The following is a 68,953-nucleotide window of genomic DNA, read 5'->3' as shown; positions in this document are numbered from 1 at the left end:
GGTTGGGTCAGATCGGTACTGTATCTACAACACCAGTTATATTAATTAATTGCTGAAAATTATAGAAATATAAGTCCTAAGAAATCATTCTTTGGATATTATGAAGTGATCAAATACGGTTGGATGTGTTCAAATCTGTAATGAAGCCCTTCGGTCTTTATTTGATTTGATCAGCCCTGACCGTATTTGGTCACATCATACAATTCAAAGAATGATTCCTTATTTCTTAAATATGTACTCTTAATTATTACTATTGTTACTATCCTATCATTTTCACCACGGTTTTATTCTAAACCGTATAAGCTGCAATTTTCAAATAACAATTCTACATAGTTAAAATTAGTTTTCCACATAGGAACACATTAGCTGCAATTTGTAAATATAATTCTACATGTACATAGTAAAAATTAGTTTCCGCATAGGAACTAAATACATCTGGTGAAGTTTTGCAAACAATGGAAATTAGAGTTTTCCATTACTTAATTTGAAATTTTACAACAAAGTTTGAAAAACATTAAAGAGAATACACCTATATGTAGTAAGGGGGAAACCCTTCAATTTTGTACAAAAGTTGTTTCAAATGCTAAGAAAATATAAAACAAAATCATAATCTAGGAGGAGCGGGGTTAAGATAAATGCAAGTTAAGAGAATGTTATTTTTATCATCTTTTATTTAATTTACATTAATTATGCATGTTTAAATTTGCATTCCCAATCACTTGCGCAATACATAGTTGGTGTTTACAGATAGATATATAGTAGTAAATCTTTATAAAAAGAAGTCCAGAATTGAGGTCATAGGTTTACCATTGATACATAAAAAATATTATCTTAATTTTTGTCACAAAAACTTGAAATAGGCCCTAATCTCCAAAGAGATTTTACATTTTATTACGTCACAATGAGAAAAAAACATGGAATGGTGAAACATTAAGGGTGAACATTAACTCGCTTGATGATTTATTTTAACTCATTGGGAAATCGGATACAGTTTGCAACTCAAAATTTACTCATTTATCATATGTACATGTATAAGGAAAAAGCAAAAAGTTTGTTTTGATACTAATAGTTTTTATAATCTAATAAAACGTTTAATTGAGACAAAATGCTTAAAAGTGCACGATAAATTTAAAGTCTGGCTCTCATGGAACAAAGAATTCATAATGTGACCCCACGGCGGAACATGGTACATTGTACGTTCTATTCTGACCCCTACCCTGCGGTTCGTGCACTATGAAATAACACCTGGCCCTTACCCTCGGGTTCGTGCACTATTAAATAACACCTGACCCCTACCTCATGTTCGTGCACTATGAAATAACACCTGAGTCCTACCCTTCGGTTCGTGGACTATGAAATAACACCTGAACTCTACCCTCCGGTTCGTGCACTGTGAAATAAAAAAAACTGTGAACATCACTTTGGCGTAGTACATGCAAACACAACACTATTTTATAAACAGCTAGTATTCGGGCTCTTGTTTACAATTACCCCAGGCATTCATTCCACCTATTTCAATTCTATATTGCTGTCTGTGATGTTAAATACATAGATTTGCCTACGTACTTTTTAATGTTGAAACATTTATTCGATTTGGTATATCTTCGGGCAACATTTGTCTGCCAACTTTTTTCACACAATTTTTTTTCAAATACTGGATTGTTTATTTTAAATATAAATTTAGTTGGATACAGTGTGAAGATCAATTAATTATGGTTTTATAATTGATGTACTCTGTGTGGTAATCTCATGCGCAAATCTAGGGAAGGGGGGTTCCGGAAAATTAAAACTTCTTAATTATACATAGTAAAATTACCCTTCATATGCCTCAGACCCCCACCCCCTTCCTCCCGGTAAATTTGAATATCCCTTGAACCCCAACCCTGGATCTGCGCATAGATTTCCATTATACTGTTTGTATTATATTTATTAAAATCAGCTGTCGTCATTTATAATGAATAACAATTACATCTGTCTTTCATGGTGTTTGTGTGATTTTTTGAATAGAGGAAATCAGGTTAGCTAATAGAATATTACCCAGTTTTTGCAACAACAAAAGTTAGCAATGAATTGTTTATTACACTTCAACACATGAGTTGTATTTGATTGGCTATTCAATTAATTAGACATTAAAATCATCGCTAAAAATATCGCGGCGTGATATTATCATGCAAAAAAAAATCCTGATATTTATTATCAGTTTTGTTTTATCAAAACTCCGCTGCCAAGGTTATAACAAAACTCCATTAAATATCTTTGGTAGAAAAATCGATACGTAAAATTTACCGTTATTTATTTTCGATCTTTTTTCAATTACTTTGCATGTATATTCCTCATTTTGATTTTTTTATACATAAAAATTCAAAAACATTTTTTAAAATAAAGTATCTGTATCTTAATTGTTAAGTTAATCAATTTCTTTTGAAATTTGGACATCTTTTTTTGACAGATACTAATGATAAAGATTGCAATTGGCAAGTGATAAAAAGATGTAAAGTAATATTATTTAGTTCACCTTAACGAAGGCTCAAGTGAGCTTTTCAGATCACCCGTTGTCGGTTGTTCGTTCGTATGTCTTTCCGTCTGTCTTTTTGTCCCTTTGTAAACTTTTTGACATTTTTGACTTTTTTCTCAAAATCCACTGAACCAATTTTAACTGAACTTGGTACAAAGCATTCTTATGGGAAGAAGATTTTAAAATGTCAAAATACATTGCATATTCCTTTTTCAAAGGAAGATAATTGCGAAACAGAGATTTTATGTTGAATGTCTTTATAAATATTCTTCTCAAGAACCACTGCACCTGAAATGCCAATGTTTACACAAAAGCATGTACATTTATATATAGTGAAGATTCTAAATTGTAACAATCGTGAGCCCGGCGACCGGTTCAAAGTTTAACATAAAATTGCACAGGAAAAATGTTTGAAAATCTTCTTCTTAAGAACCACTGCACCTGAAATGCCAATATTTACACAAAAGCTTAAATACATAGTGAATATTCTAAATTGTTAAAATCGTGACCTCAGGACCAAATCTAGGCCCCAAGAACTGTTACAGTTTGTGAGATTATTATGCAAGGATCAACCAATAGTGAACATTCTAAATTGTAAAAGCCGTGACCCCGGACCAACATTGGGGTCCCTGAAGGGGTTCAAAGATTAATATAGAAGTATATTGGAAATATGTTTAAAAAGCGTTTTTCCAAAACTCCATTGCTACCATTTGTAAGATTACTACGCAAGCGTTCTCAAATAGTGTAGATTCTAAATTGTTTAAACCAACCTCCGGATGAATACTAGAACCCAGAAAGGGGTTGAAAGCTTAAAAAAGAAATAGCATACGCTATGAAATATAATTTACAAGGAACTGTTGTTCACGTGAGCTATATGGCCCATAAACCTCTTATTTCTAATTCAAAGTCAATGTAAATGATTTTAGCTGGGATATAAGCATTGATATTGAGTACCTCGACATCTCTGGCTTTCCCAACAGAGCTTCGGAGAACACCTCGAATGTATTAACATAACATCAATAACACTTAAACAATTTTAAAAGAAATGGGGCCGCTTCCAATCAGTTTTATAGAGTAGGTTGTTTTTAAATTATGATCTGGTACAGATTCTTTCAAAATATACTAGGAGTAATAAACCTTATTTCCGCTCATATTTTTTAGAAAAATAAGTGCTATTGAATTCTTCAGGCAAATTACTAGTGATATCGTCATTTTGTTTGCCCCAGACTGCTAACCGACCTAAAAAAAAAAGTATGTTGAATTCATGTGCAAATCAAGTCTCTCTCTCTCTCTCTCTCTTTCTCTCTCTCTCTCTCTCTCTCTCTCTCTCTCTCTCTCTCTCTCTCTCTCTCTCTTAAATATGTCCGCTGACAATGAGAGCGAAAAGGAAAACAAATAAAACAGGAGTGTATATTTTTTGTAATCAAATGTTCTCGCTGTTATTTGTTAGTGTTTATAAATAACGAAAGTGCTTATAACAAAGCTGATAAATTTCATCTAAATTATGTGTAAAAGCATGCAACTACTTCCAAAGTTCCAAAGCACATTTCATATGCTTAAACAGAGTTCATGTTACTGAAAAATGACCAAAACAAACCGCCAAATATTTTTTGGCATTTACAATTTGTGTATTTCAGTTACCTGTAAATGTTGAAATATAAATGATGTTACCATCATAGACAAATGCACAATTTGTACACTACAAAGATGATTATGAAAACACTACTTTGGACATATTCCTCAAATTCTTATATATGTTTAGTGATATCATTTTCTAACTTGTTTTTCATATAGTGTTAAAACACTAAATCCTACTTTATGGTTGTAAAAGGTAGTCGTATCAAAATAACATAAAATGCACAAAATTGTGCTTTTTAGTCATAGTATATCAAGCGTAAATTAATACAATGGACTCACTTAAAAATCAAGACAAATAACACTGAGGGAAGCATATTTTTGTGTTAAACTTTAAACATGTACAACTTTTATTTTTTCTTTCAAGTCATTTCTTAAAATCTCCTTTAAAGTCAAAAAACATAACGGCAACGCTAACTTACCGAACAACGGAAAACGGAAAAAGTTAATATTTTATCTGCAATTTTTTAATTTTGTTTAATCTTGTAAAGGGTACTGAAACAATATTCAAAAAAAGTTATAAGCTCATGGTGTTTTTCTAGAATGCATAAAAGCACGCCCAAGAAAATTAATAAAGTCGATCATGTGAAACCCGACATTGACTGTTTTTTTGTTTCTATAGCACAGATATTACGTCTTCTATCTTTCTTTTAAAATAATTATTAATTTAATATCATAATTTCGTTCTTTCATTTAATTAGTGAAAATTGAAAGTAAAAAAATTGGAATTTCTCTATATACACTAAAAATTATAGTTTATGCTATAATCATGCCCAGAATTTGCAAAAAGATATTACAGGTAATTTGTTCAACAACTCGTTTCATTAAAACTATTTACCAACGATAAAAGTTAATTAAAATGGCAGACTTTTCCAAGACAAGATGGCTTACCATCAAGTAATACACAGTTTGAACTAGCGTTGGACAAGGAGGAATCAAAGTACTGAAGTACTGAAAGCCGGGCTCTTTTGGTGTGTCTTTATGCATATTGTGTAGTGAAGACTGAATCTCTCTCTCTCTCTCTCTCTCTCTCTCTCTCTCTCTCTCTCTCATGCTTATAATGTCGGCAAAGCATCAGAGAGCGACCAAATTTTGTAAGCGGCTATAAACAAAAAATATGTCTGTCTAGTAGAAGTTAAAAAGTTCAACAGTTGCTGCCTTGAATTTTGCAACAAGCATTAGATATATTTAATCCCCATTTCTTCATCGCGCAGCAAAGTAGTTCATGGAAATTCATGCGCATTGTATGTGTCCAAAATGCATAGTAATGTTTTAAAAACACGTTATTAAGAAGAAAACTAAAAAAGATAGACAATTCATTCAAAATTTAAAAAAAAGAAACAAAATGCCAATACTTTTGACAAAACGTGGCTCTTTTTGTAACTATTTGGTATAGCGGAAGCTTTACCTTGACGCTGTTTGGTTTTTTGTTTACTTGTGCTATTTATAGTAACATTGGCGATTTGCCTGCCTATAGCCAGGACTCTGCTTTCAGCAGAGCCCGGCTAAAAATGCACCGAGAGTTGCCAAACGCACCAACCCATGTCCCGAGAAACCAAACCAATTGCAAATTCAGTCTAAGTGATATAAAAACAACAAGAAATCGGGGGGTGGGGGTGGGTTACGTCAAAAGGAATTAACTCACAACAGTAACGATACCGGCTCGTCGGTAAGTAAGTAATTAGTCATAATATTGATATAGAAGTGGATAAATAAAGACATTGATTTAACTAAAATTCAATGAATGCTAGCAGTTTTGAATGCATAGACACAAAATCTTATTTAAGACTTATTCGAAAATTGTTTGTTTGGACAATAACAAATTTGTAAGGGATAATATAAAAACAAATTGTTTCCAGATACAAAGGCTCATTGACAAAATTTGAAACAGAAATCAGGAATATTCCTTTTTGTTATCCTTTGACTCACGTTATCAATAAAGCAAGTTTACCTCAGTGTAAGACTGTTGGCACATCAATAGTTGTATTCATAACTTTGTATTTTCGATGGAAATGTAGATGTATTCTTATATTAATAATCATTTATTTTTGATCTGAAATTAGTATATATTAACTATTTGGAAATATTTAAGCATCATTGTCAATATTTGGGATTCCAAAATGGAAAATCAAAAAATGTTTGTAAAGGTATGTTGTGCTTAAAGTTATACCCTTTGGCCATTTTTCAGTGGCTTTTATTTTTTACCAATCCTATGAGAAAAGTAGTTAAGTATTGGAGGAAGTGATGTTTTAAAATGACAATTTAGCTGACTCAGGTTTGTTTGATTAAGTGGTTCACACATAATCCAAATTATCAAAATGAACTTAACAGAATCTGTCTTTTTTATTATTTACCTGGACGTCACAAAAAACGAAAAGTATAAACAGTAAAAATTGACCTCTGGGAAGAGCCGATTCAAATTGTGAAAATGCTCAATGGTTGAAAAAATGAGTCAAAAATTAGTTGCTTATTTGTGTTCTACTCCAACACAATTTGATAAGGTTGTGGTTAATGTGTATTTTGAACATTAAACAATAGAAAAGAGAGTAGAATATTTGTAAAAAGAAAAATGATCAAAAGAAAAAAAAAGTCATCTGACATTCAGGGATTTTCCTACTGTAAACGAAGAGACATGCATTAAGAGTAAGAAAACTTTGAGGAACTTACTTATGATTTTGAACAAATGTAAACAAATTTGACGTCAAGTGATTTAGTGCCGATTTAAATTGTATTGCGAAAAGCACAAAAAAACTCAGGGTGATATAAATATTCAAAATTTCTATTAATAGTTAGTGTGTCATCTTGACGTCATGTTTTCAACGTTACTGAGCACCAAATTGACAAAACATGTTCTTTTCTTTTTTTAAATAAGGTAACAAAAATACCTTTTCATCAAGTGGATTGAAACTTCGTATGTCGATTAAATAAGTATTATTGCATAAATGAATCTGTTAGTTATGACTTAAATGAAAAATATATGATAGACAGCAACATTGTTTTTTTTTAATGAACATGGTAGTTTAAGGACATAAAAATATCTAATGATTGTTACATGTCACGAGACAAAAGTACAAACATAGTCAATTATAAACACATCCCGACTGGCTAAAACTTCAAAACACTATTGTACAAACACGCCAATGCTACATGTATTATCATATTAAATCAAGAGAAGGTGTATGCTAGCTCGTCTATCATATATTTTTCATTAAAGTCCAATATAACGGTCAGACGACTAAAATGCTTGACACCGTTGGTATCAGTTAAAGTCTGATAATTGACAATTTCATAATTGATTTTTTTAAAATACGGCATCCAGCTGTCCCTTAAAAGTTTGATACTAGAATTGCACATGATTCATTGAAAAAATACTTAATATTGTATATGTTACGTATGTTAACGTGAGAAAGTGAAACCAATGACTGTGGAAAATCAAAGTTTATACTTGCTTAAAATGAACCAATTCAATCATTATTTGTTTTGCAGGTAATTCTTATTTTCTTTTTTTAAATCGGTTTGACATCTCAAAGTGATGATCTGCAGTAAAACGAGTCTTTTACACAAATAATTAATCATGCTTTCCAATATTTATAACGGTCGGACGACTAAAATGCTTGACACCGTTGGTATCAGTTAAAGTCTGATATTTGACAATTTCATAATTGATTTTATTTAAAATACGGTATCCAGCTGTCCCTTAAAAGTTTGATACTAGGATTGCACATGATTCATTGAAAAAATATTTAATGTACTTAATATGTTTACGTGGGTTAACATGAGAAAGTGAAACCAATGACTGTGGAAAATCAAAGTTTATACTCGCTTAAAATGAACCAATTCAATCGATACTGTTGCTTTAATTATAAAACAACTGGAAATTGTCAACTTTGAAGTTTTCAAATAAAATTCTAAGTTAAAAAGGAAATAACAATTAATGAAATATTTCTGTCCGTGAAGAAATGAAACATTGAAAAACAAGTAAAATATTACAATTAGCACCCCCTTGATATATATGTTGAATGATGTACACATATCATATTTAGCGTGTACAATATTTGGCGGTAAACGATTTTGGAACATGTTAGCATGGATCTGAATTAGCGCGTTTATGAATGTGCTTATATCCGTACAAACATAGTTGACATTTGGCGATTAACTTGATTTGGCGGGAGTTTCCTACACCCAAAATCGCTATAAAGAAAACACAGAGATTTGTATTACGTGTACAGTATGCCAGTATTAACGGACAGGAAAACTGTTAGAAAAAAATTAGTTTATAAAATTCAATGGATATTTTAAAGTATCAACATTTATTTTCGAGGGTGTTGAAATCTCGGTTTATAGAAAATCGGATGGATATATTTTCTTAAATATTCATTAACTGATTCATTTTGTACTTTTATGTACCTAATATCAGTTTTTTCCTTTTTAACCAAAATATCAATTGACAAGAAACTTCCATTGCACAACTTCGCACCAGGAGAGCACGTGTAAGATAGGGAAAATAACTTAAATGTTATTAAATATAAGTAATTCGCGACAAACTCTTCATCTGTCACTATTAACTTAGATTCAAGTTATTCTTAGTAGGTACATGTATTATAATACTGATAAGGGTGAAACGTGCAAAGATCATTGTTACCCCTTGGTGGGATCTGAAGATAGGCAAAATGAAATCTTGTTATTAATTTTTTGATTATAAATAAGATATCAGGGGCCCGTTTTTCAAAAAGGCGTAAATTTGGGCTTAAGTTAGTCCGACTAACAAAGATGCGCCAATATTTAGTCGGGTCTAAACTGCGTTTCTGAAAGAGGCGTAAGTTAGGGTTTAAATGTCCCAGAATTTAGATATCTCCGCTGGGTATTAAGCATGCGCATATGCTATTTTGTTTTGCTTTAAGGCTATGATTATATGTGGTGGATTGATTTTTCAATTTATAGTACATGTACTCGAGAGTACACATATCACTATTATACGTTACCACCGAATATGCATGGTTGATCAAGTTATTCATAATAGTGTATATTTATGAAAGTAGAACAAATGCCTTTACACTTCTTAACATAATGAAATTTTAGAGAAGTACAGTTGATATGAAAGAGGCTGATATAAGAGGTTTCAGAAACCAAATATATGACAAATAAATGCATGTATTGTAGACGATATTGAGACCAATCGTACATATTAATTGAACGAAACAATGCATAGAAATTAACTACAATATTCGTGTAAAATTCAAATATCTCTAGAATGCAGGGGCAGGGTACCGTATATAAGCCCGCATAATGCCCGGCATACGTCTGCAGATTGATAAGTCATGCTTCATATATATATTTAGACAATTTTAGATGCTGGGATAAGGCTTGATTCTTTTTATCATATAACTAAATTATTCATAGAAAATAACATGTCCATTAGTTAAACAGCAACCAACTGAAATCGAAAATATCTACTGTGTAATATCATGTACATGAACCTTGTCTACAGAAGGAAGAAAAGTTCCATCCTTTGTTCCATTATTGAAAGAATGTAGACAATGACATGGAAACGATTCATGATTTTCTGCGATTTAAATGATAATAGTTTTAAAAGATATTGCAAACAATTAAAAACACAGGAATTTTTCAATAATTGAGACCAGGCTCTCCCCATCTCCCTTTTCTGTTTTTTGTTTAATCAACTGATTGATTTGTTTTTTGAGTTTTTCGGGGGGGGGGGGGTGAAATTCATTTATACGTATACAGGGAACTATTCACCCCCGTTTTATATTCAAATATTCACTCTCATTGTCATTGGCAAATTTAAAACTTGTCGATTTTCAATGTCTAAGCGCTTGTAAATAGATCTAAAATTGATATACACTCTGCATTCTAAAACATATTTTAAAGTGATATTTTACCAAACAAAAATTGATTTTATCTTAATGCGAGTTCATAAACATTTCAAATAACATGTAGCTTTTATACGGTTTTGTAAAGATACTAGGAGTAAAAAAAAAATGAAAATGAAAACGTATACGTGTTGTAAAATTGTAGGTTATAGATAAGGAACATACAACCACACACAAGGACAAATTACATCTATAAACATTTTGAGTTGCTCCTATTTCTAGGAGTATTCTCAATATTTTGCAAAAAAGTTCGTTAGAAAGGTTCAAATTTGATTAGAAACATTAAATTCTAGTCTATACTTACTGAGTAATGATTTAAAAATCAATAAGCTATTCGTGCTTATATACATCTATCTTGTTTAATTTAGAATTTTAGCATCTTCTTAAATATTGTGCTTATATCATTTATCGGGGTATACCGATTTATAATTCTTTGTACTTTAGGTAAATTTCATTAACGAGTAGTAATGTATATTACATACGTTTAATAAGTTCAAACCATTATTTTTCAAATTGTTTAAATCTTGATTAATTTATAAATAGAAACAGTTATCGAACAATAGGCATTTTTAAAGTTATACGTACATGTACAAATATTTTAATAAATGTGAATATTTTCCCTCGTAACAAAGAAAAACAACTCAAAATTAACATTCTGTGTTTATTTTGCCTTAGAAACAAAACACTCGCCATTTTTGTGCACAGACTAAGAACTTTCGCCGTCCCATTAGCAGGCGCATAATTAAACCCAAATTTAGTCCCTACTAAGTTTCCGCCTTTGTGTGAAACGCAACTTAGTCTGGTTTTGAGGTTTAGTCCCCAATTTAGTCCGGATTAAGCGTACGTTTGGACCTATGCCTTTTTGAGAAACGGGCCCCAGGGATTAACTGTATTGTTCCTTCTAAAGAACAATGTAATAACAACCCTGTTATCTTATATACAATTAAACCAGTACCTGTATTAAGAGTGAGATCCCCTCCGTGAAAACTGTATGTCTTTTCAGTCCTTTCCTCAGGGGGAAATGTGATTATATATATAGTTTTTGCACCTGTAATTAAATTAAAAAAATATTTCAATAATTAAAATCATAATTAAAAATTGATGTAAAATGTATTCATATATCACGTTTTTTTTAACTGTAATATTTTCAGGTTATAAGTTTAAAAAAATATATAACCTTTTTTTTTAATTACGAATGTTTAAATTTTTATTTTCATTATATACATTTGTTTGTTCGGTTTTTTTATTAGACGTAATCCTAACATTCAATTTTTTGTCTTTTCTTTCATTAATTTAATCAACATACGCATATTGATATTGACTCCCTGTAAATCAATTCTCAGTTGTAAGTTTTGCTCTAAATAGGTTTTTGGCCCATCAATCATGATTCTCAGTGGTCTAGAACTAATCAATGATGACTGCAAAACTTTATAAACGCCTCTCTTTCTTCGTATATCACGATTAGATTTGAGTTTTTAAAGGACTCTTATTAAATGCTAGATTGGTTTGATAAACCCCATTTGACAAATATGACTGCAATTTTAAAAATCATATTTGTTCTCCTCTCAATAAACGGCTCTGTAGCAGGACTTTATGAGCTTTTTACACCGGAGTCACGATTATCTGGATTTATCATGGAAAAGATTTCTCCGATTGGAATGGTCATGTGTGTTAGAGAATGTTCGAAAAGACGTTTTTGTGCTTCGCTAAATTTCAACCGAAAACGATTAGAATGTGAGTTGTCACATAGTGACGTCTTAACAGACCCATCTAACATGGCGTCGGATCCTGAATTTATCTACATTGGAAGGAATGAAATTCCACAGGTGATATTTACTTCAAACTAATATAACTTTTTAAAAATATGTGTACAAAATGCATTTTAGAGAAATTTATATATTATTTTGTTATAAAGTTAAAAGTTTACGGGAGTATTACCAGTATACCTTTTTTACTTCATCTTCAGGAGTATTTTGACTCAAAAACTGCGTCCTGTCCAGCTAGAGGCAGTTCTGTCAGCACAGCAACTGGACCTAAATGCGTCAAATCAGGTTTACATAATAGTCTGATAAAAATATACTTTCGTTTATTTTATTCTTAGCGTGTACTATTTCTAGAATCAAAAAATGGAAAATATTGTTATAAGAATGAAAAATATATATGTCATGAATACAATAAAAGCAAATATTTCAAGCATATCGAAATCATATTCAAACTACTTCTACGCGATATTGGTATTGCCTTGGGAATATATATATAAAATTTCCAACAATAATGCATTCTGACAATAGGGAATCCCGGGTAACATATGAAGATTTACATGTACTTAAATGTAACAATGATAGCAATGTTTACATATTAAAATATTTCAGAATTTTTTTTAAAAAAAGTATATGCTGACATCTGTTCATACCCCCAGAATTAACATTCCCGTTATATCTTATTCTCGTAAATATTTTCTTTCAAAATACATTTATATACCAAACATGTATTCTGTATTTTGATGTGGTAAACTAATGATATAAACTACGATGTTCTACTGTATGATCATAAACAATAAGAACTTCTTTTTGGAAAATTTGAAAACAAGTTTATAATATAAACTCGTTCATTATTAAAACCTGGAACCATGCTTGATAAATTAATTGTACTTTTGTTGATGTTAGAAAAATGAAAAGCAAATCGGAAATATTTGAACACTCATACACGCTGCTTTACCATTGATTCAATAAACATGAAATGCTAGAATACTCTAAACTGGTTTATGGAATCTTATTTTAACTCAACATTAAAAAACTAAAAACTAAATTAGAGCTATATTTTAGATTGTCCTATTGATCACCCTGACACCAATTCCACTGGGGTCAAGGTCACATCCACCAAGGTCGGAACTGTCCTAAGTTACACGTGCAACTCGGATACTTCAGTTGTCTTGACCTCTAAATGCAGAGGGAATGGAACTTGGACATCTTCTGCTTCTTTATGCCTAGATATACCTGGTAAAAGCCAAGTGATTTACCTTTCTGTTAATTTGACAAATTATTGGTGTTTTGTTTGCATGATAGTTTATCATTATTAGTTGTACTCAAAGATAGCATTTTAAATTTCGATAATGACAATGCATATAAGAAGAAATATAAGAAATATTATTATACTGTGGATATCACGCATTCTTAATCAACACCTATCAGCTTACAAAATGTTAAACTCAATCCATATTACGTGTGTAAACAAACCGATGTTTTTGACATTGATTAAAGTGCCGCATGATTGCAACTGCTGTCTAAAATTAGAAATAGATAGAATTTGATGTTAAATGATGTTTATAGTCAGAAATATGCATTCATAGAGAGTGCATTTTTTAAAAATATTTTACAATTAATTAAGTTATTGAAGGCACCGGGCCTCACTGAAAGACTAGGCCGCTTGTTCATGATATACGTCACGCTGCAGAATTTACATTCACCTGCACTTGCGTAAATACGAAGCGAAATGGAATAAATTAAAGACGACAAAAACATATAATAGCCAGCTAACAATTTCTATTTTCTTTCATTGAATAAAACCTAATAAGACTTTGTGTCGTTTTCTTTAAATTAAGTAATAAGGAATCATTTTTTGATTAATATGAGGTGATACTTTTGGTCGGGGCGTGGTCAAACCTAAGAAAGGCCGAAGGGATTTATGATAGATTTGACAAAGTTTTGACCAAAATTATTACAATTTTGTGTCGCTCATCTTTCATAAAATTAATGGGCTATAGGCTTTAAAATTACTCTCGTAATGCTATCACAAACAAAGACGGTTGAAAATGTAAATATTTAAGAATAACCTAAATCTGATAATCGCATCACCAACCTGCAGCAATTATAAGAAAGTTAAACACAGCCTATTGCTTTGCTCGCTGTGTCATACAATATGCAACATTTTTATTTTCCTTCGTGTTGTTGTCTTGTCACTATATAAAATATAATTAACTTCTAGTTTTATATTTTTGTTTTATATTTTGTGACTTTACGTTATTTAAAACAAACAAATTATATCGATATAACTATATTGCATACATTTTTTTTTAAATTTTATTTCTAAATGTCTTTATTCATTATATAAAACCCCACTCAATTCAAAATTCATACATAGCGAAGTCGATAAAAGTAATCAAATAGAATATGGTGGTTTGAAAATATTGTTTATTTTTAGTTGATAATATTTTTTAAATCAGGTTTGTGCTGCATCTAATTAAGTATTAATTTATTAAATTGTTTAAACATGATAAAATTAATCGACTTCTGACGGGCTTTATTTAAATAATTTATTTGTTTCTTTAGATTGCTTCAAAACACCGGCTTCATGTTGGTTCCAGTATAACTTCACTTACGACAACACGTGGGACGGATGTACTGGGGGAACCCGTTATGTCCGGAGAACTCAGTATCCTTCCGCCCCGTATGTGGGCGTGGTTCTATGTAGTCCTACCAGGTGATTAACCAATCAATTTAGGCATTTGGTTTTACTATTAACAAGTTTAGAACCGCACTATTTGTGTCAGAAGAGATTTTCCAGTATTCAATTATCCTACTAATTGTTTTTAGCTTTTTTACGGGGATTCTATTTCTGCTTGTTTTACCGTGAACAGATACATTTGACAAATGTATATTTGACCAATTTATATTACCTTCGACAGCGTATTGACTATGATAGGAAGAGCATTATAGCACAGTGAAATATGAAATGACACAACTTTATGCAAAGATATCAGAGAAAATAACAGTAAAGTGATTATATTTACATCATACTAAAGTTAATCCAAAAGTCGTTTCCATCCCCAGTAAATCCGCAATAAAATCTTAGAAAAAGTCCGGAAGACTAGGTATAGGTGACCTGACACACTATGTTCTTTAATCAGACATCAAAGTATAACAGGTATCTGATATACTATGCCAAAGGGTTATATTTATTTACGATGGACTGTATGATGTCGTTTTCCACTTCACTAGTTTCCACTTCACTAGTTCAATATAAATAGTTTTCATGTGACACACGGCCTGTCTCGTAATTTGGTCGATCGTAAATGTTCAGTATGAGTGTGTCAGAACAACTGTTCACCATGTCATCTGTTTTAGATTAGTCCCTGGCTACCAAATTAAATACACACTTCAGTATTCCTTCATACGAGCAATTTGCCATTAGCTTGTGATTAACGACATCTGAGCATGATGAAAATATAGTACATTCTTTGTTCTGTCGAATGAACATTTTTACATATATATTTTAGCTTGGCTTGCAAGATTTTACATCGACGATGTTTCTTTCCTATAACAGGATTCTTAATATTACACACAGCGAATACTTATACACTTAACTGCATGATTCTCTCCCTGCCAGGAGTAAAACAGAAGACTGAAACATCATTCCTCCAATGGGCCGGTCTAAGGCAGCACAGCGTGGAGCGTTTCAGGAGCTCCAGCCTGCATCATCCACCATCTGCCACCATGTTTTCTCTCCTAAGTTGCCCGACCGAGGGCTACAGCACAGTAATCTTCTAGATCCTTCCCTGTTATGTGATCAATCCTGTTCCATCTCCTGCTCTTCACCTTGCAATTGATTTTTTTGGCTCATTCCATCTTCAGAACTTTTATGATTTGGATATGTTACCGCCACCTGACCTCACAATCCTTCTAACACTTGGTCTGAAATGTAACATTTCTCTTTTCCTTCGTCTTGGTTAGTTGCCAAGTTTTATATTCAAATTACAAAACAGGCAGGACTAGGCTCTTTAAGACGGAGACTTTGGTCTTTCTGCTGATACCCGTGGCTTTCAGGATGTTGGCTAACCTCCTAAAGGATACATCAATTATCGGTTTCCTTCTTCTGATGTCAGTGGTACCGTACCTCCACCGTTTAAGTGACATTGGTGCAAATTCCACTCTTCCCTCTTTCGACTGTCAGACTGACTTCACTCTTGCTGATTGGCTTCAGCACTTTGCAATACTAAGCATTTAACCTTCATCCCACCCTTTGCTGACTTGTCTTTAAGTTTTATTGTCTGGAACTGATGATGGTTCATTGTTGATGTCAGTAGGGCAATGTCATCCGCAAAGTCAATGTTTTCAAGCATTGTTTTATAATGCTATCGGATCCCTGTTCTCTCTTCTTTTGACTGTCTGTTGTATATCATAGTCTATTACAATAAGAAAAATAAACCTAGTATATAGCAGCCTTGTTTGACGCCAATCATTACAGGGAAAGGTGCACACAGCAACATCAATTTCGTTGTGAAAAGTTTAAAAAAATAAAAAGTTTTAATGAGCTAAAAGGACACATTAGATATGATAGAAGCCCTCAGACGCTTGTTATAAATATTTAGAAAGTTTCTTTACTTAGCGCGTGTGTTTTGATGTTCGTGTGATCATAATCAAGGCGGGTATAAACCAGTAAATGAGCCCCAACCCCTTACCAACGCTTTTAGAAATAATCTCTTATTATCTTCGATCAGCATTTATTATTTATTTAAGATTTACTGTAACCAGGTACTCTTTACACAATTGCTCTAAAAAAGTCCATCCATGATATGTTGACACCGTTTATCTATTTGAAAGTCACTCGCAATGTCTTTTGCAATGCAAAATCCTCGTAGATATTTATTTTTAACCGTTTTTTGAAACACGTCAAGCAAGAGAAAAGAAATTTGAAATCTTTGGATTTTTTATACTATTCAATAAAGATCGGTTGAACCCTGGGGTATTTAAAAACATATAATAATATCGCAGCAATGTTAAGGTGTCCGGGAACGATATTCTTTAAATCAACGAAATAGTTTGACTAGGAGAATTTGTTAGATTTTTTAAATCATATATTGACAACTGTCACACATAATATTTGATGCATTTTTTGACGTCATATGTACTTTGCTGTCACGTGACGTGCATTTTCTAACATTGCATATTGTCTGATTAAATTGCATCGGCATAGGTGATAAATGGCTTTAAATCAGAAATATTTTATAAGAAAAATCCTTTGTAATGTCATACACTTTGAAGTTCTTGCTTGGGCTTCAAATAGATATTTTCTTTATAAAAGATATTGTTAAAACATTTCGCCAAATCACCGAAATAAGGCAGATTTTCCTAATTAAATGCTATTTAAATAAAATTAGGATAAATCCATAGGTTTCCCAATCACGTTTTTCATTGATACCCGTATTCTCTACTAATTTTACCTAAAATATTCAAAAACTGTAATATTATCCCTCGACGGCGCCAAGCTGGGTTTTTTTTTTCATGTATTAACATTTCTTTATTCAGGTGTTTACACATAACAGGGGGAGTCTCTAAACCACTAATTCATGAATAGACTTTTACTTTAAATGAAGCTTTAAATCTACAGATTATTTAATACTGATATTTGATATGAATGAATTGTTTTAATCTAATTCAATTTTAACGTTACGATACATTCCCTGAGAACTATCGAAAGGAATGTAGATCGTAATGTCAAAGTTGATTATGACGTCATATTGTGTGAAGTACAGACAAGTGACTTTCTACACATCGCTGTGGGAAGCCATAACATACTCGCGATTAGAAAATGTGCTGCATAAATATGTGTGGGACAGAATATAGACAGGTGGATACTATTGTGTCTTTCAAGAATATTATTCTAACTGTACTAGCTCTGTTTAAACAAAAAAATACGCGCGGCCCGAAGTCACACTGTTTACAAATTGGTAAAATTAATTATAAATGTTTGCTGCACCAGGTAACAGTTTTTGATAGTTTGCAAGTAGTTGACAGTGTGGGATCATTTTCCTTGAGGAGGTGTCTTTTTTTTTGGTTGTCATTTTCCTCGATAATTCCGTATAAAAATATGTGACATCCATTTTGGAAAAAAGTATATTGGAGGACTGAGCTGTGGATCCATTATCAAAAACAAAAGTGGTGTCTTGTTTACTACGCAAAGAAAATTTCTTTTTTTCATGTTAAGACAAACTTTTATAAAAGCATTACTGTACTAGTAAATAGCTGTTATTTTTAGGTAACATTTCTTGTTATTGCCTGTCTAGGAATTCGGTTAATCGTCGATGCTAGACATGATCAGGTCAATGTTTTACATAGTAAACAATGTTTTTTCCAAGTCCTCTGTCATATGTAGATCCCTGGTTACCTATTTTTGACACTTAATTATTCTTTCATGTCCTTTATGGATTCCTTTCAAAACTCAAAAGGATTACATTCTTACAGCTGAAAGAATGTAGAAAGAACAAGTTGCAAATTGCAAGACTGATACGATTTCTCTAATTCCCTAAAATGGACCAATTGATGGATTGAATCTTCCTTCTTCATAATAAGTTTCAGCACACACTTATGCAGTGTTTTCAAATTTCTTCCAATAGTTGCATTTTTGCTGAAATGTTTGTAAGATGTTTTCTTAATCTGCTTCAGTCTATATATAAAGGTGACAATAAAAACATTTATTTACATTAGTTTATAGCTATAGCAGAAACATAGAAAGATTTAACTTAAAACCATATGTTCACTATTGTTAATTATATACATGTCGACTGCATACACTCAGCAAAACTTGTGTTCATCCATTAAAATATATTTACAATTATATAAAATCAATTAAGCATATTAATTTGTCTTTTTGTTGGTGTGACTTGTTTACACTTAACTTTCAAATAGTTAAGAACGATGCATTGACCTTGACCTCGGGTTGCAACCCGAGACCTCGACCTTTGTTAATTATCATAAACACTTCTGATTTGGTCAAATTCTGCTCAGTGGATGTTTTCTCCATGATCATTTGGCCATGTTAAGTGTTTTTCGTTTTTAGGGGTCATGGTCACGATTTTGGTCATATATTATTTTTTCGATTTTAATGTTTACAATGCTTCAGTAAGGCATTTTTAATAGGCAACCAAATTTTGAGTGTCATTTGATGAGTCACAAGCGAGTTACAGAGCTTATAATTCTTCGCTATGTAAACAAAGCGATTGTTTACATTTTGAATGTTGAAGTAAAAGTTCCAGTTTTAGACCTAAAATGAATGTGATAATCGTTTGGAACTGTTTATTTATGCTTAAAATAAATAATAAGATAGACAAACCAGCTTTAAAGAGATTTTTACTGGTATATTGAACCTATGTAAACAAAAACAGAGCACGAGCCTTGTTTACATGACGAAGAATTGTAAGCCTCAACGACTGGCATCCAAATTTCATTTGATCATTAGAAATACATTTCAAAAGCACTGCAAATAATAAAAACAGAAAAATAAAATTTGGCCAAAATGGTGACCATGCTCCTTTAAACTATCACTAAAGACAAATATCAATCACAGGACATTGTCAATCTTATTCAAACACACGCAGAAAAATACCGGAAATCAATTTCAATCTTTGTTGTCTTGTTTAAGTAATGTGTTTGACGAAAAATATTATCAGTTATGAAATGTTTAAAATTTCTTAATTTGTAATTTCAATATTTATTAGTTCGTCTATTTACTAGGGTGAACACTAAGAAGTTTTGTTGAGTGTATATATAAACTGCCATTATATCCATTGACCTTTATTTATGTTCTGTACACATCAAATTTCAATTGTATTATATCTGTGTATTAAGAGAGGGCGGTCAAAGTTTTGGAACTTGTGCCCAAACCCAATTTTAATGATGTGCAATAAAAATATGTTCAAATCAAATTGTTTTTCAGGTACAAGATAGTTTTGGGATCCGCTTTTACGGATAAATTTCTCAGCATTGGTGATGGTAATGGTTCAGGGGCGGATCACTGTGAACTTGTAGGCGGATACCAAACTGAGGCTATAGTGGCAAATGATTATACAACAGCTCCAACGGTTACGGGTACTTTGATTCAGGAAGTTCTTTTATATGTCTATGTAAAAAAGAGAGTTCATTGTAAAAAATGATAATATAATATGTCTTTGTTGCGGAATGTTTTTATTTTTAGGATATAAGCGTTCTAACTGGGGTGAACCTTTCACGGTTGGAACGATAGGCAGCTCGACCCCTTACAAGTACAATTCATGGTACGAATGCGGAGTGACTCCACCAGAACCTCGTGAGTCGAAATAAAATTTTAAAAAAAGATCGTTGGAACAATTAGCATATAATACATTGTATACAATATGTCGTATTTATTTAATACAATCCACCTTTTAGCCTGTTTTAACACCCCGACATCATGTTGGTATGAGTATAGTTTTCATCATGATACTGCGTGGAACGGATGTACAGGCGGCCGGAAGTACGTCATGAAGACCAAATATACTTCCGCTCCTATTGTTGGAGTAGAACTTTGCAATTCAACAAGGTAAATTATTGAAAGCAATGCTAGGGATTCTATCTTATTTTGTTATCTTTTTGCTTTTTCTTGTTTTTCTTTTGTTTTATTAGTTATTGTTTAAGGTATTCGATGTATGACGACCACATTTTGTACCTAATAAATGAATGGTCCGATGTTCTTAATCTTGATATCATTTTGAAGGTGTTATCAAATAAAAATACACCACCAAAGGAATTTTCAAAATTTTGATTATGGTCCAACTGATTACACCTTGAATTTTGCATTGAGTGTATGGGCAACCAGGGTTGGCAAAAAAGCGGGAAATACTCATATTTCCCAGGACGGTGGGAAATACTGGTAATACCCGGGAATTACTGGTATTTCCCGGGAAATACTGGGAATTAAAGTATAACTACATATTATGGTACTTCATACTTAGTGTTAATCAAAACTGTTGGGATGTAAACAATAGTACACCTTGTCAGCTATTACATTTTATAACTGTCTTTGATTTTAACAAGTTTTGACAGGCCAGTAATGCATTGGTTATATTCTTATGAATATTCCAAATTTGGCTCATTCATACACCATTGTTATTTGTTTTTAAGACTTAAGTCAGGTATACAATGTAGGTGCATCTATACAGTTATCATAAATATGATAACTAATGTTCTTTTCTTCTGGTTATTTGGTGTGTGTGAAAATTGGCCAAGAAATTTATGAAAAGTAAGGTGTGACTTATGTCACTACCCCAGTATGTAACACACTTGAGAAGACAATTTGCCCCACTCATAGTATATATCTCCCCAAAAACAGGAGCACAAAACTGTCAAGAGTCAATTATTTATTTAAACAACATGTGCGATTATTTAATTGTTACTTGTAACACCTACAGTAATTATAACAGTTTATTTGGTGCTTTGAGTTATAAATCTGTAAAACACTAAACTTTGGGTTCAAAAAGCTGGGCTAAAATTTGTACTCTAGCAGCTTTAGAGGTCTTCGGGAATAGGTGATTTAAGATTCATAAACTGACAGTGAAATGGCAAAGTATGCTTAATTGTGTTTGATGCTTAATGTTAATATCTTCTATCCTAAACAGATGTTTAACATTGAGCAAATTAAAGAAATAAAGATTATGATTTTGTATTTTCCAGTATTTCCCACTTTAGTGAAAATCAGTAGTATTTACCGGGACGGGAAATACCGGTATTTACCATCGGTAATTCCCAGCTCTGGTATTTTGATTTACTTCAGGTGAAACAATTTTATGATTGCGCGCTGTTCCGTGCGGTCAGCTGACGTCGCATTTTCATGCGTTTTTAAAGACATGTTCTTGCCGTAATATCTATTAAAACTCCTCTGCTAGTTTGAAAATAGTTTCAAATGACGTATGAAAATGACGTACAGCATACGGTCTACATCACAAAAGAAAATAATGAAGTTTTAAAATGTTTTATAAAAACTGTAAGTACTCATATCTAAAAACTCAATTACAATGTTCGAACAATTTTTACGCTGGGCCGTGTGTACTTTCCGCGACCCTTTGATACATTAAAATTTAAGTTTATTTCTATGAAAACCACTTTAGTTTGATTTGAAATCTTATGACAAAGAGTTAGATATACAATATGTATATATAACCCCCTTTAAAATGACAAAAACGCGATTGTCCACGAACTTTTTGGACAACCCTCGTACATACGAAAACCAATTCCGTGTTCACAATGATTTGATTTCATATCCGTCAGTTGGCAGTTATACAATTATTTGAACAATCTAAGTTTATTATAAGTGGTAAAAATTGTACAGGTTTATACTGTAATATGTATTGACCCATGGTGTGGATATATTCATTTACAGACCCTGAAACGTCCTACTACACTACACGCTCGTTGCACCCTCGCTACACGCTAGCTAAACGGTTCACACGAAACGCTGAATGGTTTACACGAAACGCTGCACGCTTTGCCTGAAACGCTAAACGATTTACACGAGACGCTGAAAAGTTTACACGAAACGCTGAACGGTTTACACGAAACGATCCTCGCACGAAACGATTTGCTCGCTTTTCACACGCTTTCGACACGCTTTTTTTTCTGATCGATTTTCGTTTCCTTCGGATCCTCTCGGATTTTTCCTCTTACTCTGTTAGTAAGAATTAATTTTACGAAAACACAAAATAATAGAAATACTGATATTAAAAACATATATGTACATAAGTATTAAATTGATTATTTAAATTAAATTGTTACCAATATTCACAGCAAAAATATCTATTCACAGAATTAACAATTACGGAAGCTCATTTAGGCCAGCTTAGCAGAAAAAATAATTTCTTTTCAATAAGTTTTGCGTTTAAACGCAAAAGATTACGATTCTCTCTTTTCTGGGCCATTTTTTCCTATTGATGAAATGTACCGTAACATTTCGATTTGGCATAATGCTCTTTGCGAAGTAGTCTTTTCCGGGTTTTTTTTCAAATCAACTGTTTTTCACAGTCTAGATACCCAGTATCCGGCTAGCAAACATCACTGGTGCACCATTTTGCCTGTCATCTTTAAGGAAGAATTGGAAGCAAATATAAGCAAAGACTTATTCTTTCTCTTGTTTTTATTTATAGCGCGATCCTTTTTTCCAGGATACGTTTGCTTTGAAGTGCCTTATGCATTCAAGTTAAGACAACTTACAATTTCATTATAAATTAATCCAAGTGAAAACCGGAAATTTAGTCTTTGTTTTGTGTCAAGTGTTGTCATCAAATCAAGAACTTGGTACATATACTAAGTATATATGTATATATAAGCTAAGGAATTAATTAAGATTAAATCACTGCGTTTATTCGCAAATTCATTGCATTTAATCGCAAAATTATTGCGTTTAATTGCAAAAATTATTGCGTTTAGTCGGAAAATTTATTGTGTTTAAAAGGATTAATAGCTTTGCATTCAAACGCAAGATTTTTTGCGGTTAAACACATTTTTTTGCGGTTAAACGCAATACTTTTTAAAATTTCAAAGTGACATATTGAGTTATATGGAAAATATAGAGGTTGACATTCTTTGTTCTGTAAAAAAAGCTCGAGTCTTCTTATTGTTCACATAAGTGATTTATTGCCATACGTTTCAAATAAAAGTTGCTTTCTTCTGTTAATAATATCATTTATTAACAAATTGAATCAGTTTACCTTGTTTGCCACGGGTCTTTTTGTCAAAGAAATTGTAATTCTGTTCTTGACATTATTTGTAAACAAATATAAGACTCGATCTTTGTTTACAAAACAATGAATCTTACTCCAATACCTCTCTTATAACTTGACTACTAACATTCAAATTTTGGTCAATCATTCAAAATGTGCTGGTAAACCATTTTATACATAAAAATCAAAAAATAAAATTTTGATCTAAAATCGTGTCTAAGTCCTTTTAAAACAGTACATGTAATGTACATTTGTATGATTTGTTTGAGAGATAGACAAATGGTTAATTTTTAGACACTCGATTTTGTTAAGGTCAGACGACACGTTCCTCGAGCATTTTTTTTTGTATCTCCTCGAAATAAAGAGTTCCAATAAAAATAATCCGGATTTTCACCGAAATTGGTTTTAAAAAATAATATTTGATTATGCCCCTTTATGTGCTCTTCTACAATTGGAGATAAATTTGTAATTTGTTTATGTAATGGCGACACAGGGAAAACCTCGTAGTAAAAGTGGAAAATTTGTTTCAAGTAAAATTCTCAGGAAAGTGCATTCTTTAGAAGAAAACAAGCAAAGAAATAAAGAAGTGGAGAAAGGTAATAACTCTTTTTTATGCTGTAATATGTATATATGGATCGTATTTTGCTGAATCAGACTGTGTCAAAAAGAAACCTGGTAGTTCACTCCAGATATACGTATTTATTTGGAGAAATACATATATTATATTTGATTTTATAAATTGAACAAATTTCGGACATCATTTTTTTACTATACATATGAATATTTTTTTTAAACAGACGATTTGGGTGTGTTCCACTCACAACAAGAGCTCTCTGAAGCAAATGAAGGGGACGGGGTTATACCACACTATATGCATGAGCATGATTATGCACAGAAATAAGATGAAGTAGACAATGATATTCTCCTGAAGGATGATGACAGTAATATAAGTGATAAAGAGATAGAATGGTTCACAGGCAGACGTGTGATAGAACTAGGATATGTTGTGAACAAACTAATTGAGGGCTGTAAATTTTGTGGACATCCATTGAAGTTATCTGATATTTGTGGTAAAGTGAGATATGGACTTATTTCATTACTGCGAATAAAATGTAAAGAGTGCAATAAAGTTACTTCTGTCCCAAGTGGAAAGAGACACTCGCGCTTGGATGACCATGCAAGCAGAGCATTTGATGTAAACACAAAGCTTGCTTTAGGTGTGTATGAAAACTCTATAATAAGTATAATTTGTATCATGTGATAAAAATAAAAAAAAAATGAAAAATAAAAGAAAGTATATAATTTACGGTCATATAACTTCTAGTATATGTTTTTGTAGGAATGCTACATGCAGGCATAGGGGAGAAAAAGGTGTCCATGCTCTTGAGTGTATTGAATATTCCACCTATCTCTCACACAACTTTAAAATGTACAGAAAGAGAAGCTGGTAAAGCAGAAGATGTTGCTAGACACATCTGTGATTCTGTGGTTACTACAGAGAGAGAATCTTCTAGGTATACAAGATAAATTATACTATGAATGCATAAAATTTTACCGAAGCAATGTGTTAAAAAATTACTACAAACGGGGCCTAATTGTACGATTATTTATAATACCTGTAATCCAAGACATGTATTCTTCAAATGAACTTGCAGGTAATAATTCAACATTGATACTTCTGTATATACATGTACCGAGTACTGTATGAATACATAAATTGCCATATTGAAAAGTATTATGCACAAGCAACAAAAATAAGTTATCATTGAAAATGCATTATTCGCATTACATGCAATTATAGGCAGGCAACTGCTGAACTAATATCTGATAATAAGATCATGAGATGTAAATTTATTTTTAGCAATAATGATGAGTTGATGGTGTCATTTGACGGTGGATGGCAGAAGAGGGGATCAGGGCGCTCTTATTCAAGTTTATCTGGTAGGTCCTATTGAATGATATGACATAATATATTCACATACTATGAAGTCAGACTTTATGCAAAAAAATCACCTGTGTGATGAAGGAAAACATAAGTGAAATTCATATCTCTGTTCACATTTTGTCGCACATGCAACAATGATAGGTAAAGAAACTGGCAGAATTGTACATTTTGCAACACGTATGGATACTGCAGAACATGCGATAGTGCAAAAAAAAACGAGGAAGACTCCATCAACTCATGACTGTCGTAGAAACTGGACGGGAAGTTCAAAAGCTATGGAACCAGACATGTGCATAGGAATGCTGAAAGATCTGGGAGAAAAGGATGTGCAAGTGGGGACTATCATCATGGACAATGATACTACAACAATAGCAAGGGCTCGTACTGAGGTAAACCCAGCTTTGAAGAAACAATGTGATAAAAATCACACACTGAAACAGTTTACAAACAAGTTGTATGACCTGAAAAGTGTAAAAACTATAAAGAACTAAATCCTAAGACTATAAGTCACATTTCAAAGTGCTTCAGATACTGTGTCAGCCAAAATCAACATGACTTGGATGGTATGAGGAAAAACTTGGAGGCTATAGGCAGACATGTCTTTGGTAATCACAGCTTGTGTGGATCTTGGTGTGGGTATTTATCATCACCGATGACTTACAAACCCCTTCAGTTGCCATATCACCGCTATCTTTCCGATGAACGACTGAAAGTTGATTTGACATCGATAGTTGACTTCTACATTTCACAGGCCGATAGATTGGTGGATTTAGGAAGTACCCAGCCCAATGAAAGTGTAAACAATACTGTGGCAAGCAAAACTCCAAAATCAACATTCTATTCCGGATCAGAGAGCAATGACTTTAGAGTAGCTGCAGCAGTTGCACAAAAAAATTTGGGTCATCAATATGTATTACAGGTAAAATGGAAAATAATATTTATTCTTGAAGTAATATTACCATTTATGTTCCTTTGTTATTAAGAGACAAGACGACTGCACTAGATTTTTTGATGAAAATAGAAACACATAACATAGTTGAAGATGAAAATAGGCCATTTATAGGCCATTTATTCAAATAAATGACGAATATCTAAAAAACAGTAAATATTGAGGGGGTCAGACGGGACTAGAAAAACACCGCTGATACATTTTCAAAATATTTGGCAACATATAATATAGCATCTGACCCCCTACATAAAAAACATAGAAAAGTATGGCCCTGATAGGCCAATCATCAAAAAAGGGTGGGATATACAAAATATAAAAAACGCAAACATAATTAAAGTTAAATTAAAACATAAGGTGGAAGAAAGGGGTGGATGGAGGGTTTTTGTCGAAAATAATTCTAAGCCTATTTGAGCGTGGCTTCTCCTCTAATTTACAAACAAACAACAAAGTCACGTGATATGAGAAGCCACGCTGATTGGTCGAATCCTAACAAATTCTCAGAATCGATTTAAAAATAGAACATTGACCCAGAGACAAACAAATACGCGACCTATGGGGCTGCTCTGATTGGTTAAAATTTTTGCATAACACAGGACAGTTAAATTTAGCAAATAAGACCAAGACTTAGCACCTGCTATTACGTAACACTTGTCGTCCAAACATATCCAATGAACAAACAAAAACAATAAACCTATAATAAGATTTACATGTAGATAAAAAGACATACATAAATAAATTCACACGTCACATAAAGGGTATTATCATTTGGAAATAATAATAACTATTTTATGTTCCTTTGTTATTAAGAGACAAGACGACTGCACTAGATTTTTTGATGAAAATAGAAACACATAACATAGTTGAAGATGAAAATAGGCCATTTATTCAAATAAATGACGAATATCTAAAAAACAGTAAATATTGAGGGGGTCAGACGGGACTAGAAAAACACCGCTGATACATTTTCAAAATATTTGGCAACATATAATATAGCATCTGACCCCCTACATAAAAAACATAGAAAAGTATGGCCCTGATAGGCCAATCATCAAAAAAGGGTGGGATATACAAAATATAAAAAACGCCACAATCCAATTGCAAATTGGATCCCCCCACCCAAAGGAGTTTTGGCTAATAATAACGTTAAGAAATAAAAGTTGTTTGTTAAAACGAAATAAAGTAGGAACATATATACAAAATTTACAGACCCAGGAGTAGGGTTATACAAAACAAAATATTAGACATATAGGGTATATCTTGTAATTAAAAGTAGTAAGAAAGTACATATAACTTGAAAGCAGAATATTTCTGTACCAACAAGTAGTCTTTGTTCTTTGGTTTACAATAATTTATACTACTACAGGGAAGTTCATGTAACATAAGACATAAACATATTCAAAGGATTAGCAACATCAAAAGTATATTTCATCAGGACACACAGTTCTAATAAATGGCACAGTATCATGTTGACAGAAAAACGATACAAAGCATGTAAAATACATTGTCATGTCAGTTCAATCTCACATTTTGCAGTTTTTGCTAAACGTGATGGCTAGCAAAGCCACATCGCTAACAATGTCCAATTATATACCGTACATAGTATAAACATTTATCATCACGACACAGTGTTCTGATGAATTGACACTGTATCATGGTGACAGAAAAATTATAAAAAGCATGTGAATTACATTGTCAAGACTAAAAGCAATATCATATTGTACAGTACATAAACGTGGCGGCCAGCAAAGCAACATCAGTAACAAAATGATGGGGGAAAATGTGTCAGCAGAAAACTTCTGTACTGACTTGATGATGATAATGAACCTAACAGGGACAGCAGAAAACTTCTGTACTGACTTGATGATGATAATGAACCTAACAGGGACAGCAGAAAACTTCTGTAATAAAGAACCTACAAGGGACAGCAGAAAACTTCTGTACTGACTTGATAATAATAATAATGAACCTACAAGGGACAGCAGAAAACTTCCGTACTGTAGATTTAAAATACACTGAAATTGAGGTTTAATAAAATGATCAGAGTTTAAATGACTGTATCCGAATGTAGTGTTTAAAAGCATCAGAATTCCACCGACCTAATTTTTGAATGACTTGGTCTGAGAAACCTAGAGAAGCTGCATGTGTTGCTGCCCCAATTCTGAAACTATGGCCCTTAAAATGTTCCGTGCTAAGACCAATAAATTGAATGGCGGATCTAAGATGGGAGGTAATCATAGAGTATGTGATTGGTAGGCCATCCAAAGTTTGAAATAACGGGCCTGATGTGTGTTGAAACAATTGCAGGTAATTGTGTAGTGCTTTTACTGGGCAATAAGCAGAATCTGGACCTGCTTGGATTGAAATAATAAGTGGGGATTTATGTTTATTTGTTTTGTAGTCCCTCATAATGATTTGTACTTCACTTAATGAACTTTGATTGAATGTGACATCTGACCTCTGCAATACTTGATGCTTGGATTTTAGAGATTTAACTGTAATTTCTCCTAATCTGAGGAATGCATGGAAAGCTAAGAGAAAAACTGCACGGAGCAGAAGCCTGGTGGGGTACTGTGAAACAGTGTGTTCTAAAGCGGAAAGTAATTTTTGAAGGATGGGGGCAGTTATGGGCAATCTGGTATCCTTTCTCTGGCCAATGGCCTGACAACCTTTTAAAATTTTTTTTGTCACAAAGGCTTGTGTTGGGTCAGGTAAATTGAAAATTTTGTGTACATAACTGATGGCTGATATATGTGAGAAAATGGTGCTGGGAGAATAGTTATCAATAAATAATTGGCCAATAAAGTTACATACATCAACTACTGAAATTGGAAGTGAAAGTTGAGGTTTCCAACCCAATAAAAGATTCCAACTTCTGCGATATGCCATTGCAGAAGAGGTGGACAAAGCAGATGCTAAGAGCTTTTTGCTAATTGGTGTCAAATGACTAAAAGTCTGTGCGGTACTTTGGTCTGTGTGAGGTTGAGGTGTGGAGCTACCTGGAAAGCTTCCTGAAATTTAAAACGTGACAAGTGATCTGCCAATGTATTAGATTTTCCTGCGATATGTTTTGCCCTAAACAGAATGTTGTGTGAGAGTGCTTGAAGTACTAACCGACGAATAAGTTTCATGAGAGCTTTATCTTTACAAGTTTGTTTATTTATGGCATGTACAATGGCCATATTGTCTGTCATAAATAGAATTTTCTTATTTTCCAAAACTGTGCCCCAAAGTTCCAAAGCTACAACAATAGGAAACAACTCTTTGATTGCTATCTGACATTTTGCTAAATTTGGTACTTTTTCCCAACTTAACGCGAACCATTGTGAACCTAAAACTGCTGCAAAGCCTAGAGAACCTGATGCATCAGTGAACAACAGTTCCTTGTCCGAGGATGACCAAATCTCTGGTAAAAGAACAGATTTCCCATTGTAGTTCTCCAGAAAATGAGACCACATATCTAAATCTGCCCTTGCCTCACAATTCAGGTGAATGTGATGCTGAGGCTGTGAAATGCCACAGGTCAAGTCTATGAGGCGGCGTAAAAAGGTTCGACCAGGAACAACTACTAAACATGCAAAGTTTAAAAGGCCTATCAAAGATTGCAGTTCTTTTAAGGTCATCGTTCGTTTTCGTTTAGCCAATCGCAAACACTCGCGCATTTTAATTAGCTTAAGATCAGGCAAACGGCAGATTAAAGCCACAGAATCAATTTCAATTCCATAAATGGTCAAAACCGTAGTAGGTGAAACTGTTTTTTCCGCTTTTATAGGTATGCCTGATTTCTCACAGATCAATAAAAATGTATCTAAATCAGACTGACATTTCAAAGAATCTTTTGGCCCAATAAAAAAGAAATCATCCAGCATGTGAGACATTCCTGCTGTTGCAAACTTTTCACACATAGCCCACTGTAAACCACAACTCAGAAATTCAAAAATCTGACATGAACTACTAGCCCCCATAGGAAGACATTTATCATAGTAAAAACTATTTTCCCAAGAAAAACCCAAGAGTTTGTAGTCATCAGGATGTATTGGAATGATACGAAAGGCATCTTGAATGTCTGTTTTTGCCATTAATGCACCTTGACCAAACTTTCTAAGAAGAGCAGTTATATCATCTATTGAATCATATGTGACTTTAGAATTCTCTTCTGGTATCATTGAGTTTACTGAATTACTCTTTGGAAAAGACAAATCATGAATGACACGGAATTTTCCCGGTTCTGATTTTGGAACAACACCTAATGGCGAGGAAACAAATTGAGTAAATGGAGGGGAGGGAAAGGGGCCAGCTATTCTGCCTAATTCTCTACCTTGAGCTATAAAATCTTGTATGACTGAAGGATGTTCAACTGCGCTTTTATGATTACGGGAAACTTTTGAACTTGGGAGATCTGTACATCCTAAATGAAAACCATATGAAAAACCTTCTTGTAACACCCTAAGTTTCTCTTCATCATAACCTTGAAGAACTTCAAGCAAATTTTTTACCTTGATTGGTGTTGGGAGGTTTTGCTTGAGTACTGAAATTGAGCTGCTTAGATGATTCAAAGCATTTTGATTTTGGGTGGTTTCCCCTACATTGCATGCAAGCATGTCGAAAGGAACAGGGATTTCTAGTGCAGCGTTCTCCCCTGTTGTATTGAAAACAGAATCTACTCCGAAAGGGCTGACTTGAATTTTGTGTAAATTTAGGGGAGAATGTTCTAGTATTTGTTGCAGCTTTTAAACGCAATTCTTGGATTGTGTTCTGCCAGGGAACATTTAGGGACTCTTTAAGTTTTCGAAACTGTTCGTCATATGACCTAAAAGCATTATCACCATGAAGCTGGTGAATTTCTCTAATTGTGTGCCCATATTTAAGTAAATGGGGGGCCTCTGTTGGGTATTTCTCAATGTAAACGGCTGCGAATATGAAAAAAGCATCAGTCCATTGAGTAATGGAAATTGGGGTTTTAAACTTAGGACCCTGATGTAGGTTAATGACACCCGAAGAAATTGAAACACTTAATGGTTCTTCTCTAGTACTCAAAAGAGTGCGGAAATCAACAAATTCATTATTCCATACTTTTGATTTGATTTTGATTGACACAGATGAAGATAAAGGAATACCATCAGAAATGATGGCAGCCGGATTTGACAATTCAATTGGCCTTGCTGGCTCACCTGTGAATACACTGTCAAGAAGGGCGTTTAATCCTGCAGCAGACACATTGGCCGTCTGATCCTCTGGTTGGACAGATGAAGGGCCTAAGATGGCTGAAGTTTGATTACCGGTATTGGCCGTAGCGGTTGACTCTCCATTCGCAGTGTTCATTGGTCGACCAGTCGATGGGACTTCCTGCTGCACTGAGTTTTCTACCTCATTCACTGGGGTGGAGTGTTTAATAATAGCCAGGGCCAACTTATCATAGTCAATAGCTGAAGGTTGGGGTTGTACGGCTGTTACAGTCTGTATGTCTGTGCTTTCTCTGGTAGGATTGGCCAACCTCCGTCTTTTGTTTGCTGGGGGGCCAAGGGACTTCTGTCCTCTCTTTGGTGGCATGATTAATCTGAATATAGAGTCGAAAATTAAAATATTTGATATATATTTAAATTTACAGACCAAGAGAAATTCTTTGAAACATATTGAGACGTTCCACAGACAGTTCAGGACATATCTGAATTGGGCTGTATGTCAATCAATATGCAGTACACAAATTAAGTATCCCAGATATAATTGATTGTAAATTTAATGCAAGTCAATATAAACAATCTGCGCTGAGATCAAAGTGTGGTTTTGTGATAACCAGAGGAGAAACACTCTGCTAAGTATTGTACATAAGGTGCAGGGTTCTTAGTATATTTGTTTCATTGCAAATACCCCATACTTAAGTTGCATGAAAACTTAGACTCTGATGCTGTACAAAATAACAATTTACAAAGATATGCAAAGCCATGTAATATGTGAACACTGGAGATGCGTTTGGTCCCGCAAAAAACAATTGTAATAATGCGTATGGTCCCGCACAAACAAAAATTACACCATGATGCGTATGGTCCCGCAACATGTAAACATAGTTATGTAATTGTTGCATATGGTCCTGCAACATTATATACACTGCGTATGGTCCCGCAACATGATGCCAATGCATAAGATCAATTGTAATGAGTAAAGTCCCTCAATACAAAGAAAATTGTTACCCAATGGCTACTATATAGCTTTCATTCCAACAGTAAACATGAACTTGTTATTAAAGAGGTATTTCATAATATAACATTACCCTGATTTAATGCAATGAAAGAAAAGTTTAGAATATAAACATATTACATAAGACAATACTGGCCTATAAGTGCCTGTGTTGTAGTATGGCAGAACGAACACTCCGCCAAAAACGGTGCATGGGAGAGGAGGTCACAACAAGGAGCGTTGAAGTTGAGCAGCGAAGGTGCACCCCGTCACGGCACAAAAATGACAAATCTTGCCAGAATCCACGATGCTGCCAGAAGTAAACCCCATCTAGTGATGACGTCTGGGTTTTTAACTTGACATTGATGGCCACAATCCTGTTGTTAAAATCCGACGATGAAGCCCAAGGTTGACGCCGCAGTAATTGTCCGATGATCACTGTCCTTATCCCAATACCAGAACGAATGAACGACGCAAGAGCAACAATGTCACGTACGATAGTGTCCACATTAAATGACAAAACGTCGTTCTCGCCAATTTGTAAAAAACAAATATCCGGTGTCACCTCAAAAGTCAATAAATCCCTAGAATGTGCCAAACTTGCTATCCTCAAACCACCACGGGCCCTGATAATCACATCGTACTGTTCACGATATAAACGTAAGTTCATCAGGTCAGGATGGGAAGTCAAATATCGTCCCAAACGAGAAATAAAAGAATGTCCAAGTAAACAAATCCCGAGGCGATTCGGAGCGGGATCGGCCATGTTGTGACGAGTCACTCTCCCACGGTTTTAACTGAACCGATATGAATCAAAACACAAAGTATAACTCACTGATAAAGGGGAAGAAATCCTTCCTAAAACTGTCTTTAGAAATGAGTCCTACTTGTAGGCGGTTACATTATCGGTATGTCAACTTTTTGTCGAAAATAATTCTAAGCCTATTTGAGCGTGGCTTCTCCTCTAATTTACAAACAAACAACAAAGTCACGTGATATGAGAAGCCACGCTGATTGGTCGAATCCTAACAAATTCTCAGAATCGATTTAAAAATAGAACATTGACCCAGAGACAAACAAATACGCGACCTATGGGGCTGCTCTGATTGGTTAAAATTTTTGCATAACACAGGACAGTTAAATTTAGCAAATAAGACCAAGACTTAGCACCTGCTATTACGTAACACTTGTCGTCCAAACATATCCAATGAACAAACAAAAACAATAAACCTATAATAAGATTTACATGTAGATAAAAAGACATACATAAATAAATTCACACGTCACATAAAGGGTATTATCATTTGGAAATAATAATAACTATTTCCCTAGAAATTTACTGAAACTATGAAAAAATTCTTTCAACTACATGTGCTACATGAAATTGGGATGATAAATTGTGAAATACTACAGGTACATTTAGCAATGTTACTTGAAATTATAGTTTGAGATTTAGGTAAATAGGATTATTAGAAATAAAATTGTAAAATGTTTCATTTTAGGTAAATGAAAAATTGTTTCTTTCACCTGGGAAAGTTACCAGCAGAATTGCTATGAAAACAGACTTGAAAAGAAAGAAAGACAACGACACAGAGGATACAGCGGAGTACAAGAAAAGAAGAGCATTGAAGAAAGTCGATAGCAAGAACAATCAAGAATCATCGGCAGTGAAAGAGGGGATCACGTATGAAACTGATGTTGACATCAACAACAACACTGAAGACAGCATCATAGAAATACCCCCTCCTCTTACCAAACCCCTTCTAACACCCATTGCAGCTGGGCAGTATACATTTGTATACCCTGACTTGGAAACAACAGGTCTTGGTAAATATCATCATTCAATCATCCATTCCATGTAAAAATTGTGTCTGAAACATGATGTAAATTGCTGATGAAAATGATACTGAATTATAATTTTTATTCCATGTTTTTTCTTTTCAGATAAAGATTGTGAAGTAACGCAGATAGGAGCTTGTACTGGTGATAAATCATTTGCCAAGTATGTCACTCCAACAAAACCCATCTCTGCTTCTGCTACAGCTGTGACTGGACTAGCCATCAGAGAGAATATCATGTACAAGAATGGACACCAAGTTCTCAATAAGACAAGTCACGAAGCTTTACAATCATTTATTGAATGGATGAAGCAATTTACCAACATTATTCTTGTTGCCCACAATGCCATGTTTGATTCAAGAGTTATTGTGCGGATATTTGAATCAGTGGGATTGTGTGCCAGTGACTTCTTCGTTGGATTTACTGACACTCTGCCATTATGTAGAGAATTCATCCCAAATAGAAAATCATATAAACTTATAGATTTGGCTAAAGACATATGTAGTAGGCATTATGATGCTGACGATGCTTTGTCTGATGCTCAGACCCTACAAGAACTTATGCTTTGTGTAAAAGTCTCTTCAGATATGATGCTCAAGCATAGTTTCTCAACCCAGTTTGTTATTGAAAACATCTCTTTTGCAGACCTGACTAGCCGAAATTTATGTTCTTTACAACATCTTGTAGATAGCAATGTCTTGTCAAAATTTACTGCAAACAAAATTGCATCATCTGGCCTTCATTTCCAGCACCTTTTTCTTGCCTATCAGAGAGATGCAGTAAATGGAATAAAAATTGTATTGTCTGACAGATATACAACAGGTAAAGTGCGTGTTACTTCAAATTCTAGGATTATTTCTTCTCTTCAACAGCATTTTATGAATCTGAAATAGATTTGTGAACATCCAATTGTTTGCTGGGATATTGTATTGTAAATCAGTCACATTTTCTTGTGTTATGAACATTTATCGCTGTTTGAATTCAAAAATATTTGATTCCTTGAAGATATTGAACAGGGAATGTGAATAAACATTATTATTTACAACAACCTATTATGTCTTTTTCACAAAGAGAGGTAACTCAAGGACAGGTTGAAACTGATGATCAATAATAGTTATTTTTCATATTTTCAACAGCCTTATAATACTAGTATACCAAATAAAATTATTATTATTTTTAAAATGAAAATTTTTTTAAATATATATATATTTAGTTGCCAAATTTTATTTTATATCAACACTTCAAGTATATTTTCAATAAGATTATATGGGAAATTGCATACTCTAGTATCTTGCACAGCTTGTATAGCTTTGTTCATGATACTGCGTGGAACGGATGTACAGGCGGCCGGAAGTACGTCATGAAGACTAAATATACTTCCGCTCCTATTGTCGGAGTAGAACTTTGTAGTCCAATAAGGTAAAGCGTGGACCCTTCTTTGAACTATCAAATATTAATACCTTAATTATGTTTTGCTTGTTTACGTTGTTTTACAACCCTTAAATTAGTGTGACATGTACTTATTTTTGATGTGAAAAAACCCCCTTTCAAATCCCTCACTTGATATGTTCATTCAAACCTTAGCTTAGGCATAGACCAATAACAGCGGCGAACATTGTGTCTTGTGCTATTTCTAATGACTGTTTTAAAGGGCATGTTCAATATTTGAGATAAATTATCATATTATTTTTTCCCCATTTTAATGTTTATAACGCTTAACTAAGGTTTTTCTAATGTTTAATCAATTCTGACACCCATATTTTTGGTTAATCATTGGATATTTCTTAAAACATTTTGAACAGCACAACTGAAAAACTAGATTTGAAACATTTCAGCTCAAATCGTGAACATGCCTCCTTAAGCTATGAACAACCATAAGATTAGGTTTTATATTAATATTGGTACAAGGATATTTTACCCTTTGTGTGATGATTAATCCACGATTGATAGAACGTGCTGAGCAACAATATTAGACCTTCATTTTTTCATTTGCTTGGTACTTACATTCAATCAAGTAAACAACTTTGAAATCGAAACACGTATGGTTCTGATATCAAGACCTGTCAATAGCTCTAAACTTAAGCTAGTATTTTACACCCAATATCAGTTAAAACTTTCAAACCTCCAGTTCGTTTGGTATTCACGTTTAGATCATTCCCATGTACATAGTTTTGGTGCTCACAGAAATATAAGTTACTAGTATATCTTTAATGACTTATTTTGGTACTTTTGGTAAACCCACTGTCAGAGCACACAATATTATTCTCATTATAAAAGATATTATTGTATTCATCAGTATTCATCAGTATTCTACAAAAGGAAAAAAAATCTCAAAAGTTTCGAAGATGGTTTAAACCTTTAACCTTAAATTTGCTTGATTTTATCGTTGGCTTTCGACTTTCTATACTTGAGCCTGGTGCTTATAACAATCTCGATAAACTCCTATAAACCCTTTGTTTGGACAATGATGATCCCACTAATATCGATAAAAACCTCCAAACCATAGTTTGGTGTTCATACCAATATTGTCAAGATTTCAGAACCTTAGTTTTAACTTCACACGAATATCAAAAACATTTTTGGCTTGGTACGTTTGAGGCTCGGTTTGGTGCTCATACAAATGTCAGTAAAACTTTAGAACCTTAGTTTGGTGTTCGCACCAATATTGGTAAAAACTATTTATAATTTTCCGTGTTATTCATGCCTTGTTCTAATGCCGCTTTAAAGCCATGTTTTCAAATTGAATTTAGCTGATTAAGAAATACTCATATTCCAGTCACATATGAGAAAATCTGTACCATTTAATTAAATTAAATTTTACAAGATATTTTTTTTTCAAAATTAAAAAAAAATGTTTATAACTTTTAAAAGTAAATATCGAAATATCACATAATGACCTCTTCAAAATATGACAGGTACCAGCTATTCCTGGGAATGGATTTAACGGATACGTTTCTGAACATTGGTGATGGGTCGGGCGAGGGGGCTGACCACTGTGAATTGGTTGGGGGGCTGGAGGTGAATGCAGTTCTCCCTGGGACATACATGAGCGCACCTGCATTAACAGGTAAGTGTAAATGCTTTACCTTGAATCAATAGAGGGAGAGAGGACTATATTAAAACAATTCTTCACTGGTGACTGTCAGAATCCGATGATCCACATGCTATAGCAGCTATACATGTAACAGGAAACTGTATCTATATAATAGAGCAGTACTGTGAATATTTGCCTGAAGGTTTACGTAGAAAACTTAACGGAGTTTCAGCAACTACTGCAAATTACTTATTTTAAGCGAGTACTTTTGAAATTCTGCGAATTTACCATTTCGCACCAAATTGCGAGAAAATAAAATTGCGAACGCTGAATCTTTATCATAGTTTCAGTTTGATTTACATCTGTTTAAAAAAGTGCGATTTTAAAATCCACGAGATGTGCTTCTTGCGATTTTACGCGGATATCAATTCTTTGCGATTGAGTAAGAATCTACAGTATAATATGATCAAAAGTCTTTCAAAGGCTTGCAATTTGAACAGGCCTACATGTATCTCGACTGCAACTGTCGGGTTGGGATTGTATATTAATTTAAGTTTTTATCGTTTATATTATTTATAATAATATATATTTTTAAAAATGTATAACCCAGTATATCGCCTTGAAAAAGCTTCGAAAAAGCGATGCTGATGATCGAGGACCAGCGTACTTAAGCTAATTTTTATTTTTTTCGTCTCTATGTAAATAACGTGAATGAATAGCCAGAGAATAACATAAAGCTTGACCAAAGAGTGCGAACACTCAAGGGTTTATTTCTTGCGATTTTGGTGAGGATTTATGAATGATATCTAAATGATACAACGGTTTCATTTTCATTGATTTTTCATTTAAAGAGACTCTGAATGGTCAACAAATTATTCATCATATCTTTCTGAAAATTTTTATTACTGTGGTTTCATTAATATTCAAGGGTATCAATTTTTGTGGATAAAGTGATTATCACAGTTTCAAGGATATGTAAATTCGTGGACAATGACCCAATCAATACAAAATGTTAATAGAAGTTGCGTTTCAATGAACATTTAATTTCGTGGATCAACTCAAAAACGAAATCCACAAAAATTGATATTCAACGAATATTGATGAAACCACAGTATGATATTTTTGATCATAAACTATTAATATTTAGTAAAGATAATTTCAATTAATACATGTATTTCAACCTTGAATGTTGAAATTTTCCCTATATCTTTATATCTTTTTCTTAGGGAGATTAATAATAAAATCTAAAAATGGTAAGGCCAGCATTTTTTTATTTTTAGGTTTACAAACCCGCCGCTCGGTTTTCTGAGTTTTTAGAAAAAAAATAAAATTACAAAAAAGATCTTTTTTGTCTCCCCGACAGCAATTTTTTTCTAGTAGGAAAAGTGTATCGTCATTGTTATCACAGAGGTATAAAATCTGCTCTTTTTGTGTCATGATAGCCTAAAAATTTCTTACGCATCTTTTTCTCGTGCTACATTCTTCAGAGAAGCTTCTACAAACACTCTGCTGTAAGTTTCATACTTTGAAGTTTTACCGACAGTGTTGACCAGTGGCTAGACGAGATAGTCACACCTCACTGAACCTGGCTTCGATAGTTACCTGTGCAGCTGTTTTCAAGTACATCACTGTAAAATGATTCCCTTTCTTTTTGTGTTGAATTGGCATATGTATTCATTGGCTTTTTAAAAAAATAATTTTACAGAGAGAGAGAGAGAGAGAGAGAGAGAGAGAGAGAGAGAGAGAGAGAGAGAGAGATGTATTAGAGATATTCTGCAGTAACTATTCTCATGAACACATTTTAAAGTGACCTGCCTAGTGAATTAAAAAAAAAATCATATTATTGTTTGTGTATTTTCCGTTATTTTCAATTAAAATTTACCATTACATAATTAATTGCATAGTTGTACTTTGTACATGGAAATTCAACAGGATAAAATACATGCACAAATATAGTTGCAGTGATTTTATAGAGTCTGTTCACATTCACAATGTTATGTTTGAGTTTTCTCACATGTAAACACCCAAACCAATTTTGTAGAAAAAAAATGTCAGAGATCAATGAAGTTGAATATTTTTTAACTGCAGAAAACATGAAAGTAATAAATATTTTGTATATTAATAATTAAATACTAATATCATACACGAGAAAACATTACTTTATGTACATAACATTTAGGTTGTTTTTTTTAAAATGAAATGTTGACATGTCCGACAATAGTTTGACTGGTAACTTTGAATCTTGAGCTAGTAACTTTGTGGCCAAATTTTGTAATTGCACACCCCTGACATTGCTATATGTACATGTAATATCAAAGCTGTATGTCTGATATTCTATTGTACTATTTCAGAGATATGTTACACAGATGACATACTTTTCACATGCTACACTTGATGCAGTTACACACCACTATCATGAAGTTGTCATTCATTATATTAATATTAGAATAAAGATGATGTCATAAAAGGTTTTTTCTCCTACACAACTTTACAATTTTGTGGTTCGTAAACCTAAAAGTAAAAAAATTGTAGGTCAAAAGAGATTTTTTTTTATTTCCTCCTCCTACGGAACTTTATCATTTTGTGGTTCGTAAACTTAAAAATAAAAAAAATGCTGGCCTAAATGAAATAACCAAGATGAATTTCGATTTTTTGCTTTAGGGTATGCAAGACACAATGCGGGCGAGGAATTCAACGTACGAGCTATTGCAGGAGGTTCAGGGTGGTACAGTAACCCGTGGTATGAGTGTGGGGTCAAGATACCCTGGCCCCATGAACCAGGTTAGTAACTAAAAAAATAATAAATTGCTCTTTTTTCATTTTATTTGCATTATTTGTAAAACTCAGATATAACGAATACTCCAAGACTCCTGCAACTTGTTTCATTATAGCTCTTATTCGGTATATCCGTTTAAAGAGTTCCTAATTATAAAATCTTAGAGTGTTTAAATTTAGTAAGAGAGAGATCATGTGAGTTTCTTGATTCGACTTTTAAACATATCTTCTACTTTTTACAGCCTGTATGAGTGCCACACCCCCTTGTTGGTACGCCTACAATGTGTCAGTAGACAACAGCTTCAATGGATGTACCGGTGGGCAGATACTTGTGAAGAGAACTGAATACACATCGGCTCCCTATCTCGCCGTGCAGCTGTGCAGTAGTACAAGGTCATTACAGAAAAAATGATTGGATAAGCAGGAAGTTACAAATATTGTCTGAAAAGTATAAGTTGACCGCAATACATGTATCAAAATAATCACAGAGTTTTATTAATAATATTTAAAACTTGATTTGCTAAATGCCCGTTATTCGGTAAGACAAGTTTTAAAGCAGAAAGAAATATTCATTGTACATAAACATGTATAACTGACATTAACACTTTCAGCTGTCTTTTTTCTGTAGACGTGTCAGTAGACAACAGCTTGAATTTAGCATGATTACGAATCGATTTTGAACCCTAAAACCCAATAACTTTTTAAAAACATGCGTGACACAAAATGGGCGTGTCTTTTAGCATAACCGGAAAACGGTATTGGCTGCTCCGCGTAGTAATACAGTATGATAGCATATGCCACATAAAAACAAGTGGTTATAAAATAATGTTGTTTTAAAGTGAACAAAATAAAAATAATATAAATATAAGCAATAAGGAATCATTCTGAAGTGATAATTTCGGTCGGAGCATGGTCAAATTAATCATAAAGCAATTAAAGCTTTATTGGATTTGATCACGCCTCGACCGAAATTATCTCCTCATGATACTCAAAGAATGATTCCTTATTCCTGAAGAAATCCCCTCAAATACAAGAACCATGATCTAGAGGTCATGGAGTTCAAATCGTGTTATGAGCTTTCGTGCTTACATGTAATATCATATATCGTTGACTCGGTAAATATTTACATGTTTCGGTGTCTTTGTCTGTTGTAACACTACGAATCGATTTTGTATTTATTGTCCAATAAATTCAAGTAAACGTATCGTTTGGACACAAGCGGGATTTTCATAATTAAAAGAAACGAAAATGACATAAATGTGTCGATATTCTGCTATTTATTCGTACAATTGCTAAAAAAGTATATGAATATAATAATAAGAAATGAGGAATCATTCTTTGAATATTATGAGATAATTTCTGTCGAAGCGAGGTCAAATTGATCATTAAGCCCTTCTGGCTTTATTGGATTTAACCACGCACCTACAAAAATTATCATCTCATAATACTCAAAGTATGTATTTTTTCCTTAAAGACCAAACAAGCAAGTAAAATAGCCTGGATCAATATTACAACAAGTAGTTTTAATTTTAAAACCAAATTAAATTTCTTAAGAAGTAAACTGTCTGTTTTCAAGTAAAACAATCGGCAATTTCAGGTCACTAAGTGTATGATGAGAACTAATTTCCACTTCTACAATAATTTGCTTTTTAATTTATCCCCAATGACTTCGCCAAACTCTATAAGAAATATTAATGAAATCAGTTAACATAATTTAAATTTCAGATCTGTTTGGTTGAGGGTGAAGGCTGTTTTAATATGTCAACATGTTTGTTTCGACAGAAAAAAACCAGTCTAAAATGTTTCACCCGATACATTTATTCAGACAGACAGATAGATACTAGCATATTGATAAATTTGATGCAAACCAACCCCTTTATTTACTCTGTTGCGTGTTTAAGTCTAGAGCTGGTCGAGGAATTTCGTTCCTCTACTTGGCAATCGAGTTGGACAACTAATTTGACATAAAATAAAAGTAATGTATCGTGTCTGATACCACTTTGTCTATTTTAGGTACAAGTTATTCCTGGGTTCTAGTTTAGGGGCCTCATTCATGAACATCGGGGACGGTAATGGATCGGGTCAAGACCACTGTGAACTCGTGGGTGGGTCTGAAGCTAGTGCGACCGTAGCAGGAGACTACATGAACTCGCCGTCAGCATCTGGTACGTATATGTACACCTCCGACATGTAGCATAATATTAAGGGGGCTCGATGGTCGTGGGCATTTTTAGACTTTATTTATCTCCTTTATTCCTTTATAAGAAGAGCTTTTATATAGAAATATAGAAAATACCCAAATTTAAAAAATAATATATATATGGATTTTTTTCTACTAAATAATAGTGTACATATAAACAAATGATATCTCAAAGTTTTACGAAGATATGATGGTTTATTTGTTGACCATCTAGCTTTCTTGATAAAAACATTTCTGTTTAAGCGCGACAGTAATATACATGGCAATAATTTCACTAAACATTACCTGTATACTACGAAATGACTTATAATCTGTAGAAAATATGGATGAAAAGGACTCTCTCATAGTAATTTCTTTTTGATTTCTTCAAAACTAACTATTTCATTAGATTGATTAGAATAACTCAATAAACAATATTAATTACCCTGTTTTATTTGTTTCCACTGAAATCCCACGACATAATTATTTCATTGATTAAGGTGACATCGGAAACATGTGGATACAAGTACACAATAATCAAAATACACTTACCGTTGAAAAATTTTACGTTTTTTGAACCAAACATATTTTTCAAATTTTTTTAGAAAGGTGAAATCTTAAAAGCTCCAGCGGGATAACTTTCAGATTCATAGTTAACGCTCTAACCTATTGTTCTACGCTGTTAGGTAACTATTTTGCGAAAATGTCTTTTATAAAAATTATGCTTTGATTTATTGTTTATTTCGATCGGAATTAACTCACAATATGGAGGTGTCCCTTACCTCCCTAATAAAGGTGGCTTGTTGAGCAGTCGTTCTCCAATTCATCTACTCTAACAGTTGTTTTGCCTTTTTTGATTTAAGAAAAAAATATAGACTCATTATACCAGAAGAAAAAACCCAAATAAATTGAAAAAAATTGACCATTTGATTAAATATATAACTCTTGATAAATTACTGTCTTAATATAGCCTTAGTTTTAAGAAATTTTTAATCCGTCTTTTAAGGCATGCATATTTTTTCAGTTAAAATATAGATTTTTATAGCAAAGCTTAACAATACTGCAAGGTTTGCCATAAGTTGTAAAATTGAAAACTTATTTGAAATTATGCAACCCCCCCCAAAAAAAAAAATCCAAAAAAACTTTTCGATGGGGTTTCAACAGGACTTCCACTTTTTTATATTGCAGGTTACTACAGAAACTCATCCGGTGCGGCGTTTAGTTTTGGGCCAATAGGTCATTACAATACGATATTTTATTTCAACAGTTACATAGAGTGTGGCGTGTCCATTCCCGGCACAAATTCTGTGGTTTAGACAATATACTCTTTATATTACATGTAATAGTGTATAAATTATAAAACAACATGGACTGTATCCAGGAGTAGGAAAAGGTGTTGAATATCATTTGCACATGCATTTTTTTCATTTGGAATTACGTGAAATTCCAATGCTTGCATATTTTATGCTGTTTCTGTACATATAAAATCTTGATTTTAATCTTTTTTCTACATGTGTCTGTTTCAATTGAATTACTGTAAAATATAAATACAAAGACACACTATTTCTGTAAATGTTAGATTTATAAATAAACATATCTGCTGTAAAAGATCATCATGTGTTTTCATATTCTTTGTTACAATTCGGTCTAAAGAGTATAATTTACTAGATTACATTGTGTCATACATATGCCTATCTGCATTTGCTAGGAGATAACCCTCATTCTATCGGCGTTTGTTTGGGAACAGGAAGTATTTAAAAACATTATTTTGAAAGATCATATTTAAAGATTACTTTGAAGAGGTTATAGGTGTTCTGTAATAGACTTATTTACGCTGACAAACAAAATGATCAGTCAGTACAACATTTGTTGATACCCAAATTGTAGTTTGGCAATCAATTTGTCAATGAACAGCTGGCACTGATAGCCATAAAAATTGACAACATATATGTTTTTATGAGAAAAAAATCAAAACAAATGTAAATATTTTAAAAGGTTAATTCAGGATCTTATATACATTGCCTAGGTGATTCAAGACTTTATGAAAAAATATATTGCATAAAGGTGTTCAATATTTTTGTTTTATTTTAATTTTCAACAAAGGGTACGTGAAATACCCCATCCCAGGGAAAGATAGTGGACATCAAGGACCAATTAGGTAATAAAACCAATAGATCATTCAGATAGTGTACCATAGCTTAATTGAGTTTTAATGATTCAAAGCAATTGCAAATTCCATTACTGCACCATCATCTGTCGACAGAAATGATATATATTTCGTTATTATACTGGGTTAAAAATAATCACTACTTTGAACATCAAAAATATTTTCGGTTAGTAATAAGTATTGCAGAAATTAATCTTTAATGATAAATTGATGTTTATCAAGAATGCACTTAATGTTTCCTAGAAAAGATACTGATTGAAAATAAGCAGAAATGGGCAATTAAATGCAAGTAAATTTTTCAGATACCATAGTCTTCAACACTTTTTTCTAGGGAACAACCTAACACAACAACCAAAAAAAAAGAAAAAAAGAAAAAAAGCATCAGTGTCAGAAATTTAAATCAGCCTAAAACAGAAAATTTATTAAAAGTATTAAAAATAGTAAAAAAAATAAATGTGCAAAATTGTTTGCCAATAACAGCAATAACATAAATGCTGAACTCAACTCACTTCACCTTATTGATTCACCTTGACGCCAAAAGTGGTACACTCCAAACACTATTGTTTACATTGTCCTTTTGCTGTATTGTTTTAGGTCATCTGAGCTTAAAGCTAAAGTGAGCTTTTCTCATCACTTTTTGTCCAACATCTGCCTGTCCTTCCGTCCTTCCGTCGGTCAACTTCTTAAGTTTGTTAAAATAAAGGGCCACTCCCTCTTTTAAGGGAAGATAATGAAGAATAATTGAACACTTTTTAGCAGTAAAAGAACTTCTTCTCAAAAACCATTGGGCAAGAAAACTTAAACTTTTTATAGGAGCATTTTCAAGCAGTTTAAAATCATTTTTTTAAAATCCTGATTCCCAGGGGTAAGACTTAGCCACTCTTGGGGTCTTAAATAAAACTATTCGGCCACACAAGCTGAAACTTTTGTGAAAGCATCCTCATGCAGTTGTAAACTTAAGTTTCTTCAAAATTATCCCAAGGGTAGAGTAGAATCACAGTTGGGGAGAGGGGGGGGGGGGGTGAATTCTTATTGAATAAAATGTAAGGAAAAGCTTTTTAAAATTTTATCAAAAATTAGTTAGCCAGAAAAGCTGAAACTTTTGTGGGAGCATCATCAGGTATCATCAATTCATAACAAGCTTGTACCATTTATGATCCCCAGGGTAAGCTTGGGCTTAATGGATAGGGAAGGGAGTTGAATATTGACATACATGTAGGAATAAATAGGGGCTTTAAAAGTCTTATTCTCGAAAACAATTGGTCCAAAAAGCTGAAATTTGGTGTGAAAGCATCATCGGGTAGCAAAGATTAAACTTTAATCAAATCATAATTACCGAGATACACGTAGGATGAAGCAAAATAGGGAAATGATTTTTTTAACGTCGGAATAAATAAAGAATTATCTATTCAAAAACCATTTTGCTTGAAAAGCTGTTACTTTTGTGGAAGCATGCTCGGGTTATGTAATTTCATGAAACTCAGAACTTAAACAACAAAACAAGGTTAAATGTTTAACAAAAGAGTATTGAACGAAAAATAATTTGCCGAAGAACGATTTGAGATTAGGTTTTTAATAAAAGCGTTACTTTTATATAAAAAAAAATTCTGCTCAATAAAAAAAACTAAGTGTAACATTAAAAAAAAATAAATGGTTAAGAAATATCAATGAAGTTCAGGAGTTTGTTTAAGTTGGTTATTATACCCTGTTTCTTATATTGTTGAGTACGGCATTTTCATGAAAGCATTAACCTGAAGGATTGAAGTCTCATTATAAATTGCTTAGTCACTAGTATATATAGGTGACTGTAGATAACGTCCACTCTGCTATATATATATATATATATATATATATATATATATATATATATATATATATATATATATATATATATATATATATATATATATATATATATAATTCATTTCATTCCAAGAAATGTTAAAAGTTTTGATATCGATAATAAAATCACCCGCATCGTTTTTGGATTCATTATTTCGTCATCAAATATCACCAATATAAAAAGACAGACAGACCAATTAGGTCCCAGTAGTGAAATCCATTTAATGCACCAATTTTAAATTACTTCCGACAAATCACAGTGATTCGATTAGTCATGAAATATGCATACCAGACAATCAATATGCATTAAAACCATCGTTCAACTCAGACTGACAAATTGGCGAGGGTTCAGCTATATCGTATGAATATTTTAACAATCATTTCAATTATGATAACACTTTTTCAAGTTCACAGATACTAAAAAACACTGTAAGGTCACCCAAGTCACTCCGATGACCTGTTGACATTGGTCTTCGTTCGTTGCCGTGCTCCGTCTGTCGTTTATCGTTCGTTAACCATTTTTACAATTTTAATTTTTTCTTGAAAACTACAAGACTAATAACATTTTGGTTTGAAACATTTCCAGAATAAGAGAAATCTAAATTTTAAAATGCATGACCCACAACACCCGGTAAGGCCATACAGTTCTGTGCTCAAGAAAGACTTGCGACTAGTTTAAAAGTTTGAACATAAAAAGTCTGCTACAAAGGAAAACTAAATGAAATATCGAATAAAACAGAGATACTGATATAATTCAAGAGTTTGTTTTAGTTTGGCTTTTACCATAATTCTTAAAGTGTCATGTAAAGCATTTTCGTTAACGCATACAGTTTAATCTAAACTGCTACAAAAAATCTGCTACAAAAGAAAACTGAATGAAATATCGAATAAAACAGAGATACTGATATAATTCAAGAGTTTGTTTTAGATTGGCTTTTACCATAATTCTTGAAGTGTCATGTACAACATTTTCATTAACGCATACAGTTTAATCTAGAGGCTAAGAGACTCGTTAAAGATCGAGAAGTCGCTAGTCATGGGGACTGTGGTTACATGTAACTACCTCTCTGCTAGATTGATCTATAATTCATTTCATTCCAAGAAATATTGAAAGTTTTGTTGTTGCATAAAAAAACACTCACATATTTTTGGGTCCATTATTTCGTTATAAAATATCAGCAATATAAAAAGACAGACAGACCAAGTCCCAGTAGGGATATCAATTTAATGCATCGAAAAATCACAGTGATTCTATTACTTATGAAATATGCATACCAGACAATAAAATTTGTTCTCAATATGCATCAAAACTATCGTTGAACTCAGTTTGGCAAATTGGCGAAGGTTCAGCTGTAACTTATGAATTTTTAAACAATCATTCCAATCTTGATAACAGTTTTCCAAGTTCACAGATATTAAGAAACTTTGTTAGGTCACCAAAGTCACTCCGATGACCTGTTGACATTGGTCCTCGTTCGTCGTCGTGTTCCGTCTTTCCTTTGTCGTCTGTTAACGATTTTTACATTTTTAACTTCTTCTTAAAAACCACAAGACTTGTACCATATTGGTTTGAAACATTTCCAGTATAAGAGAAATCTAAATTTTAAAATGTATGACCTACCACACCCAGTAAGGTCATACAGTTTTATGTTTAAGAAAGATTTGAGACTAGTTTAAAAACAATTAAACATAAAAATCTGCTACAAAGGAAAACTGAATGAAATATCGAATAAAACAGGAATACTAATAAAATTCAAGAGTTGGTTTTAGTTTGGCTTTTACCATAATTCTTAAAGTGACATGTACAGCATTTTCGTTAACGCACACAGTTTACTCTAGAGGCCAAGAGACTCGTTATAGATCGAGTAGTCACTAGTAAAGGTGACTGTGGTTAACTACCTCTCTGCTAGATTGATCTATAATTCATTTCATTCCAAGAAATATTGAAAGTTTTGATGTTGCATAAAAAAACACCCACATAGAATTTGGGTCCATTATTTCGTTATAAAATATCAGCAATATAAAAAGACAGACAGACCAAGACCCAGTAGTGATATCAATTTAATGCACTGAAAAATCACCGTGATTCGATTACTTATGAAATATGCATACCAGACAATAAAATTTGTTTTCAATATGCATTAACAACCATCGTTTAACTCAGTCTGGCAAATTGGCGAGGGGTCAGCTGTAACTTATGAATTTTTTAACAAACATTCCAATCTTGATAACAGTTTTTCAAGGTCACATATATTAAAAAACATTCTTAGGTCACCAAAGTCACTCCGATGACCTGTTGGTATTGGTCCTCGTTCGTCGTCGTGTTCCGTCATTCCTTTGTCGTCTGTTAACAATTTTTACATTTTTAACTTCTTCTTAAAAACCACAGGACTAATATCATATTGGTTTGAAACATTTCCAGAATAAGAGAACTCTAAACTTTAAAATTGTATGACCCACCACACCCAGTAATGTCATACATGTACTGTTCTTTGCTCAAGAAAGATTTGAGACTAGTTTTAAAAAAATAAACATAAAAATCTGCTACAAAGAAAAACTGAATGGAATATCGAATAAAACAGGAATACTGATATGAGGAGTTTGTTTTAGATTGGCTTTTACCATAGTTCTTAAAGTGTCATGTACAGCATTATCGTTAAGGCATACAGTCCAATCTAGAGGCTAAGAGACTCGTTATAGATCGCTTAGTCACTAGTAAAGGTGAATGTGGTTAACTACCTCTCTGCTTGATTGCTCTATAATTCCAAGAAATGTTAAAGGTTTTAAGGATGTATAAAAAAATCACCCACATAGTTGTTTTAGATTAACGATATCGTCATAAAACACCTAATGAATATAGACAGAACAAGTCCCGGTAGTGGTGTCAATTTGATGCACCAATAAGCTGAAATTACGTCCGACAAATTACAGTTATTCGATAACTTATGAAATATTACTTTTACAAATTGGCGAGGGTTAGCTATAACGAATAAATTTTTGAACAATAATTCCAATCTTGATAACAGTTTTCCAAGTTCACAGATATTAAGAAACTTTGTTAGGTCACCAAAGTCACTCCGATGACCTGTTGACATTGGTCATCGTTCGTCGTCGTTCTCCGCCTGTCGTTTGTCGTCTGTTAACAATTTTAATATTTTTAACATCTTCTTGAAAACTGCAAGACTAATAGCATATTGGTTTAAAACATTTCTAGAATAAGAGAAATCTAAATTTTAAAATATATGACCCACCACACCCGGTACGGTCATACAACTTTATGCTCAAGAAAGATTTGAGACTAGTTTAAAAAAAAATTAAACATAAAAAATCTGCTACAAAGGAAAACTGAATGAAATATCGAATAAAACAGGGAAACTGATATGATTCAGGAGTTTATTTTAGTTTGGCTTTTTCCATAGTTCTTACAGTGTCATGTAAAGCAAATTCGTTAACGCATACAGTTTAATCTAAAGGCTAAGAGACTCGTTATAGATCGCTTAGTCACTAGTAAAGGGGACTGTGGTTAACTACCTATCAACTAGATTGATCTATAATTCCAAGAAATTTTCAATGTTTAAGGTTGCAAAAAAAACACCCACATAGTTTTTTTTTATTAACGATATCGTCATAAAACGCCATATGAATATAAACAGAACAAGTCCCAGTAGTGGTGTCAATTTGATACACCAATTAGCTGAAACTACTTCCGAAAATTACAGTGATTCGATAACTTATGAAATATTAGTTTTGCAAATTGACGAGGGTTAGCTATTACGTATAAATTTTTGAACAATAATTCCGATCTTGATAACAGTTTTTCACGTTCACAGAAATTGAAAAAAACCACTGTTAGGTCACCAAAGTCACTCTGCTGACCTGTTGGAATTGGTCCTCGTTCGTCGTCGTGCTCCGTCTGTCATTAATTGTCCGTGAACAATTATACACTTCTTCTTGAAAACTGCAATACTAATAGCATATTGGTTTGAAACATTTCACCGATAAAAGAGTTCTAAATTTTGACCTTACCATCCTCGGGGCCTCATGGGCGGAGCAAAATATGCAAAAGGATCAAAAATTCAAAACTTTTCTATACACTCACACCTGTTTAAAAACAAAATGCATAATGATGATGTCCATGAATCCCCTCTACTAAAAACTGAGAAAATCATGACCCCTTGGTCAGGGATTCTGACTCTAAGGTGGAACCAATATTGCCATGTAATGAACAAGAAACTTCACGCATGGTTATAATGTTCAGATAAGCCTATACATAAATTGTAAAATTCATGGCCCCTAGGCCAGTGGTCCAGGCATAGGCGGGGACAAAAAAGCCGAAACAGTAAAACGTATTTAGTATTAGAAATTTTTCTAATCTACTCTTATATAAATTTGAGAAAAACCAAATGCATAAATTGATAATTTGAATACAAATGACGCAAAGGAAGCCCATTTCTAAAACTGTGAATTTCAAGACCCCTGGGTGAGTGGTTTCGGGCTCTTGGGCAGGGCCAGTATGGCCAAATAGTGAAAAAAAAAAGATTTCTTAGAATTTTAGAATATCTTCGTCTCTACTACCACAGCCGGTAAAGATAACCTGAATAAATGGTTATGATGTCCATGAAGCCCTTTAAAAGTAAATTTCATGATCCATCGGGTAGCGGTTTAGGCTTTTGAGTAAGGCCAATATAGCGACATATTGAATATATATAAAGTTTATAAATTTTTTTTGTACTTATACATTCGGGGGGAGATAAACAAAATGCACTGTTATGTTTAAATTTCCTTTTCCTTAAGGACAAGATCTAGTAAATGATTCCAGAGTGTCTCTTTGGTGCCAGGACTATTATGACGTCAGAATTATTTTTTTTATTAATTTGTTAAGTCTTTTCCCCGTATTTTACGGCTTTAGATATAACTTTTACTCTGAGTTTTAGATTTCAAAAATTATTTTTACAAAATTCATTACCTGAAGTCAAATATTGTTTTGAAAACAAAATAACAATGTTATTAACAAATATCGATATTGATATCCGTATTTGTTTACTTGAGGAAGATATGGTACAACAAAAGTAGATTATTATTAACACAGAGAAAAATTCGAATTATGTTCCTTTTTTATCCTAAAGATTTTCCGGTGCATTTTAATTGCTAAAGTTAAATTTCTACGTGTTTTTAGTATCATATTTTATGGTTGTATTATCTCATTTATATTTTTTTATCACTGGCTGGCACGCGATGGGAAAAATCTACAAAATACATAAAATTAGTTCCTAATAGAATATCTCGAAATTTTGATCATTGACCTCATATAATGTTAACGTAAACGGTATGCAGACAATAAGTTAGTTTATAATGGTTTGGAGCTCCTATTAGTCAATTTTTTTAAAAATACGATAAAAAAGGGTAGAATTTTGAAAATTGTCATATCATAAAGAAAATTCGGCCTAAATTTTATCAAACTATATGCTTAAATGGATTCATTGAAGTATGAAACTAGTAAAGCTATTCGTATTTTATCATTTTTCAACTAGAAAATTGTTTATTTGTTCTAATTTCTAATAATTTTCGAATAAAGAAAACCATGATATGGGTGGACAATTTTGACAAAATTTTCAATAAACATTCGGAGCACTGGCGTTAGAGTAGGTCATTGACCTAGTTATTTGAAAGTGAAGAAAGCACCACGATAGTAGGGCTACAATGTACAGAAAGAAGTTTTTCTTTCCTATTAGTGGAATTTTTTCGCCCCCTGAGTAAACGTATTCCTTAAAGAAAATACGTAGAGAATGAAACAGTTTCATGACATTCTATATTGAATCATGGAAAAGTAACCCCGATATCTATGTTTAATATGACATCATTGAAAAGGGATGTCAAGAGCTTTTTAATGCCGTTTTAGGATAGTTGTAGGCATTCGAGATGTATTTTATTAGTCAGAAATGGACAAAACTTTGATATTTGTTACTGATTCCTTCATAATTAATAGAAACTGACAGTTAAATACACAATTTTTTATTGTACTTACCAAAAAAATTAAGCCCCGATACATCCCTTTAAACAAAGCTTTTGTTATGAAGCATCATCAAAAGAATTTATATCCCGACTTTCATAAAACTTCAGACATCTTTTATTTACTCAATATTGACCTTAATTGTGAAATTCGCTGCCCATGTGACAAAGTGTTCAAGCTTTTAATTTTATTCAAGGTCTGTGTGATAAATAAGTTCATTTAGAAAATATATCTTTTTATGTCACTTGAGTCACTCTGGTATTCCTCTGACTTTTGCCAACCTTTTATGAATTGATATTTGCAAATATCAATTAATGAAAGCGGGGGGTAACAGTCACAGACGTCCCAGATTCGGGTTTAAACTTCATATTAAGCTTTAAATGCAAACATAAACATGAGACTTCCTGACAGGTCTATCTACTGGCTATGGTACTCATGTGACCGTCATAGTTGTGTGTTTCATGTTCTCAATACATACTAGTATATACGTATGTAATACAAGAGTGTCAAGAAAGAATTTCTTCTCTCTTTTTTCTCCGTGGTGATTATACATTCAGTTATCTTTCAATTATCCAACGTTGGAGTATGACACTTAAATGTCAATGAATTAAAATACACAATGCAAGTATTTGTTAAAAGAAAATCAGATAACATTACAGGTCTAGTACATTTTAAGAGAGGTGAATTTAGACTTTAAAAATTTCATTGAGAAGAAGATCAGCTCTATCTAAAATAAAGAAAACATTGTAGAGTTATCCTTAAATAAAAACTTTGAAGCATAACCACTCTAAGTCTAGAAGACCCACTCTGGTATTCAAATCCCTGTTTCCCGGTGCATCGCCGGCTAATGCAGACCTGTGTCCAAAATAGTTATGTTTTCATTCCGAAATTGATACTAGAGACGAAAAAATTCCCACGTTTACGCGTGTTACGTACTAACAATATTCACGATATTCTAGCATGCGCATGCCCCAAGTCCTCTCGAGGGACCCATTTCAGTTTAATAGGGCAAATTTATTAACTCGTAGCTTTATTTGCTATTTATAAGAAAGATTTTTTTACAGCTACTGGACCCAACCTTAACATCTGTAATTTTTCTTTTACCTATAGGTTTTAGGTAAAATTTATAAAACCACTGGACTTTATCTGTATACGTCTTTTAGCAAAAAATTCTTAACGAAGACAAAATCAATTAATTAAACTACTTGACTTTTTCTGTTGTGAACAATCAAATACTAGTAGTTTAAGACGGCCATTAGTCCAGTTATACCAATAAACAACTACTAAAAATAACTGGACAATTGCGATGATTTGTTTGCAAGCATTTACTTTTCTGGCCATGCTGGGCAATCAGTAGACTTGTTCAAGACTATTTGTTGTTTTAATGTCCTTATATCATGTGTTGCAAATTTTACTGAGCTTTAAATTTCTTAATTTTTCCCTTTCTAGTATACTTAAGTGCCACATATTTTGTTCCATTTAAAACTATTAAAGAAAGTAATACTTAATAAATACAGATACTTAAACAAGTCAAACATATCCCCCGATGATTTAACACAACACCACATTACAGTAGAAATAGTGGTTGACCACTTGTAAATGACCTTAACAACCCCATATATGAATAATCAGTTGTGACTTGCGAATTGCGCTTTAGAATGCAACTAAAATGCTTCTTTGTAAATACATGATTTTATTCTAAAATTTAAACGGCAATTTTTAGTTTTCAGATGCTTCCTATATATTTTTTGGCACATCAATCATGTTATAATGACTCTCCACAGATAACTAGAGCTAATCATTGATTGGTTGCTTGAACTTAACCAACGCCCTTTTGTCTTCCTATAACGATAAAATATCTGAGTTTTCCATAGTCTCTCATTAATTGTGAGATGGTTTTGTAGAATTCAATATACAAAAATGATTGCAACTTTCGCAGCCATTTCCGTTCTCTTGATAATAAACGGTTCTGAGGCAGGACTTTTCGACCTCTTTACGCCGGAGTCTCGATTATCTGGATTTGTCATAGAAAAAATTTCTCCGATTGGAATGGTCATGTGTGTAAGAGAATGCTCGAAAAGGGTTTCCTGTGCGTCGCTTAATTTCAGCCGAAAACGCTTAGAGTGTGAGTTGTCACATAGTGACGTCTCAACAAACCCGTCTAACATGGCGTCTGATCCTGACTTTATCTACATTGGAAGAAATCAAATACCAGATGTAAATATTTTTTTAAAAAACTGTTATAGTTTAAGTTTCGAAGAAAAAATTGAGTATTGTTTAATTCAGAGCTTTTCCACAATCACTTTTAAGATATATATATATTATTTTTCAAAGTTTAGATCAGTCATATATGGTTCAAATATGGTAGTTCTCTTTTTATTCCAGGAGTATTTTGATTCAAAAACTGCAGCTTGTCCAGCTAAAGGAAGCTCTGTCAACACAGCCACTGGACTAAAATGTGTCAAATCAGGTTAATATATCTAAAAAATTTAAATACAGTGATTAAAAATATAGAATATGTCAATTTGTCAAATGAAAAATTTCAACCGAAAACTTGATTACTGTAAATTATATTCTTGCTCCTCTACGCATATGCCGTCATTTTGTGTGTTTTTTAAATGCAAGTCCATCTCTCTCTCTCTCTCTCTCTCTCTCTCTCTCTCTCTCTGAAATACAATCAGAAACATAAAATTTTGTGTGTATTTTTATTTATCTTTAGATCATTAATAGTGGTTCAATTAAACTGCAGGGTATTTTGATTTCATTAACGTTAGGTAATTTGTAAAATGATATTCCATCGTTTGCTACACTTTTGAATAAAAGCAAACATTTCATTAGAATTTTATATTTAACAATACCAGTCTGAATAAAATCAAATCCTCCACTAACTCCTTATGTTGATGGTCGCGTAGTGGAAGATTTGATTTTAATCAGACTGACACAATACAAACGTTCCCTAATGTTTAGATCTTCTTACTAAACCATCCATTTTTATTTACAAAAATGTGCTCTTGTTTATAGTTTTAACAGCATTCATAAATAACTTTACAATGTGCATTCTGTATTTTTTGGTTGTTGATAAGTAATGTTAAAAGTTAGTGAATTTTATTAAAAAAAAAAACAAAACAAAGAATAACCACAGGAACTTTGTTTTCATTAAAAACTGGAAAGCACCATGCTTATAATAATCATAGTTATGATTTCGTAATTGAATTATCAAGAGGAAAATAAAACAAAAAATTGCGTTTTTGCGCAATGCGAGAAATTTTTTTGACCACTCATTATTTTGCTATATCAGTACTTCCATGCAATGATAAATTATTTAACTATTATTATCAAAACTTGTTATACAAATATAGAAAGGCGTTATAAACCTGAAAAAAAAAATAACGTTTATATATTCAGACTGTCCTGTTGATCACCCTGACATTAATTTAACTGAGGTCAAGGTCACATCTACCAAGATCGGGACAATCCTTACTTACACGTGCACATCGAATACCTCAATAACCTTGACCTCAACATGCAGAGGTGATGGGACCTGGACATCGGCTGCTTCTTTATGCCCAAACAACCATAGTAAGATCCACCTGATTTCCCTTTACAATTATGCTGTAGTTTAATTTGACGAGTTTTAATCTGGTTAACCGTTTTTAAAATACTTATTTTAAATAAAATAATTTAAATGTCAATTTTATGATGTTAAGGCCATTCTTTGTAATCACTTACTATTAACTTTTTCAGCATCCATAGAAACTACTTTTGCTTAAATTTTCAATGTGTAGACATTATTAAACTATTCAAATATTGCATGTCAAATTATCTGTCTACTGACCAGTTTTCATGGAAACTCGACCCAATCTTCAATTTTATTAAAATGAATCATTTTGCTGCGGTGTTGAAAAAATATGCCGCAAAATCAAATATTCACAAGCAAAGAATTAAAATCATTGAACTTTTAGCTATCTAAAAATGTAAAAAAACGTATAGGGAAGCTTCCTTTATTATTGTTAAATAATTTGTTTAAATATTGTCATATTTTTTGAAAATGAAATATCTCCCTTTGGGTTTTAGAATCCTTTTGTTTTGAAAGTTCAAAAATAGAAGTGTTGAAAAAACATGTCGAAAAAGTGTTTTTTTCCCCCCAAAATCTTGAAGATTTTAGCCCTATTAAAGATATTGTCACTAAATCCCAATGAATCACTATAAGTGTTTCTGAAATTTCATCGGATGACTTAACTATGTTTATATAGTGCAGTTATAGTTTATCATGTTTAAATAGTGCAGTTGGACTTCAAGAATCTTTGTTCCTTCAGGGTTTGTAGTTTATTATCAGCTGTGCTTATAAATTACACAGCAAATAATAAACTCCAATTTATTACTTGTCCTACATTCACCAAAGTTGCATGGATAGTTGAAATGGTTATATATGCTCGGCAAGCCTCGCGAATATATACACCTTTTCAACTCGTTCGATAAAGCAAATATAAAAGCACACATATAGAATAATACCCTCTATTTATTGTATTTGTCCCATTTAACAATCCGGCTTTGAAATATAGATGCGTTTCTTTTGATAAAAATAATCCATTACCTACTATTTGCGTTTTCAAGAAGATGTGGTGCCCTCCAAATTTACAATTTTCAAGAGTAAAACTAGGTCATGGGGAAAAGCTATAAACAAGGGGTGGAAAAATATCATATATTAATATATTAGCAAAGACTTTTATAATTTTATTCTTGCTATGATGAATATCAATTCTTAAAATCGGATCTGGATATATTTTCAGGCACTGGCATCACAAATAAAACAACTGTGCACTTTAAGATAAATCTAGATTACAAAGACGTTTTACCAATCTCTGGAACAGTTTTACAAGAGGGGACATTCAATCTCAGTGCCTGTGGAAACGCTTGTGTTTCTGATGAATCTTGTCAAACTTTTTTCTACAAATCACTGACAGAACAATGTTTCCTGTATAATCTTTCCATTTGGAGGTACACCAAAATGAAAACAGAGAATGGCACAGGAATATACAACATGCATTGTATGTTTTTCGTTTTTGGTTTGTTTTTTATTTTTTCAAACAATTTTCACATTTTAGATATTGATTCTGTGTTCAATTCATTACCGAGGTTTGTAGCTATAGATTCCGTATTAAACTCGAAAAACAATTCTCGCGGACTTTTAAATTTTTCTTTTATTTTTGAGACAGTTTTTAACTATATGAATATATAAAAAAAAAATGGTGCTTGCGATTTTATAATTGTACCCCTTCCGTATTTTGGGTCCACTTGAGGGTCATCTCAAACTTATTAATCACCAAGTCAAGTACTTCTTTCACCAAGCAGTTTTATTAAAGCGTGATCGTATAGTCAAAATTCCATCTATTAAAAGCAGCATAACTCAAAGATCTCTATAAGCGGAATCAATAAAGATATAAATAAAATTTCTGTCTAACATCATTTTACTAATGATTGACAGTTCTGATCAGTTCGGCCCATCTACAATGATCATGAGTAAACATTTTGTGTTCAAATTCCAGAATTATATTTTACTTCTAAATAAAGTAACAAAACTGTCAAAACTGCCTATCAAAGAGTATGGATGCAGGATTTAAGTATCAGAGTCCTGAGTCTCGGAGTCCCCCACCTAGGTATGAGGCATCACTTACTCATTCATACATGGCTAAAAGGTTACAAAGGATGTATAGAATATGCAATACATGACTCAATATAGAGTACCAGAGCTATCGTTGCAAATACTGAATCGCCAAATATGACACTTATTTATAAACTCTCAATTAGGATATCATTATGCCTGCATTTTGCACCTGGTTTCATAGCATCATTTATAAATACTACGCAGTGCTAAAAGAGTTCATTCTGTTAGTTATCATTACCACAATTCATTGCGCAGTACCTATGTATACATAAGTATTATAGTGACCAATATGTAATACTAGCAATTCAAGGTCATATCATGGCTATCTGTTTACATAATGTCGAGATTTGATACAAAACAGCGGACCAAATCACTTGTGTAAAATATGTAATTTACAGCATACATGTATCATTTAAAAATATGTTAATGGAATTTGTTTCTTATTGTAGCTTCATGCGAAGAGATGCAATTTGTATATAATAGAGCAGGAAGTCACTGTTTCAATGTCTTCGGGACAGGAAACACCACTTCTGTGTACGCTATGGAGTCATGTGGACAGACAGATGGAGTGTTGATTGCTTTAGATACTAACCAAAAAATAGACTTTGTGACCGAGTACATTCGTAATAACTGTAAGTATACTGAACTCTCTGTCAGGTATTTAAAGAGTTTTCCAACTTGGTATTTTTGCCCGTCTGACAAACACTTTTGAACACATCAAATACCGGTATGCCATATAATAGATCACTGCCTGAAAACTTAAATTTTTCTTTTCAATGCGTGTAAGGTGACATGCATGTGGAGCGTTTCGAAAATATTCGAAGACCTGTGAAATAAATACAAAAGCAATAGTTATTTTGCATAAGCATGGGAAAAAATTATACAATGATTATGTTTTCGAGATACCTGTACTGGCAATTGATTTTAAAATCAAGTTTGTCATTGTATTCATAACAAGTAGAGAGATGTACCAATGTTTAACACTGTAGGATATTAATATTACCCAACAAAAAAATTACAAAAATTACATAAACGAAAAAATATGAATATATGATTGAAGATTCTCCATAAAATTTGAAATTAGAAAATATTTGAATGAGATAGTTCTTTTTACTAATAAATAGTTCAAACCATTGTTAAAAATCTAAAGCAAAACGATACATTTATACATTAACACTCCAAAGATCATTGATCAGAAATGTGATATTATTTCATAATAGCATGTATTAACAGCATTACCTTGAAGTAAAAAAATTGAATCATATGTTACATCATTTCAAAACCTTATTTTTTCAGAAAAAATAACTGTTGAATATATTCATTTTTGCAATTACATATTGGGTCCCAAAATAGCATAATTTTATGAAAATATACTTTACAGAATACCGGTATGTTTGTTGCAAGTTTTTTCGTTTTGAACAAATTAAAATTTCTGAAGAAACCTAGATTATTCAGCGTAAAAGACATATAGAAAGTATATTTTTTTAATTCTTTTCATTGATAGTTGATTTTACCACAACAGCAGCAATGTCTTTCCAAATAGGACTAAATAATACTCAACTACAGAATTACACAATCTGGAAATGGTCGAGCGGTGCCAATTTGACGAATGATCTCAGCATACCATTTGGTCTGAACAATTTCGATGGAAATATGAGAAATTGTCCTGTTGGACATTGTGGGGTATTTAAAGTAAAAAATGACACTGCTTTTGTGTTCGATAACTGCTGCTCACAGGTTTCTTCACGGTATATTTGCTCAAGGTACGTCGATACGCAAGAAAAAACTAATGATGTACATATAATAATTGATTGAAATGGAATAAATAAATTCTAAAAGAGTGTTTTGTATTTATTTGATATTCATATTGAATTGTCTACGTGTAAGTACTTTTTTGATATGAAATACTAATGAAATTTTATTTTTGTAGAGAAAAATATCATCGGCTTCATGCCATGCGATGACCAATGAAAAATGGGAAAAAATAAGTCATAAATACCCATCGATTTATTAAAATTCATGAATATAAAATCGGGTTAAATTCAATAATATTCACACAGGTTAGGAATACATACAACTTCTGCAACCAAATACCATTTTCTTCATTAGTTTTTAATTTGCTAGGGGGTTACTTGGATATTTTAACACCTATTGAGACGATGCTTTTACACTTGTTGAGACTCATAGAATACTTTGTTTTTAGTTTGAGTTCAGGTACATTTTTTTTTATCAAAATATGCGCTATTTCTTGAATGATTAGCCTTATTTGTACACTAATTCCGTGGCAAAATGGGTACCATTGAATTTTTCAGGTAATTTATTACTGATACGTCACTTTACTTGCGTCAGACTTTCTCTTAAACAAGCTAACCGACCCCGTAAAGTGAAGTATGTTTAATTCACGTGCAGATCAGGAGTCGCTAATTTTTTCTTCATGTAATCAAACTGCACCACTTCATTTACGGGGCTGGTGATTGTGTTTAAAGGTATGTCAAGTAAATTGGAGATACCTCTCGTGAAATGTCCGAGGATAAATCAGTCCAAAACTAGCAAAATGTTTTGTGAGTCGTAAATTGCAACTTCTAAAAAACGTACGAAACCATAGCTCCCAGGTCGTCCATCCGAAGTTTTTTATGACTGGGAGCTGCAGACTTGCACCTTGTACAACATCTGTTTGAAAGACAAATTTTACATAACAGGGTGACGCCTGATTTTACCTGTTTTAAAAATCTTGATGTCGAGGCGGTAACTGTACATGTATAATATGCGGGCTGAATACATCCAAGCAACCGGAGGGCGAAACAAACTCGATCTCTCTTGTTATCATGTTCAAGGCCGAGGTTTGTTTTATGTGGTATTTCACAGATATATTTTTAAATGTCTTATATTTCAGATCTATCTTTAAAAAACACCGATTCTGCTGGTGTACATAGGTAAAAGTCAATAATTCTTTAGGCAATTGATTTGTATAGAATAATAGTAACTCTGATATTGACATCTGCCGTTTACATTGCCTCCTCTACCTTAAGAGAAGCCTTGAATATGGAAGTGGAAATGAGGCAAAAAAGACATCTTCTAGCTGACATTAATTAAAAATTATAACATTTACATGTATTATGAATATTCACTACTATCAAAATTGACGTCTTAATTTTCTATCAGAAAAAAATCTAACAATAAAAGCTCAACCCCTTGAATATATCCTTATTTACATGGAGGATATCGATATTGTGTGATTTTATACTTGCTTTATCCAACAAGTTGAAATGGTGAAGGACTATATACTCGCGAGGCTTGCCGAGCGAATATAACCATTAACGAGTTGGATAAAGCAACTAGAGCAGAGCTCGTGGCAAAGCCACGAGTAGGTCTTCCGTTGTTGCTGCGAGTTGAAAATGTATGTGATATGGTGTCAATAATTTATAATGACTAAACTTTCAGTTCTGCTTTTGTTATAAACATGTGTTGTGATTGAAAGCCTGTATATAAAACGTGTTTTTAAAAAGAAAGAAAGAAAATGTTTTAGGAAAACTATCTGTCGAACACAGTTTATGTAATCGTTTCAAACATTTTTTTAAAAAATGAGATGTTTAATGGCGAGTTAAATTTTCAGAGGGTAGCAAGCATTGTTACATGTACTCATGATTCATGTGAGGAATTGTGTTTTTTGGGAGTTGATTTTAATCAACTCTCCTATGCAGTTACATCTTCGCTAGCCAAGGGTTTTCGGTCCACTTTGCTCCCCAAAAACCCTTGGCGGATTTCATTACGAAAACTCGGTGATGTGGTGGCGCTATCTAGCGAGCAACTTGAGTTGCGCCCCTTGCATATTTATATTTTAATCGAATTAAACAACAGGTTATATACACACTACGGCATTAATACAACTTGAAAACATGTTGACTACCGAATATCGGAACATAATTAACGATGCTAATAAATACGAATTAAGTTATAACCTAGGGAAAGCACGGATTGTTTTATTCATAGTGTTTTGTAAGGACCTGTACCGGGAGTGAAAAAGTCGCCGATTTATATGAAAGCTTTCATGCCATAAAATCAGGTATCGTTGTCGTGAATATTGCGGACCAAATAAATTAAATAAAACAGAGCTCACTGAACCTTTAAAAGCAATAACCATAAGCAGGAACGTATATACTAACGGGATAGGCAACTTCTACATTCGCCATGTTTACTTCCCGTGCTATCACGCGAGCCTTGACAAGTTTGTAGAACTATGGTCAATCCCAGTAAAATATATAGGTTTTTAAAGCGATCTGGTTAGACCATCGTTGGGGAGGCACTGTACTCGAGAACTTGTGTCTCAACTTGTTAAAAGCACCGAATGTTTACCAAAGATCACACATGTGTTTTCTTTTAAGTTTATATTTACAAGCACTGCGATTGGATCAGCTACTCGCAGCTGCAGCCAATCATAAAACGGAGCTTGTCACCGAGTTTTCGTAATGAAATCCGCCAAGGGTTTATGGGGACCAAAGTGGACCGAAAACCCTTGGCTAGCGAAGATGATGCAGTTACTCTAGCATACCGAAACTGAAACTGTGTTTGCACCTAAGCACAAATCATCGCCGCCGACAAGACTTAGTTCTTGAAAATAATGAAGCATTTTTTTAAAGGAAACTTTTTTATAAATACCTTGGAAATAATCAGATTTTAAATGATAAGAACAATTTGAAGTTTTTTTTCGTCGTGTGTATTCCTACGCCAGAGTTCAATATATAGTCTCGTTCAACCATCGGCTGTCTCCTTACATCTCCGGCAAGTAGAGAGTCTATATTTAGAGGTCGCATCATCAAGCTATCACGTGACCTGGTATCTCTTACTTGTCGGAAATTAACGGAGACAGCCAAGCATCTGGTTCAACGAGACTAGAGTTCATTATTGGTTGGATCCATACAATTTTTGAAATATTTGGAATACCAAAACATAGTTTGATGAAATCAATTCTATTTTGAAATATTACACAACATGATTCATCAGAGGTTTTTTCGAAATTCTAGTCGGAAAAGTCAGAGAATTCATATTATAAAAATCTGCATAATTCAAATGCAGATTATAAACTACTTGCCAAGCAAACTAGCATATCGTTGATTTTAAAATAAATAATATTCGAAAAAATCAACTCTCGTCAGTACATCAGTACTTTGATTTAAAAACCGAAGCCGCCTACAAAACACGTAACCTTTTCTCTAAGATAACTTCTTTATTTAAAAATATTTCTAAATTTTTGAAAACTATGTGCAAGTTTAGAATTGTTGCGTGATGACAAAATTTACAGACCGTGCAACGTACTACTACACCAAAAAACGTGCGACTTACGTACGAGAAACGTTTCGTGTAAACCGTTTAGCATTTCGTGTGATTGTGAAGCGTTTCGTGTAAACCGTTTAGCGTTTCGGGCAAAGCGTGTAAATCGTTTCGGGCAAAGCGTGCGAGAACCGCGTGAAACATTCATCAGATTTCATTCGGAACTCACTGATACTTCAATTCATTTTCAATTGATGAAAGGGAATATATCCAAGATATCTTCATTGAACAATTTTCACTCATAAAATTTCACAGGAACGAAAACAATTTTCTTACGGAGATTTATAATGGGAAATGTTTACATCTTTTCTCCATTCGGAAGTACTCGGGATACCTCGCGCAATTTTTAAACGTTATCATCCGGGCTTATTAATGGCTGATGCAATGCAAAATCCCCGTAGACTTTCAACATTGGGATGTGTATTGAAACCTGAAGCGGTAGAGGTTTCAACACATATAATCTGGACATTTTTCATATAAGTGGATGAACGTAGTTTGAGCACAAAGGTATTTACTATTATTGAAATATCAAGCAAAAAGTGGTGGAAGAAAAAACTCGGGACATAGTATATCTTATAAATTTATGAAACTTTGAAGTGTTTTGAAATTCTTTAACCAGGGAACAACGATGTCTATATAAAGATCAGTAATAGGATAAGGTAATTTCAAACATAGAAGACTGTACGAATATTTGAGAAACTGTTTTTATTACAAGTGTTACCGTTAATAATTAAATCAAAGTTTGCCGAATCTTCCTGGAATTAAACATAGTTTGTAAATTTACTTTGTATAAAAATTTCTTCATGGTTACTCAGTCTGAAACATTCTTTACCTTAGACATTTTACTTTTCCACTAAGCATCCGCCTTCGTTGCCTTTCCTTTACACTACATATAAATTCATCATGTTCATAAGTGATTATTCGTTCGCATTTTAAAATATTTAATGTCCGTATTCTCGGACTCCATGCTAGGAAATTTAGTTGAATATAAGCTACGTCATTCTAACCATGTGCATGTTGTCGACGGCGCGCGGCCAAAGAAATTTTCACAATCGTTCTTTAAAAAGCTTTAAAGTTATACAATATAGGATATACATGTAATTTTTATATACAGACCTTAATTAATTTGTTTGCAAGTTTATAACTAATGATTATTCCTTTATCGGCACCACTTATAATTTACTCAACTCTCTCTCTCTCTCTCTCTCTCTCTCTCTCTCTCTCTCTCTCTCTCTCTCTCTCTCTCTCTCTCTTTTTTCTTTCTCCCATTCAAGTCACGAGCGGCAATGTCTTAACTCCGCCCAGCTACGCTCTGATTGGACAAAGGTCAGTGAAAACATTAGGTAGAAACTTTTCTGGAGTAAACCCCTATTAAACGCTTCAATGTACTTAGCTGTAACATAAACGATCATGTTTTGATAAGCATATATATTTTTTTATTTATTTACATCGATAACTCTTACTGAGACCATTCGACTTTGTACAAGCAGCACACATAACCTCGGACATCGGGTGTCTCCTGCACCTGGCTGAACCTGTCAATCAACCTATGTGTATTTGTTTTCATTGGATGGTCAAGCGTCTCTTTTTTTGTCAATAGCCAATGGAAAATTAATGACTTCAAGGTAATCGGAATCAGTATTTGATGAAGCATACAATTCAATTGCAAATAACAAAATTTTTATTAATTATCTGAAAATTATTTAAACCACTGTTAATGGAAAACAAAGAGTCTTAGAAGGAATTAACACACAGGGATTTGCCTACAATGTACACAGTCATGCAATTAATTATTATGGGAATCTTCACGTATGGTACTTAATTCAAATAGATCATGATAATCTATTCACTGTACGCCGTTATACATGTACATGTAAGGAGCGCCGGTAATATATACGAAGATTGGGTCAAAAAATTAAATCATTTTTATTTCTTGTTCTTTTCAATACAATGTTAAATTACTTTGAAAAAAAAAATCCGAAATAGTAATTACAACTTTCTTTTTTGTTTAATCATTTGAATTTTTTCTGAGGTGCATGGATATGTACAGAACATATTTATTTACGCGAATGATACGACATAGGAAAAAAATTAACGGATGTTTGTATAACATTGTTTTCTAACGAATGTGACTAATTTGATTTTAAATATTTTTCAACATTATCAACGTAAATAATATCAGATTTATTTACTGTTTGTATTTTTACATCGTATTCTCTGAAACCAATAAAAATACTAATGTTAGAAGAAAAATCAAATCCCGCCGAATACTGAAAACCCGATTTCAGTTTGTAATCATGCGGATTTTATTTTTGGTATTGACTATTGAGTTACGGTAACATTTTTTCTGGATGATTTTTTTTAATTTTATGTAGTAAAAGCACCATTCCAATTGTTACTCAATAAACATAACAATTGATGACCAGGGGCTATATATGTTCTGAGCTGTGTGCGCTGAAGCGACACAAGATTCTCGGTCGCACGTGGCGGTTGAATTAACACAGACTGACCGAATAAACAAACGGGTGGGAAAGTGAAACAAAATGTTACACATAAGAAGAAGCCACCAAAAACGATTTTCGACAGATCTTTATATCGTTTCGCGAATCAAAAAAAATAAAAAAATACAGCGCGAGCTCCTGTCAGCGGGGCGGGAGGAGGGGGGGGGGGGGGCAGCAATGAGTTCGCTTCCACAATGAAACGAACATGTAGAAAAACTACAGAAGTGATTAATATGTGACCGATAGAATCTAATTTAAAGTGTTTAAAACTCATGTGAATATTCTTTTAAATAATCATCGGATGCCTCAACTCAGGACATTCTTTTATCGTGCTAGCACCTACCGCAAACATGTAACATGGAACTTTGATTATAATTTAATTTGATTTTTAAACTACCTTGTACGCTATCGTATACATCAATGCTTAATCAACTGTACAAGTAAAATAAATTTATCTTTTCAACTTAAACCAATATAATAGTTGAAAACATAATAAAATATAGTTGTGTCCGTGCAAAATATGAAACATGAACGCGTGATAAGGTACATGTAGAAGATCACGAACCGACCGCGGATCACTTGTCCACTTGCGCCGGATCTCCTCAGCCATGTGCAATGGATGATCATCATTTAAATGTTTAATATTTAGGGGTTGTTGTTGTTGATTTAAAGCATTATTTGTACAGTTTATAAAATATTTTACATAAACAAACCAACCATTAATTTATGTCTGACGGTGTTTCCGATTTGGAGTAATATCGTTCATTAATATTCATTTACGCTCAAATTTAATTAAATAAATACAAAATGGACAAACTTAGATAACATAAAATTAAAACAGTTCTTGTGTTTACGGCTATATTAACTCAAACACGTTCATATGCATGGAAGTGTGCGTCTCGGTGTGCGAATCTTGTGTATTAAATAACCGCTATGTAGTGCAGCCGTGGCTGAGATCCTCGGCCGTGGGCGAACGATAGATTACGTAAAGGTACAACGCACAAACCCGCACAGCTAAGAACCCAGAAAGCTTTGAAAAGATTGCAGTGTAATGACCTTACTCTATCAAACAGAAGTTATTTATTTTAAGCTTAAAAACCCACAATTGATCTATGTATATTATTGCTTTAGATTGAAAATGACATTCCTTTATTAATTAACTGAACGATTTCTTAATTGACACACAATCGTTTAATCCATAAAAAAATATGTGTAATCAAAACGAAAACAATTCTTGAGTTTGCGGATAAATAAACTCATATATGAGAGACGCAACTCTCGGTGTATTAGATCACCGCTGACCGCTAGGTAGTCCAGCCGCGACCATGGTGACCGATTTTCTCGGCCGCAGGCGAGGGAGAGCTTACGTAATGGTACACACACACAGCTCTGATTCAAAGTAGATTTTAAATGCATGGAGTTAATAACTAAAATGTAATGCATATATTTTTTTTTTAATTCCATATTTTGTGGTTTACTAGAAAAGAAAAACAATGAATTGTTTCCCAAATCCAGTTTTTAAGGATTGTGCATTAAAGGACCTTAACAACAATGACTTAAACTCCTAAAATAAAGCACGTATTCTAAAAAAAAAAAATTCTTATGAATTAATGCCGTTTGTATAAACCAGCATACTTTCTGCGGTAACTTTATGCCAGTTGTACGCGCAAAGACTTTCGTTAACTTGTCAAATGAAAACAGGTACATGTTAACATGTAAAGCATTTTACACTCATACGACACAAATCTCATAAAAAATAACATTGTAACGACCTTTATGAGATCCCAACAAACAACTTTTCCAGCGACAGCCATATCAAAATCCTAACCCTTTTTGAGTTATTAAGCAAAAACTTTTAGGAGCTATTGGCCCTTAATTTAAGGGGCCAGCCCCTTTTTATTGGTGTCAAATGAAAGCCCTTGATATTTTGCACAACTTTTATTCTACATGTCTTAACAAAATGTTTTTCGTTTAAAAGATATAAAGGAAAACATGTCTAAATTTTTGCACTTTTTTGAATCCTGTTTTTTGACCCCCTACCTTTTCCTAAATAAAAAACGTAATCTAAAAACAAAAACAGATGTGCACAACTACAATGTCTCTGTTATTCAAATTCGTTGGATTCCCATTCCCTGCTATCATAGTCTCGGAGCCTTTGTCTGGAAACAAAAGGCCCTAAAAAAATTTAAAAGGGGAATAACTCTTTACCGGAAAGGGAATTCTACATTTTATGAATTGCTTAAGATAGGGTTTTGTAAAGTACATTAGCCCTGAAAATTTGAGCAAAAACTGTTCAGAAATGAGCAAGATATGAAGCCTCAAAGTTCGCGTCTAGGAAACAAAAAAAAAAAAAGAAAAATAAGAATAATCTTAATTTTTTTCCCGCACAATAATAGAAAGGTCTTCCGTTGGAAACGGAAGACCTTAAATATAAAATTGTAATAGATAAAATTGCTTTTTACTCTTCAAGTTCTTTATTTCAATTAAATTTTAGATTTATTGGCAAATAGCTACAACTCATATTACAAATAGGCACATATAGAATTACAAAAAAATTCATAACCATAATTTGCATTTAATTCAAAACATTACATATTAACGAACCTCAAATATATGGCGGAGGTCCCATACACAGTCAATAGGTATTAGACTAGCGCACTTGCATAAGGTATGACTGTTTATAATAAAAAAAAAAAAACCCACCATATATATTTATGTTTAAATTCAGAAATAATACAAAATTATCTTAAAAATTCTAATACATTTATCTAAAGTAGTCTGTGTATTTAACAATTTTATTATTCTCACATAAAGGATATTTGAATTACTATGTATTGAATAAATAAAAATGAATAGTTATTTAAGAACATGAAAATAACTCTCCTACCGCGTAAATAATGCAAGGTATCGCTCATACGTTTCACACATGAACACTCTCAAGGGCGTCAGCGACGAGAGACTCATGAATAAACTCGTTAACCTAGTTTATCTCAAATATTATAA

The 68,953-nt window shown here is 32.9% G+C and overlaps 5 protein-coding genes across 6 annotated transcripts; 4 read left to right on the top strand and 1 right to left on the bottom strand.

Moving 5' to 3' along the window:
• The first annotated feature begins 11,524 nt into the window (after positions 1-11,524).
• Positions 11,525-20,377, top strand: LOC128185412 (uncharacterized). The gene is made up of 7 exons (XM_052855009.1): positions 11,525-11,867; positions 12,008-12,092; positions 12,867-13,040; positions 14,370-14,520; positions 19,753-19,904; positions 20,011-20,121; positions 20,223-20,377. The coding sequence occupies exons 1-7, from the start codon at positions 11,535-11,537 to the stop codon at positions 20,375-20,377; spliced, it is 1,161 nt and encodes a 386-aa protein (XP_052710969.1). The 5' UTR covers positions 11,525-11,534.
• Positions 20,378-25,684: 5,307 nt separating this feature from the next.
• On the top strand, positions 25,685-35,534 carry LOC128183531 (uncharacterized). Its single transcript, XM_052852573.1, has 3 exons — positions 25,685-26,409; positions 34,113-34,437; positions 34,555-35,534. The coding sequence occupies exons 1-3, from the start codon at positions 26,056-26,058 to the stop codon at positions 35,340-35,342; spliced, it is 1,467 nt and encodes a 488-aa protein (XP_052708533.1). The 5' UTR covers positions 25,685-26,055; the 3' UTR covers positions 35,343-35,534.
• On the bottom strand, positions 28,459-33,929 carry LOC128183532 (integrase/recombinase xerD homolog). Of its 2 annotated transcripts, XM_052852575.1 has the most exons (3): positions 33,446-33,929; positions 31,608-31,993; positions 28,459-29,447 (listed from the first exon to the last, which is right to left on the bottom strand). In XM_052852575.1, the coding sequence occupies exons 2-3, from the start codon at positions 31,984-31,986 to the stop codon at positions 28,477-28,479; spliced, it is 1,350 nt and encodes a 449-aa protein (XP_052708535.1). In that variant the 5' UTR covers positions 31,987-31,993; positions 33,446-33,929; the 3' UTR covers positions 28,459-28,476. The 2 variants fall into 2 exon arrangements, with proteins under 2 accessions (XP_052708535.1, XP_052708534.1); XM_052852574.1 differs by lacking the exon at positions 33,446-33,929 and having other exon boundaries at positions 31,608-32,828.
• Positions 35,535-37,312: 1,778 nt separating the features above from the next.
• On the top strand, positions 37,313-42,452 carry LOC128183533 (fibronectin type III domain-containing protein 1-like). Its single transcript, XM_052852576.1, has 4 exons — positions 37,313-37,516; positions 40,145-40,264; positions 40,501-40,651; positions 42,272-42,452. The coding sequence occupies exons 1-4, from the start codon at positions 37,342-37,344 to the stop codon at positions 42,450-42,452; spliced, it is 627 nt and encodes a 208-aa protein (XP_052708536.1). The 5' UTR covers positions 37,313-37,341.
• Positions 42,453-54,376: 11,924 nt separating this feature from the next.
• On the top strand, positions 54,377-59,936 carry LOC128185411 (uncharacterized). The gene is made up of 6 exons (XM_052855008.1): positions 54,377-54,673; positions 54,842-54,926; positions 55,862-56,035; positions 57,247-57,504; positions 58,571-58,753; positions 59,626-59,936. The coding sequence occupies exons 1-6, from the start codon at positions 54,377-54,379 to the stop codon at positions 59,934-59,936; spliced, it is 1,308 nt and encodes a 435-aa protein (XP_052710968.1).
• The last annotated feature ends 9,017 nt before the right edge of the window (positions 59,937-68,953 follow it).

Source organism: Crassostrea angulata, chromosome 5 (genome assembly GCF_025612915.1).
Source record: "Crassostrea angulata isolate pt1a10 chromosome 5, ASM2561291v2, whole genome shotgun sequence".
Taxonomy (NCBI): domain Eukaryota; kingdom Metazoa; phylum Mollusca; class Bivalvia; order Ostreida; family Ostreidae; genus Magallana; species Magallana angulata.
This window is presented reverse-complemented; position numbering and strand designations above follow the sequence as displayed.

Excerpts from the sequence above, each read along its gene's own strand:
- LOC128185412 (XM_052855009.1), top strand. The coding sequence starts at position 11,535 with ATGCTAGATTGGTTTGATAAACCCCATTTGACAAATATGACTGCAATT. Across the intron at positions 12,093-12,866 it reads ACCTAAATGCGTCAAATCAG|ATTGTCCTATTGATCACCCT; the intron begins GTTTACATAATA and ends GCTATATTTTAG. Across the intron at positions 14,521-19,752 it reads GTTCTATGTAGTCCTACCAG|GTACAAGATAGTTTTGGGAT; the intron begins GTGATTAACCAA and ends ATTGTTTTTCAG.
- LOC128183531 (XM_052852573.1), top strand. The coding sequence starts at position 26,056 with ATGAGGAAAAACTTGGAGGCTATAGGCAGACATGTCTTTGGTAATCAC. Across the intron at positions 26,410-34,112 it reads GTCATCAATATGTATTACAG|GTAAATGAAAAATTGTTTCT; the intron begins GTAAAATGGAAA and ends GTTTCATTTTAG. Across the intron at positions 34,438-34,554 it reads CTTGGAAACAACAGGTCTTG|ATAAAGATTGTGAAGTAACG; the intron begins GTAAATATCATC and ends TTTTCTTTTCAG.
- LOC128183532 (XM_052852575.1), bottom strand. The coding sequence starts at position 31,986 with ATGCCACCAAAGAGAGGACAGAAGTCCCTTGGCCCCCCAGCAAACAAA. Across the intron at positions 29,448-31,607 it reads TCTTGACAGTGTATTCACAG|GAAGCTTTCCAGGTAGCTCC; the intron begins GTGAGCCAGCAA and ends TTTAAATTTCAG.
- LOC128183533 (XM_052852576.1), top strand. The coding sequence starts at position 37,342 with ATGACCTCTTCAAAATATGACAGGTACCAGCTATTCCTGGGAATGGAT. Across the intron at positions 37,517-40,144 it reads GAGCGCACCTGCATTAACAG|GGTATGCAAGACACAATGCG; the intron begins GTAAGTGTAAAT and ends TTTTTGCTTTAG. Across the intron at positions 40,652-42,271 it reads CAGCTGTGCAGTAGTACAAG|GTACAAGTTATTCCTGGGTT; the intron begins GTCATTACAGAA and ends TGTCTATTTTAG.
- LOC128185411 (XM_052855008.1), top strand. The coding sequence starts at position 54,377 with ATGATTGCAACTTTCGCAGCCATTTCCGTTCTCTTGATAATAAACGGT. Across the intron at positions 57,505-58,570 it reads AGGAATATACAACATGCATT|CTTCATGCGAAGAGATGCAA; the intron begins GTATGTTTTTCG and ends TTCTTATTGTAG. Across the intron at positions 58,754-59,625 it reads CGAGTACATTCGTAATAACT|TTGATTTTACCACAACAGCA; the intron begins GTAAGTATACTG and ends TTTCATTGATAG.